Raw genomic sequence first — 72,089 nt, 5'->3', positions numbered from 1 at the left:
GTATTTTTTGGTCATTTTGTGTCTTTTTAAAAATAATTTTGTGTCTTTTTTGGTCATTTGGTGTCTTTTTTTTTTTAGTAATTTTGTCTCTTTTTTCTGTCATTTTGTGTCTTTTTGGGTCATTTTGTGTCTTTTTTTTAGATATTTTTGTAACTTTTTTTGGGTAATTCTGTGTATTTTCTGGTAATTTTGTGTCTTTTTTTTTAGTAATTTTGTCTCTTTTTGCTCATTCTGTTTCTTTTTTAAGTAATTTAGTTTTTTTCTGTCATTTTGTGTCTTTTTGGTAATTTTGTGTCTTTTTAAAAATAATTTTGTGTCTTTTTTTGGTAATTCTACGTATTTTTTGGTCAGTTTGTGTCTTTTTTGGGTCATTTGTGTCTTTTTTTAAATAATTTTGTGTCTTTTTTGGTAATTCTGTGTATTTTTTGGTCATTTTGTGTTTTTTTTTTTTAGTAATTTTGTCTCTTTTTTTGGTCATTTTGATGCTTTTATTCCTGCATATGTGACAATTGAGTTTCCATTAGAAGAAACGGAGTAGAGCTGCTGTCATCCGTCTTAAAGAAAAGTATCATTGAGACACTTGATTAGGCAGCTGAGCCGACACGACGCCAGAATCAAAGCGGGAGAATCATCTGGGAGGTTTGAATGGCAGCCGAGCAGAGGCACGCCGTGTATTTGCCAACATGTTGGAATGAATATGAGACACAAAGAGCAGAACGAGGTGCTGTCTCTCTTTGTAACACGACGACTCACACAATACGGCGTGTCTGCCTTTAATTGACTGTCGTCTGAGCTCGCTGGGGCAGAAAACAGAGAAAGAGCAACAGAATGATCGTCTTCATTCACGTCCTGGTAATTGATGCCCGTATACTTGGGACAGATTATGCTTTATAACAATGAGTATAATCCGCAAAGCATTATAAAGACACTTAATAGGTCCTTATTCAAGCATTAAGTGGCAGCTCTCCCTCCATAAATTCCATGTGGGAGATTTAATGAAGTCTTTGCATGCACACTCATAAACTAGGAGGTGACTAATAAGCAGCAATTTGTCTAATTGCTGCCAAATGACTCAGAAGACGTTGTTATTCTAAGCAATTTTATTCTACTGGGACCTGGTTCTACACTCACTCACCTGTAAAAAAAAAAAAAAAAAAAAAACCTGCAGCAGAGCCTCATTGTCCATTCACTATTGTATGAATCTCAGGAGGAATATTATGATGTTACTTCCTGTATTGTGCCAACAGGCAGAACTTAAACGCCTCATTCATCTCAACACTTCTCTATCAGCACCTCAGCAAGTAGTAAATGCCTGAGGAAATGACCTGAAAGGTAAACAGCATGTTTCAGATCAAGATGTTTAATGTGTTTTAACGGACAAAACTTCTTGCTTGATGTTAAACACTCTGTTTGATAGTCTTAACCCTTTGGAGTCTGGGGCTATTTTGTTGGTTTTTGACTCTTTTTCATTCTGCCTGTATTCATCACATAAAATATGTTTTCAGCACAACTTCACCTATACGACCTGATTATTATTTTTTTTTTTCATTTTGACCTACTGGATCAACATTTTGAACACCAAAAACACACATTTTTTTAACCAAAAACACAAAATTTAATTTTTTATTTATTTTTTTTTTACAAAAAACACAAAAACAATTACAAAAAATCCCACATAAAAAAACACACAAAAAAAAACCCTAAAAACGTAAAAAAAAAATAATAATAATACATAAATATCATAAAAAATAGTAAACACAAAATATTGCATTAAAATGCTGAATGCACACTGCAAAATTTGAAAAACCTCAGCAAAAACTTTTTTTTTTTAAATTAAATTGGACATGGAAACTTGTGTAAAAGCCAAAACTGTAGAGTTCAGCTGACAGCAGTATGAATCTCAGGAGGAATATTATGATGTTACTTCCTGTATTGTGCCAACAGGCAGAACTTAAACACCTCATTCATCTCAACACTTCTCTATTAGGACCTCAACAAGTAGTAAATGCCTGAGGAAATGATCTGAAAGGTAAACAGCATGTTTCAGATAGAAATGTTTCATGTGTTTTAACGCACAAAAAGTCTTGCTTGATGTTAAACATTCTGTTTGATAGTCTTAACCCTTTGGAGTCTGGGGCTATTTTGTTGGTTTTTGACTCTTTTTCATTCTGCCTGTATTCATCACATAAAAAATGTTTTCAGCACAACCTCACCTATACGACCTGATCATTATTTTTTTTTTCATTTTGACTTACTGGATCAACATTTTGAACACCATAAAACACACCAAAAACACACATTTTTTTCTAACCAAAAACACAAAATTAAAAAAAATATATATATATATATATTTTTTTTTTACAAAAAACACAAAAAGAATTACAAAAAATCCCACATAAAAAAACACACAAAACCACAAAAAATACAAAAAAAACCCCTAAAAACGTAAAAAAACAAAAAAAACAAAACAAAACATAAATATCATAAAAAATATTAAACACAAAATATTGCATTAAAATGCTGAATGCACACTGTAAAATTTTAAAAACCTCAGCAAAAACTTTTTTTTTTTTAAATTAAATTGGACATGGAAACTTGTGTAAAAGCCAAAACTGTAGAGTTCAGCTGACAGCAGGAAACATGCTGAACGTTGTTACGTTGTGATGTCATGAAGAAGTCTTGCTCCGGCGCTTTCATGGACTCCAGACGGTTAAATGAGTTTCATGAGCTGCTCTGGACGTCAATCATCCAATTAAAGCCGCCTTATATGAGATAAACAGGTTAATTTAGTGTTCCCATGCTGATTGGCTGATCATTAGTCCTCCACTCATCAGATCCATGTTTTATAACAGAGAACCAGTGAGGATGTGTTGGTCGGCTGCAGGGTTTTGCAGCCGTGTGTCTCTTAAATGGCTCTTAGTCTCTAGTGATGTCATGTAGTGAACTTTAATCCTCCCGTGTAGCAACACTAGTAATATCTCAGGATTATTGTTTTCTGTCACAGCGTTTTTATGACCTCAACATTTCCCACCACACTTGAGGGCAACTTCATTCCTCAGCCAACAAGAAAGGAGAAGAAAACTGTTCCGTCTGCAGGAGCAGCGGTGGAAAAAATAAATAAAAAGGGCAAATTCTGCAAAACATGAGGCCTTATCAACACACAAAAGCTATTTATGATGCATCATATATGATGGAATAGTCCTCATCCTTGATTATGATTAGCATTCAGTTAAAGGAGATCCAGATTTAAAGGAGGCCGCATATAAAATCAAGGGACATACGATTTTTATTTAAATTTTATTTAAGAAATGAATGCCATTGATGTGTTTGTTTGTTTTATTTGATATTCGATGCATGTACATTTTTAAGTAAAATGCATCAATCTTGTGCACTTTGACAGCTAAACGAGAGCAAAGAGCCCGAGTAACATTTTTCACACACTGTAAAAAGTTTTTACGGTAATAAAACAGCAGCTGTGGTTGCCAGAAGTTTACCGTAATAAATACGGTGCAACTTTTTCGAAATATTACGGTAAAATAATATTAACACTGTTGATTTCACATTCAACATTGCCATTTTTTCCATATTTTACTAAAAAATAAAAAAAAAATCCATCAAAAGAAACGATGTTCTGCCATATAATTGACAAGAAAATACTGTATAAATGCCGCATAAATTAAAGATTTTACCATTAAATATTACAGTATATTTTGTTAGAGATATGGTGTTTAGTACATTTAACAGTGAGAAAAAGTATTTTTACAAAAAATAAATGCAAAAATTACAGTGATGGCTTGTATATTTTTGTTACAAATATGGTGCCAGTGTATTTTACAGTGGAGTAATTTATTTTAAAAAAGAATGTAAAAAAATGTAAAAAAAAATACTGTTTTGGCTGATATATACATTTACAGTGTTTCATTTTTACTGAAACTGAATTAACTCGTTTAACATTTTACGTCTTTTACTGTCATGGTTTTGCAGTTTTTCACCGTAAAATCTATAGAAATGTTTTTCAGTGTAGTTGGGTGAAACTGTATTATAGAATCTTTATTGATTTCCTATTTGTTGCAGGAAATCTCCTGCATCTATCTCACTGAGTTATAAGTCCTTCACTCATTTTTAATATAATTTCAAGGTTTCAAAATGACCCTCTGAACACCGGCCCACCTCTAATATGTTCACTAGTTTTCCTCATAATTTATTAAACCTAATTTAAATCTTTTTTTCCTCTCCTGATCTGAGTTCAGTCTGCTGAACAGATGTGTCCTCCAGATGTCTAATAGATCCACCAGAGTTTAGAGTCGCTGACTGGAATGAAAAACAAAATGACCTTTTTTTGACCGCATCACACCATGAAACTCACACAGGAAGTGGACTAAAAAAACACAGAATTAAAGTGTTATGAAAGTTAAAAAACACTTTAAGCAGAACTCACCAAACAAAACCAAACCAGTATATAATTAACCCTTTGGAGTTTTGGGCTATTTTGTTGGTTTTTGACTCTTTTTCATTCTGCCTGTATTCATCACATAAAAAATGTTCACCCTGCCATATTGGTATCATTGTTTTCAGCACAAACTCACCTATATGTCCTGATCATTATTTTTTTCATTTTGACTTACTGGATCAATATTTTGAACACCAAAAAACACACCAAAAACACACACGTTTTAACCAAAAACACACAAAAAACTTTTTTTTTAAATTTGAATTTGTTTTTTTACAAAAAACATAAAAAGAATTTAAAAATATCCCACATAAAAACACACACAAAAACATGCATAAAAAAACACAAAAAAACACATAGAAAACGTAATATTTCTTTTTTTTTTTGCATAAAAATCATAAAAAAAAAACATTAAACACAAAATATTATATTAAAATGCTGAATGCACACTGCAAAATTTTGGTAGGTGTTTTGTGATATTTTGTGTCTATTTTTTTTTGGTAATTTTGTGTCTTTTTTGGTCATTTTATGTCTTTAAAAAATAATTTTGTGTCTTTATTTGTTAATTTTGTGTCTTTTTAAGTAATTTCATTTTTTTCCTGTCATTTTGTGCCTTTTTTTAAATAATTTTGTCTTTTTTTAAATAATGTTGTGTCTTTTTTGGTAATTCTTTGTATTTTTTGGTCATTTTGTGTCTTTTTTTTTGTAGTTTTGAGTCTTTTTTTGTCATTTTGTGTCTTTTTAAGTAATTTAGTTTTTTTCTGTCATTTTGAGCCCTGCCTTTTATTGTTACATTCAAATAAAAACCAAACATAATGACATAATGTCCCAAAGGACTTTTTTAGAATATTTTGAACACCTCTCATCTGATAAACAAGCAAACTAAACCAGTGTGATGGTGATAATGAGCCTTTAACAGTGATTCTCTGTCCCACAAAGGTAGTATAATAAATGTGTAAACATCCGACCAGCCTGTGTCCCTGCAGGCTGAGACCTGCTCCTCCTCTTAACGTCTCTCACTGAGATTAAGACGCTCATTAATCTTCAGGCAGCAGTGGCTGATGGGAGAGTTCAGACAGCTCCGGGCTCAGTGATACATGTAGCCTGTCAGCAGTCCTGATGGAGGGATGGATGGCTGGACACACACACACACACACACACACACACACACACACACACACACACCTCACCTGGCCTATACGGGAGGTGGAAGCTGCTGCGTGTCACTCTGACATTCACAGTTGAAGTAACTTCATAAAAACATCTTCAAAGTATTGGAGAAAACCGTTCTTACTTCCTGGAATATGAACACTGCCTTTTATTGTTGCAGTCAAATAATATCCAAACATAATGTATTTTCCACTTTACTTCACATACTTTTTGCTGATGACACCAACGTGATCGTAACTCTATGGAGACTTAGGGCGCTTTCACACCTATCTCGTTTGGTCCGGACTTTCGGACTTTTCAGTTTGATCCGAACCCAAATTCCTGGTGTGAAAGGTGCCGCGGACCACGGTCCGGACCAAAGGACCAAAGTTTGGTCCGACCAAAAGAGGTGGTCTCGGTCCGGACCAAACGAACCAAGGTCCGAACCTTTTGCAGTGTGAACACAACTTTTTTTATAGTTCGGACCTTCGTATCAATGGCAGGAAGTGTTTTTCTTCTTCTGCTCTCGAATTATGGTAAAAGGAGTTATTTCACACTAATCAGCCGTTACAGCAAAACTCAATCAGCCGTTACAGCAGATAAAACAAAAATATATATGACAAAATGAGCCGCAGCAGTACATGGGGAGATGAGGAGATTGGATGCCTCATTGAAATCTGGTCGGACGACAGTATAAAGAGCCAACTCGAGAAAACACACAAAAACAACGACACTTTCAATTTGTTTTCTGAGAGGATGAGAGAGCGACACACAGGTAAAAGGCGACTCGGATTCATTGTGTGTAAACACGGGTGTCAGATGCCGGCCGGCCCAACAACGCAGCGTAAAAGCGAGCCGCGGAAGTCCACAGGGAGATGACGTGTCCAGTAGAATTGTCTTGTAAAGTCCGTTATTCTTTTTGCAGTGTGAAACCAAAACCAACCGGACCAAATGTATACAATGTAACAGAACACGGACCTTGGTCCGGACTTTCAGGTGTGAAAGCGCCCTTATAGGGCTATTTTGTCCATTTTTGAATCCTTTAATGGTTTGTAAGTCATTTGGGTCTTTTTTATGTCCTTTTTGTGTCTTTTTGTGTCTTTTTTTGGTCATTTGTGTTTTTTTGTTTCCTTTTTGTGTCTTTTTTTGGTCATTTGTGTTTTTTTGTGTCCTTTTTGTGTCCTTTTTGTGTCTTTTTTGTGTCTTTTTTGGTCTTTTTTTGGTCTTTTTTTGATCATCTTGTGTCTTTTTTGTCATTTTGTGTCCTCTGTTTTTTTTTTTTTTTTGGTCATTCTGTCTTCTCATTTTGTGTCTTTTAGGGTCTTTTTGGTAATTTTGTGTCTTTTTTGGTAATTTTGTGTCTTTTTTGTCATTTTGTGTCTTTTTGGTAATTTTGTGTCTTTTTTGTAATTTTTGTGCCTTTTTTTTTAATTTTGTGTCTTATTTTTATCATTTTGTGTCTCTTTGGTAATTTTGTGTCTTTTTTGGTAATTTTGTGTCTTTTTTTGGTAATTTTGTGTCTTTTTTGGTAATTTTGTGTCTTTTTTGTCATTTTGTGTCTTTTTTAGCCCTTTAGTCCAACATAAAATGTGATTTTGAATCTTTTTTTTACTTCCAAAACACTATCATGCTCAATAAAGATTTTTTAAATGTGTCAAATGTGAACAAAGGTGTCAAATCTAACATATAAGAGGGTTCCATCCAGTTCTATCATTTTATACTAAATATATTTGAGCTTGTCTCCAGTTTTACTTGGTATATCATCATCAAACTGAAACTGGCCTCATGGAGTTTACAGCCAGAACTTTAGAGGTAAATTTACAGTAGGGCTCCACGCTGCTTTGTTTTCTAGTCTGGATGGAGGCAACAAGTCAAATTTTGCTTTATTTTTATGGTAATTATTTTTTTTCTGTTTCATAGTTAATTGTTTTTAATTTAACTTGTGAATATTTATACAGTTAGAAGCCTGAAGAAGTTCTTTTGGGTTTCCTGCCGCTACCTTGCAGCTTTCTTTTGTTGTTATTTCTTTATCCATTTCTTTTTGTCTTATTATTGTGCAAAATAAAAAACTTTAGTCTTCAAACTTCTAACCATCGTTCACCCTGAATCCACTACTTTGCTCTGCTCCAAAGCCAACACGCTGTTTTGCCCGTTGGGTTTTTTTACAAAAGCGTCTCTGAACCAGAAGTGTCTGTAGCAACGTGTAAAATATATTCATTCTCACATCATAACAACCAGAAACTAGCATTCACGCTTGTGTTTGTTTGGAAAAAGTATAAAATATTGAAGCAGGAAACATGTTTGGACAGTGAATCTCCTCTAACAACTTTCTCTGTGTCATGATAAACAACTTTAGTAACCTGCTGCTTCTTCCAGACTCACAGGTCAAACTGGACATTTGTGTCTTTTTTGTGTCCTTTTTTTGTCTTTTTGTGTCTTTTTTGGTCATTTGTGTCTTTTTTGTGTCTTTTTGTGTCCTTTTTGTGTCTTTTTGTGTCTTTTTTGGTCATTTGTGTCTTTTTGTGTCTTTTTTGGTCATATTGTGTCTGTTGTTGTTTCTTTTTTAGTTATTTTGTGTCTTTTTTTGATAATTTTGTGTCTTTTTTGTCATTTTCTGTCCTCTATGGTTTTATTTGGCCATTCTGTCTCCTCATTTTGTGTCTTTTAGGGTCTTTCCGTGTCTTTTTGGTCATTTTGTGTCTTTTTTGTGTCTTTTTTTTTATTATTTTGTGTCTTTTTTGGTCATTTGTGTCTTTTTTGTGTCTTTTTTGTGTCTTTTTGTGTCTTTTTGTGTCTTTTTTGGTCATTTGTGTCTTTTTTGTGTCTTTTTTTGGTCATATTGTGTCTGTTGTTGTTTCTTTTTTAGTTATTTTGTGTCTTTTTTTGATAATTTCATTCTGTCTCCTCATTTTGTGTCTTTTAGGGTCTTTCCGTGTCTTTTTGGTCATTTTGTGTCTTTTTTGGTCATTTTGTGTCTTTTTTTTAATTATTTTGTGTCTTTTTTTTGTCATTTTGTGTCTTTTTTTTTGTCATGACTCACAGGTCAAACTGGAGCAGCTTTCTGTTTCACATCCAGTAAAATGGACTCATCACAGAGCTCTCGTTGCACAGATTCACATTCTGTGAAGTCCTGGTTTGTTTGCTGTGCATTCCCTCTAATCTATTTCTAATTATGGCCGTCCTGCTCTCTCTAACTGTGAGGCCAGATTGATTGGGTTTGGAGCATTTGGAGTGAAGCCAGGAGAAACACAGATGGAGATCTTTACTCCGAGTTACACATAAAATAAAGAATCAGTGCTGTGTTCTCTGTTATACATCGCTGTTTTCTACATATTCTCTATACATATCTGTACATACCATTACATGCAACAGCCTATTTAACCCTTTATCAGGCGAAGAACTATATTTGGTAACTACCGTGGATATCAAAATGGGGTTGAGAAAAAAGTTGCAAATTTACTAGATTTAAAGTGGCAAATCTGCGTGAAAAAAGTCGCAGATTTACGAGATTTAAAGTGGTGAATCTACAAGAAAAAAGTTGCAGATCTACGAGATTTAAAGTGGCAAATCTGCTTGAAAAAAGTCGCAGATTTACGAGATTTAAAGTGGTGAATCTACAAGAAAAAAGTCGCAGATCTACGAGATTTAAAGTGGTGAATCTACAAGAAAAAAGTCGCAGATTTACGAGATTTAAAGTGGTGAATCTACAAGAAAAAAGTTGCAGATTTACGAGATTTAAAGTGGCAAATCTGCGTGAAAAAAGTTGCAGATTTACGAGATTTAAAGTGGTGAATCTACAAGAAAAAAGTCGCAGATCTACGAGATTTAAAGTGGTGAATCTACAAGAAAAAAGTCGCAGATTTACGAGATTTAAAGTAGTGAATCTGCGTGGAAAAAAGTTGCAGATCTACGAGATTTAAAGTGGCAAATCTGCGTGAAAAAAGTCGCAGATTTACGAGATTTAAAGTGGTGAATCTACAAGAAAAAAGTCACAGATCTACAAGATTTAAAGTGGCAAATCTGCGTGAAAAAAGTTGCAGATTTACGAGATTTAAAGTGGTGAATCTACAAGAAAAAAGTTGCAGCTCTACGAGATTTAAAGTGGTGAATCTACAAGAAAAAAGTCGCAGATTTGCGAGATTTAAAGTGGTGAATCTACAAGAAAAAAGTCGCAGATCTACGAGATTTAAAGTGGCAAATCTGCGTGAAAAAAGTCGCAGATTTACGAGATTTAAAGTGGTGAATCTGCGAGAAAAAAGTTGCTTTTTTCCCCCACGTCTTTCTCTTAAATCTGCAACTTTGTTTCTTGTAGATCTGCCACTTTAATCTAGTAAATTTGCAACTTTTTTTCTCTTAATGTTTTTCATTTTTTATTTTGGATATCCGCTGAAGCTAACAAATACGGTTGGTCGCCTGATAAAGGGTTAACCTATTTAACATGCTAGAATATTTTTCTCTCCACTGCAGTTGGTTCCAGCTGCCATAAGACTGTACAACACCAGCACAACCTGAACGTGTTGGAGTTTTCGTTCTTTCTTTTCTGCACATTTTGCATATCATTTTGCACTCTGCACATCCTTCACTTAATTTGCACTAAGTTGTATATATTATATTGTTAAATGTAATTTTCTATTAGATTGTTTATTTTTTATATTTATGTAAAAGGGAAATTATTTTGTGTGCAATTTTTGTGGTCGGCTGTAACGAAGAAATTTCCCCGGTGTGGGATTAATAAAATCTAATCTAATCTATCTAATCTAATGTGCAATATCTGTAAAATGCAAAGTTCTTTCAGGAAAACAAACAAACACAAAAAATGATATATTACTAATAAATGCCAAATAGCCAAAATGCATGTATATAATGTGTATAAAGTGTATGTATATGTCTTATTTTTTATAATCTTATTCTGTATCTATCATTTTGTGTCATTTTTTAGTCATTTTGTGGGTTTTTTGGGTCATTTTGTGTCTTTTTTAGTCATTTTGTGTCTTTTTTGGTCATTTTGTGTCTTTTTTTGGTCATTTTGTGTCATTTTTTAGTAATTTTGTGGGTTTTTTGGGTCATTTTGTGTCTTTTTTTAGTCATTTTGTGTCTTTTTTTGGTCATTTTGTGTCTTTTTTTGGTCATTTTGTGTCTTTTTTAGTCATTTTGTGTCTTTTTTGGTCATTTTGTGTCTTTTTTTTTTGGTCCTTTTGTGTCTTTTTTTAGTCATTTGTGTCTTTTTTTTGTCCTTTTGTGTCTTTTTTTGTCATTTTGTGTGTTTTTTAGTCCTTTAGTCCAACATAAAATGTGATATTGAATATTTTTTTAACTTTCAAAACACTATCATGCTCAATAAAGAATTTTAAATGTTTCAAATGTGAACAAAGGTGTCAAATCTACCATATAAGAGGGTTCCATCCAGTTCTATCATTTGATACTAAATCTATTTGAGCTTGTCTCCAGTTTTACTTGGTATATCATCATCAAACTGAAACTGGCCTCATGGAGTTTACAGCCAGAACTTTAGAGGTAAATTTACAGTAGGGCTCCACGCTGCTTTGTTTTCTAGTCTGATGGAGGCAACAAGTTTGGATTTTGTGAAAATTATAAAAAAAAACACACAAAAACACATCAAAAACATTAAACTATTTTACAAAAAACACACAAAAAACACATAAAAACACACAAAGAAATGACAAAGAACACACAAAAAACACACACAAAATTATAAAAAAAAAAAAAACACACCCAAAAACACATCAAAAACATTAAACTATTTGACAAAAAACACACAAAAAACACATAAAAACACACAAAGAAATGACAAAGAACACACAAAAAACACACACAAAATTATAAAAAAAAAAAAAACACACCCAAAAACACATCAAAAACATTAAACTATTTGACAAAAAACACACAAAAATCACATAAAAATACACAAAGAAATAAAACACAGGATTGACAAAAACACAAAAACACACACAAAAATCCCACAAAATTATAAAAATAATAAAAAACATTAAACTTTTTTTTACAAAAAACACATAGAAACACACAAAGAAATTACAAAGAACACATTAAATACCAGAAATGACTCCAGAGGCTTATTAACACGCATAAATATGTTATATTCTTATATATAAAAACACAAAACTACAAGACTTAATAGAGTCCAAATAACTCTAAACGAAGTCTTTCTCCCTCAGAATATGTTCCCCTAATAACTAATTCACTATTATTACTGATACACAGGTTCTCTGTTCTAAAGTGGCCTCCTCTTTGCACTTATAAACCCATTATAGGAGAGAGATAGTGCCATTAACAGACTTATTCTAGAGATGATTACACCTTTAGAACTGAGACTCTTTCCCCTCCAGAGGACAGGAGTCAGCTCAGCTCTGTAATTGCACCAGTTGTGAGCTGTAATGGATTAAAATGTGAAGAGAAGGCAATTAAAAAGAGGAAACCTGTGGTTTAATAGGTGGAAAATAGTTAGAAAGACTGGAATTAAACTTTTTTTGGACTCTATTAACCCTTTGGAGGTCTTTACCATGACATGTTGGTATCATGTTTTCAGCACAACCTCACCTATATGACCTGATTATTATTTTCATTTTTTAATTACTGGATCAACATTTTGAACACATAAAAACAAAACAAAAATACAAAAAAACACAGATAAAATACAAAAAACACACATAAATCACAAAAAACACACACAAAATTACAAAAAAAACATGCAAAAACACATCAAAAACATTAAACTTTTTATACAAAAATCACATAAAAACACACAAAGAAATTACAAAGAACACAGATAAAACACAGAAATGACAAAAAAACACACAAAAACACACACAAATGTATTTAAAAAAAAAACACAAAAACACACACACAGAAAATTATTTTAAAAAACCCACACAAAAACACATAAAAAATATAAAACATTTTTTTTAAAAAGACACAAAAAACATAAAAACACACAAAGAAATTGCAAAGAACACAGATAAAAACACAGAAATCACAAAACACACACACCAAAAAAAACAGTAAACACAAAAGATTGCATTAAAAATGCTGAATGCACACTGCAAAATTAGAAAAAAACGTGCAAAAACAGTAAAATCATGTAACTACACTTGGTCGAGGTGTTGCTGTTTTTTACCTTTGCTGAAAAAGAGTTGATGCATTAAATTGGACATCGAAAATTGTGGAAAAGCCAAAACTTTAGAGAAAACTCCAGAGGGTTAACACTTGTAGTGTTGTTACATAACAATTGACTATATTTATTAAGTGTTATATATCATATTTATGTACTATAACTTCCTTACCTTCTATAAATAAGCATTAATTAGAAGCTTATTGAGAGAAAACTCTTAAATCAATCAGAATAACACATTAATACGTGCTAAGGCTAGTGATATGCATGCTAAGCTAATATTAATATGTGTACCTTAATATAAAGTGTTACAGTATGGATGACGTGTTTTCTGATTAATGACACTGTATTTCTCTTGATGATTATAAATGTAGCATGCCTTGTGCTATTAGCAGCACATTAGGCTGAAATAATGCTTCCATGCAGTATTTTGGAGGGTAATTACTCATAAATGACACGACTCTCTCTTAGCTGCTGAGCTCCACTTAGTTCAGCTGCTGAACTCCTGTTGGAGCTTTATTTAAGGACGCTGGTGGAGAACAAGGAGCTGAAGTGATTTTTTTTTGTAAAGAGGAAGTAAAGTGGGCAATATATTCATTGTGTCTGTGCTGAAACATAAACATCTCTCAGAATAACATCTATAAACCTGTTGAATCAACAAGAACCTGCAGCTTTTACACCATCGACTGTATATAAATAATGTTCAAATAAACTGTTATTAAGTGAAAATACAGTGAAAGGGTCAAAGTTATGAGACCAAACCGCTAAACGTCCATTTTTATATCTATTTCACGTTATATATAACTTTATTGACACGTTGCCGTGGATACAAAAAGACACACAATGACACAAAAATGTCCAAAAAGAAAGATGTAAAAAGATTTTTTTTTTAAAAACATGTGAAATGACAAAAAATTACACCCAAAAAGAACACCCGGGAAGACATTTTTTTTAAAAGGAGGTGTAATATGACATAAAAAGACACAGAATTAGCAAAAAAAAAATACATAAGAGACCAACAAAAAATGTAAAATGACCAAAAAGGACATTATATGACCAAGAAAAAGACAAAATGACCAAGAAAAGATGTGAAATTACAAAAATAGACACTAAATTATAAAAAAAGGCACAAAGTTACCAAAAAACATGTTAAAAATACCAAAAAAGACATAAAATGACCAAAAATTACAAACCGCTAAACTTCCTTTTTTTATATATATATACATAAGTATATAACATTATATATAACTTTATTGACACGTTGCCGTGGATACGCATTGTTCTGCTTCTCTCCTGATGACGGCTCGCCTTGTTAGTGACCTGTCAATCAAAGGTAGCCCCGCCCCAAATCATACGATTCTTTATCTTCTATTTTCTTCTAAATGGGGCCATTATTTACACTGTTAACATCAGATTGTCTTGTAGAAGATTTTTTACTAGTGACTGAGACCATAGTGTTAATTTCTGAGGTAATAAATCAAGTGAGACGTTTTCAAATTTTGCAATGAAATGAATGGACCAAAATGCTTCTGCAGCCAAACTTAGCGCCCCCTGCTGGAATTTTTGGTAGAATGCAACTTAAGGCACTTCCTGGTTTGCCTCCCTGCTCAGACCAGGAGGTTGCCGCCTGGTTTAAAACATCTTGTTTAAGGTAATGATACTTCCAATCAAGGGATCCCAGGAAAACTAGAGATAAAGATGTTCCATCTCATTATTTTGATGCATTTTAATGGTTAATTCAGCTCCTTGGACAGCGAACATGAAGAATCTGTTTTTATGGTGATTAAATTGCAGTTTCAGCACCTCACTAGTTTATGCAACAGAAGGTGAGATAAGATAAATCGTGTGGTCTTTCCCTGCTTACCTGCCAGGGTACTGTTTAATACAGGTAGACTGACATACCATGTAACACATTTGTACAGTTTTCAATTGAATATATGTCACAAAGGATTAGCAAATTATCACAGGGGTTTTTTTAGGTTTTCGACAAACACTTTTTTGGAATCAAAATTGTAATAACCAACTCATTCTGCATTCTGTGAACCAGCACACTGCAATAAAAGAGAAGTTGGGTGAACTCAAAATTTCAAGACAACAAACTTCGATAAAATTTTAAGTTGGACAATTAAACTAAATATTTTAAGTTTTGTTTTTGAGTTTGCTCAACTCTGAATTTCTCTGGCACGATTGTAACGTCGCTATGAAATGTCAGCTAATGTTGTGACCACAATTTTGAGTTAGCATTGATACGCTAATGGCTACTCTTGTAGCTGTAACAAGCAGCGCTGCTAGCATCAGTTAGCTGCTAGCATCAGTTAGCTGCTAGCATCAGTTAGCCGCTAGCATCAATTAGCCGCTAGCTTTCGCTAATGACAGAATTTCCCAACAAAGAAATAAGAGTTATCAGAACTATTGTCCCTTGTTGTGAACCCCAACTTAAAGATATAAGTAACAACAACTCACCAACTTGTTTTTGAGCAGACAACTGGCTTCCTTTGTTGTGCTAACTTACATTATTGCCCTAAATGTCAATAATTTATATTTCAAGTTTTACCAACTTAAATCACTGTTTTAGGCCAAAAAATACAAGTTGGCTTTTTTGCAGTGCAGACAGCAGACACCACAACGCGGTAAACTGAGAAACACTAAGCAAAACTAACAGTCTGCATCTGGTAAATCAGACTAATAGTCATAGATTAGATTGGATTGTTGGGCTTAATTACATGCCGTTACCTCTGAAGCACCATCATAGAAGTAAGGTTTTAAATGCATTAACATATTTATTTTCCAAGATTTCACCTTTTAGTGACCCATGATGATCTAATGCTTAAGAAGATTCTTCATTCGGCTTCACAATAGAGAGAAAATGAAGCCAACAGACTCTAATTTGGGGCTTGAAAATGAACATGACACAGAAAAAGGAGAATAAAATGATTTGTAGTTTTCCTGTTAGCACTCAGTAACCTGCAGCAGTTCATCACAAACAGCAGCAGCTCACCTTGCAGAGAGGTGAAGAAAGGAAAAGGAAAAGAAAAGAACTCACTTTATGTCTGAAGCACAGTAAACAAACCCAATGAGCTGAATAACGGCACAACAAATGTGTTTGAAAGACGCACAAATGACTTCCACCAAACTGATGTTTGGTAATCTCCACCTTCATCTGTCCACTGATGCATCTGTTTCTATTTATTCCAGCCGAGCACGCTGTAAAACCAATTACCAGGTGGAGGATTGGTGTCGGTGCCTTCCTTCTCTCTTTTACATGAATGCAAATGGGATTAAATGTTGGAAAATAGCTGTCGGTGCATTACAGTGGTGCGTTGGTGGAAGAATCATCTCCAGGTTACAGTCGGAGGGTGGAGAGGGAAGAGGTGAGGCAGGTTGTGTCTCTGTGTGTGTGTGTGTGTAGCCGCATGCTTTCACTTAAAACAGGGGTCTCAAACAACGAGCCAATTGTGGCCCTCGTGACGATATTTTGTGGCCCCCACCTTGATATGAAAGTTTAATGTGAGTTTTATATGAATGGCACTTTACCGTGTTGTGTGTGGAAGGTCCCTTTAATTACTTTTTTTGGTAATTTTGTGTCTTTTTTGGGTAATTTTGTGTCTTTAAAAAAAAATCATTTTGTGTCTTTTTAAAAAATAATAATTTTGTGGCTTTTTTTGGCAATTTTGTGTCTTTTTAATAATTGTGTGTCTTTTAAAAATAATTTTGTGTCTTTTTTGGTAATTTTATTTCTTTTTTTAAATCATTTTGTGTCTTTTTAAAAATAATTTTGTGTCTTTTTAAATAATTGTCTTTTTGTAATTTTGTGTATTTTTTGGTCATTTTGTGTCTTTTTTAAGTAATTTAGTTTTTTACTGTCATTTTGTGTCTTTTGGTCTTTTTTGTATTTTTTGGGTAATTTTGTATCTTTTTTTGGTCTTTTTTGGTGTCTTTTTTAATAATCTTGTGTCTTTTTGGTAATTCTGTGTATTTTTTTGGTCATTTTCTGTCTTTATTAAAGTAATTTACTGTTATTTTCAGTCATTTTGTGTCTTTTTTTCTGTCATTTTGTGTCTTCCTTTAGTAATTTTGTGTCTTTTTTTGGTCATTTTGATCCTGCCTCCAGCAGCCCCCTGGTAATTTGAGTTTGAGACCTCTGACTTAAAACATACCCACACACTCCCATACACACTGGTATGACGTACTGTAGGAGAGGATGGGATTTACTGTCTAAAAATGGCCAAAGAGGAGGAGGAGGAGGGAAGGAGACGAAGGCAGGGAAAGAAGTGAAAAGATATGTGGAAATGTAGCGAAAGAGAAGAGAGGAGAGGAGAAGAGAGGAGAGGAGAGGAGAGGAGAGGAGAGGAGTATATTTGTCTCTGAGCTGACATGGAAAGGAATGAGAGAAGAAGAGGACGAGTCATGAGGGAGAGAGAGAGAGAGAGAGAGAGAGAGAGATGAGGACGGGAAAAGAAATAAAATCAGAAAAATGCAGGGGAGGCCAGAGAAACAGAAAATAAGCTGTCATTTTATAAGTAAGATTTATATATTTGTAGGACAACAACGATAAACCAATAACGCAGATCATTTATTTAAGCCTGAGTAAAAAGGGAATGTCCATTTCTCTTGTTGTGTTACACACACACACACACACACACATTCTTGTCCTTCTATCTTTGTGAGGACCCTCATTGTAACAGTGAATTCCCTTGCAAGGTTATAATAGTTTTGGATTTTTCATTAGTTTTAGTTTTAATTTTGTTGTGAATTTTTGTTTTCAAATTCAGTTAGTTTTAATGAGTTTTTAAATGCTTTAGTTTTAGTTCAATTTTTATTGGTTTTAGTGTTAGTTTTAGTTTTTTTGTAATGGGGTATTACCTTATTTGCCTCATTTATTTGCCTTATCCATCTTCATTATGTATGAAAAAAGTTGACAAAGATGAAAATGAAGGACATTTTCACTATAATTTTAGTTAGTTTTGTAACCACACAATACAGTTTCAGTTAATTATCATCATCATGTAACCTTTAACCCTTAAAACAAAGTCTGAAATCGCAAAAAAAAAAAAAAAAAAACCTTTAAAGAAGTGAGGACAGACTGAAATGTCCTCACTTTGCAAAAATGTCCTCACTCTGTTGGTTAAAAACGTGCAAATCCTGGTCCCCACTATGTAGGAAGTACAAGAACACACACACACACACACACGAGGTCTGGCCCGTCTGAAAAGCGGATGGCACAACAATCTCCAGGGCACAATGCTTCACTCCACCCACTCATCTCCGCTGAGAGGATTGAGAGAAGAAGAAGAGAGAAAAGAGAGAAGGGGGGGAAATAAAGAGCTATAAAAAAATAAATAAATAAAAAAAAGCAGGAAAGAGGAGAAAGTGGAGAGAGAGAGAGAGAGATAGAGTGAGCAGGGAGAAAAAGCAGCAGGCGAGACAGGGAGAGAAAGGGAAAAGATGAAGGGAAGTGTGGAGGAAGGGAGGAGGAGGAGGAGGAGGAGGAGGAGGATGACACAGCGAGAGAAGAAGAGAAGTGGATGTTTGCGTCACATCTGCAGTGGAGGAGAACTGCCTGACAGCCATCAGACGCCTGCTGAATGACAATCTGCTCTTCTTCTCTCAGGTGGCTGCTGCCTGATCCCTCCTTCCTATTCTTTCCTTTTCTTGGAAGAAAAGATTTATTTTTTTTGCTTCTCTCGTCCTCCGATGTGTCCTTGAGAAGTGTTGCTGCACCGCGGCGGCTGATTTCACACCTGGAGATCCATCTTTTATAAGACAACATGAGACAATATGAGACAATATGAGACAATATGAGACAATATGAGACAATATGAGACAACATGAGACAATATGAGACAATATGAGACAATATGAGACAATATGAGACAATATGAGACAATATGAGACAATATGAGACAATATGAGCTGCTGTATATAAACCACTTAAACATCTTTATCATGACGTGTTGGTATCATTGTTTTCAGCACAACCTCACCTATATGACCTGATTATTATTTCATTTTGACTTACTGGGTCAACATTTTGAACACAAAAACACATGTAAAACACATAAAACATGAAAAACAAACCAAAAACAGGCACAAAAACACACACAAAATTACAAAAAACACATGCAAACACACTCAAAACACACCAAAAACATAATAAAAATACAAAAAAACAAATAAATTACAAAAAGCACATGTAAAACACATAAAAGATTAAAAACAAAGCAAAAACACGCACAAAAACCCACACAAAATTACAAAAAACACATACAAACACACTCAAAAACATAGTAAATATAAAAAACCCCACAAAAATGACAAAAAACACACATAAAAAACACAAAAAAATTACAAAAAAGACTTTTCTTGGAAGAAAAGATTTCTTTTTTTTTGCTTCTCTCGTCCTCCGATGTGTCCTTGAGAAGTGTTGCTGCACCGCGGCGGCTGATTTCACACCTGGAGATCCATCTTTTATAAGACAATATGAGACAATATGAGACAATATGAGACAATATGAGACAATATGAGACAATGTGAGACAATGTGAGACAATATGAGCTCCTGTATATAAACCACCATCTTTATCATGACGTGTTGGTATCATTGTTTTCAGCACAACCTCACCTATATGACCTGATTATGATTTCATTTTGACTTACTGGGTCAACATTTTGAACACAAAAACACACGTAAAACACATAAAACATGAAAAACAAACCAAAAACACGCACAAAAACACACACAAAATTACAAAAAACACATGCAAACACACTCAAAACACACCAAAAACAAAATAAAAATACAAAAAAACACACATCAAAAACACAAAGAAATGACAAAAAACACATAAAACATGAAAAACAAATCCAAAAACTCAAAACACACCAAAAACATAATAAAAATACAAAAAAACACACAAAAATTACAGAAAACACACGTAAAACACATACAACATGAAAAACAAATCAAAAACACACACAAAATTACAAAAAACACATACAAACACACCAAAAACATAATAAAAATACAAAAAACACACAAAAATTACAAAAAAGACACAAAAATTACAAAAAACACATAAAACATGAAAAACACGCACAAAAACACACACAAAAATTACGAAAAACACATACAAACACACTCAAAACACCAAAAACATAATAAAAATCCAAAAAAACACAAAAATGACAAAAAACACACATAAAAACACAAAGAAATTACAAAAAACACATGTAAAACACATAAAACATGAAACACAAACCAAAAACACGCACAAAAACACACAAAATTACAAAAAACACAGACAAACACACTCAAAACACACCAAAAACATAGTAAAAATACAAAAAAAAACCCCACAAAAATGACAAAAAACACACATAAAAAACACAAAGAAATTACAAAAAAGAGAGATAAAAACACACTCCCTCCTTCGTATTGTTTCCTTTTCTTGCAAGAAAAAGATTTCTTTTTTTTGCTTTGCTCGTCCTCCGATGTGTCCTTGAGAAGTGTTGCTGCACCGCGGCGGCTGATTTCACACCTGGAGATCCATCTTTTATCAGACAACATGAGACAATATGAGACAACATGAGACAATATGAGACAATATGAGACAACATGAGACAATATGAGACAATATGAGACAATATGAGACAATATGAGACAATATGAGACAATATGAGACAATATGAGACAACATGAGACAATATGAGACAATATGAGACAATATGAGACAATATGAGACAATATGAGCTGCTGTATATAAACCACTTAAACATCTTTACCATGACGTGTTGGTATCATTGTTTTCAGCACAACCTCACCTATATGACCTGGTTATGATTTCATTTTGACTTACTGGGTCAACATTTTGAACACAAAAACATACACAAAAAAATTACCAAAAACACACGTAAAACACATAAAACATGAAAAACAAAGCAAAAACACGCACAAAAACAGACACAAAATTACAAAAAACACATACAAACACACTCAAAACACACCAAAAACATAATAAAAATACAAAAAAAACACAAAAATTACAAAAAACACACATAAAAAACATAGAAATTACAAAAAACACATACAAACACACTCAAAACACACCAAAAACATAATAAAAATATAAAAAAACACACAAAAATTACAAAAAACACACATTAAAAAACACAAAGAAATGACAAAAAAACATGTAAAACACATAAAACATGAAAAACAAACCAAAAACACGCACACAAAAATTACAAAAAACACATACAAACACACTCAAAACACACCACAAACATAATAAAAATACAAAAAACACACAAAAATTGCAAAAAACACATATAAAAAACACAAAGAAATTACAAAAAACACATGTAAAACACATAAAACATGAAAAACACACACAAAATTACAAAAAACACAAACACACTCAAAACACACCAAAAACATAATAAAAATACAAAAAAACCCACAAAAAACACACATAAAAACACAAATAAATTACAAAAAACACATAAAACATGAAACACAAACCAAAAACACGCACAAAAACCCACACAAAATTGCAAAAAACACATACAAACACACTCAAAACACACCAAAGACATAGTAAAAATACATAAAACACACATAAAAAACACAAAGAAATGACAAAAAGGAGAGATAAAGACACACTCCCTCCTTCCTATTCTTTCCTTTTCTTGGAAGAAAAAGATTTATTTTTTTTTGCTTCTCTCGTCCTCCGATGTGTCCTTGAGAAGTGTTGCTGCACCGCGGCGGCTGATTTCACACCTGGAGATCCATCTTTTATAAGACAACATGAGACAATATGAGACAATATGAGACAATATGAGACAACATGAGACAACATGAGACAATATGAGACAATATGAGACAATATGAGACAACATGAGCTCCTGTAGCTGCTATTCACAGTCGATAAACTATCACAGTGGAAGGAATGCTCAGTGTGAAACATGGAGCGGATATAGTAAAGATCCACCTGCTTTAATGTACAGTCACTGGTGTTTTACAGTGTTGAAGAGGGGAATAAAAGGAATAGGTTATAACAGGTTATGGCCTTGTTAATGACCTGTTTCTTAACATGCAAAAATAATTTTGTGTCTTTTTTAAAGATAATTCTGTGTCTTTTTTGGTAATTTTGTTTCTTTTTTAAGTAATTAATGGGTTTTTTTCAGTCATTTTGTGTCGTTTTTAAATAATTTTGTCTTTTCTTTAGTAATTTTGTGTATTTTCTTTGGTCATTTTTATATGCAGTCTTTGGTGTTTTACAGTGTTGAAAGAGGGGAAATAAAAGGAATAGGTTATAGCAGGTTATATCCTTGTTAATGACCTGGTTCTTAACATGCAAAAATAATTTTGTGTCTTTTTTGGTAATTTTGTGTCTTTTTTAAATAATTTGGTCTTTTCTTTAGTAATTTTGTGTATTTTTTTGGTCATTTTGTGTCTTTTTTTTAAATAATTTTGTGTCTTTTTTTTAAATAATTTTGTGTCTTTTTTGGTCTTTTTGTTTCTTTTTTAAGTAATTAAGGTTTTTTTCAGTCATGTTGTGTCTTTTTTTAAATAATTTTGTGTCTTTTTTGGTCATTTTGTGTCTTTCGTTAGTCCTTTTGTGTCTTCTTTGGTAATTTTAATATACAGTCTTTGGTGTTTTACAGTGTTGAAAAGGGGGAAATAAAAGGAATAGGTTATAACAGGTTAAAGTCTTGTTAATGACCTGGTTCTTAAGTGCAGTCTCTACGTTGGTATTGGTGATTAATTGTGACAATGATTACGTTTGTTTGACGTCAGTCCAGTAAAAATATCAATATCAATTAAAGCTCTATTAGGTCCAGGATGTTTAGTCTCTGTGACGTCAGCCAAACGTTTCTGAAGAGTCACTGTGAAGCTTCTTCATCTTTGAAATCAGGTTCTAGTACCTGGTGCCTGCATGGAAACCTGACCAATCATTGCACTTGAATGCTACAAAGAGCACATCATGCCAAGACGAGGCATTGAATGGGATTTGGTCAAGTGTGGTTGTAAAAGTGTCTGTGGTGCAAAAAGCTCATGAAGAAGGTTTACTGGAACTGCAAAGATCCTTGTAGTTGTAAATGTAACAGATAATACAAGTGAAGCTTATGAAGTTCAAATAAATGTATGCATGTTATTCATTTTTCAGAATACATGTACTGTATATGACCTTTATTAATATATGTCCGACTGCTTTGGAACCAAGTTGGAAATTATGTAAATACATGGCAAAAATGAACATATCTATTTGATCAAATAATCAATCTAGTCATATTCTCAATCACTTTAAATCATTCCCTGACCCCAAAAATGTAGATTTTGACACAAAGATTGACCTTCTAAGTGGCTTGGAAGATTTATTGGTTCTCATAGACTTTATATGGCTGCCATCTCCGATCCACAATCTTGATCAAATGGCTCCCATCACAAATTGAAATCTATGGTGCTTTTTTCCAACATGTCCCCATTCTTCTCAAATTTGGTCCTAAGCCTCCTGACTATTATAATGATGTGTAAATACCAGCTAATCCAAAAATGGTCAATGAAGTGGAGGGTGGGTGATCTGAGGCGGGGGCGGGGCTAATAAAGGTTGCTATTGCTGAAACATGCCACCTGTCACTCAAAGAAGCCATGCTGATTGGCCGACTACTGGTCACAGTCAAGTGTCTCCAACATATCTATAAAATATTTTATTCAATCAATTACTGGCATTTAAACATCATGTAATTTAACTTTAATTTAGCTTTTATTTCTTTATGCTTTCTCTGGATGCTGTTAGGTTAGTAGCCATGTTTCCATTTAAGTCTAATTGAATTTTGAGGCAAAATTTTGCAATGTCACATTAAAGAAAATGCAAATTAGGGACGTTTCCATCAACTGTTTTAAATCAAATAAACAAAGCTGCATCAACATACTTTCATCAGAAGATGGCAGTGTACTGTTTTGCTGTAGGCTAATCTGTCAGTAAACAGTAGAAGAAGAAGAAGAGATTGCACAAGCGAGGAAAAACAACAAAAATATGCGTTATTAATCGGTCAACTTTGGCCACCTATGAGAGAAAATCTTCAGGAATTTGATTCAATTGGGCAACTTATAATTGTTTTTTCATGTCAGAATGGAAACAGCTGATCATTCACGGGAGTTAGATGTCTTGAGAAAAATCATTTCCATCTCCCGTTGGGCGCATTAACCATTTTTCCTGAAAAGACAAAAATCCACCTCAAGTGAGCGTAAAAACTTTTATGCCCATTTTTGAAAGTTTTATAGAATTTTGGTGTTTCCATCAAGCTTCTCTCATGCAAATCTTCAAACTGCACAGAAATTTGTTGATGGAAACACAACTGTTGACGATGTTGCACCTTGTGTATTAACTAGAAAAAGGCTTTGGTAGCCAAGCAACCAGGGCCAGGTGGCGGCCACCAATCAGAGCAGAGCAATCAACTGAAATCAACTGTTCCTGTGACATTTGACACCACTGAGAGAGAGAGAAAAACAGCTGAAAGTTCTCCTCGAACAAAAAGCATTTTTGTCCAAACTGTAGCTCCTATCATTGATCCGACTTCACTTTGAGCATCCTCAGTTCTTCCTGAACGTCTACATATGTGTTTTGTGACAACCAATGAAGAAATAGTTTTTTTTAGAGCGATCAGAAGAAACTGGTAGCTCTGTTTCCTCCAGAACTTTTCCTTCCTTTTTTCCCATGGCGGTCTATGAGGCTGTGGGTGGTGTTGGTGGATCATCTGAGCGTCCTACGCCCAAACTAGAACTCTGACACCTTTACCACACCAATGTGAGGGAGAAGACACATTTTACTACGTTTATATGTATAAATTATTTCTGTAGAGTGGTATCTGCGGCCTCGAGCGCAGTTTCCAAATGTATTTTTTGACAAATTTTTCTCTCCCTCTGCACTCTAGCGATGATGTCATCCACTCTAGCCTCTCCATAGGGTATCATTGGGGGGATTTTTTGGCGTATTTTTGCAGAATAATTTAAAAAACGCTTGCTGAAACCCTTAGAAAAGTCATAGCACACTTATCATGGCCGAGCCGGTTGATTTGATACCTTTTTAGTGTATGTGAGACCAAAACTCTGGGAGTCTGAAATAATAGGAAGAAGCCCGGTGGAGAGTATATAGTGTGCTCTTACAAGCACACTCAATTATGTATTGTGAGACAAGTTGCCCCTTTTAACCCTCTGGAGTCACTGAAAGCACGAGCACATGACTTCTTCATGATGTCATGATGAAAAAATGAAGCAGCGTCGAGCCTCGATGTCACCTTCCCTCTAAAGGTCTGGCTTTAAACTCCATGCTGCTTTTTGTTTGGTGATGATGGGCCAGATAAAAGAAAAGATATTTAGTATAAAAATATGCTATAGAACTAGATGTTATCCTCATTCTACCTCTTATATGTTATATTTGCAACCTGGTTTCACATTTGTAACATTTAAGGTTAAAAAAAACATAATTTTCTAAATCTTATCATTCATTTTATGATTTTTTTTTGGTTTATTTTGTGTTCAAACTGTTGATTCAGTAAGTCAAAGTGAAGAAATCAGATCACATAGGTGAGATTGTGCATGGTGAACATTTTTAATAGACAGAATGACTCCAACAGGTTAAGGGACAACGTGTTGCTCAACTCTGCTGCTCTGTATCAGAGACTTAATATTAATATAAGTAGTTGTTGGTGTCAGTTGTTTTATTCTCATTTGACCCTTTATCAGGCAAAGAACTATATTTGGTAACTTCAGGTAATATTTCGAGGAAAAACTTGCAAAGTTATTAGATTAAAGTGGCAAATGTACAAGAAAAAAAATTGCAGATTTAAGAGATTTAAAGTGGTAAATCTGTGCGAAAAAAGTCCCAGATTTATGAGAAAAAAGTGGGAAAATAGCTACTTTTTTCTCACAGATTCACAACTTTTAATCTCATAAATCTGCTCATTTTTTTCTCGTAGATTTGCCACTTTAATCTCGTAAACTTTTTTCTCAAAATATTATTTTCGTATGTTTTTTTATCCTCCAATATTCTCTAGGGTTGAAATTTGGAATTTGCAAGTATTTCAATGAGTGCCCTATTAAGGGTTAAAGTGGTGAATCTCACTTTTGTCTCATAAATCTGCGACTTTTTTTCTTGTAGATTTGCCACTTTAATCTGGTAAATTTGCAACTCTTTTCTCGAAATATTACCTGAAGTTACCAAATATAGTTCTTTGCCTGATAAAGGGTTAAACTGTTGCTATCACAGTAACTCTCTGACTAAATCTCAAGCAGAGCTGCAGAATAAACAGATTCAGAGGAAAACGGGCTGAAACAAAGGTAATCCAAACCTTCTCTGACTGACAAACAGCAGCTAAGTTTAGCTCTCTGATTGGAACAAAATGTTTTTTCCTCCCGATGAGCTCAACACATCCACCTCTTTATTTTCATAACTCTCATCTGTCCAAGCTGTCAGTGTAGCTATGTTTATTTGAGTCTCGTCACCGTTAATTAACCAGAACAGATGATGACGTGCTCTGCGGTGGCTTTGACAATTCTTAGCAAACTGGTGGACAGAAATCAATGTTTCAGCCCTTTAAGTTGTTGTTGCAGCTTGATTTAAAGTCAGCTCAGGAAGGAGTCTGCTAAATGAAATCCATTAAAAACAATTCTGTTCCCGCTTGTCCGTGATGGATTTCTGACAAAACCATATTGTAAGTTTCTTGTAAGTTATTGCCTCAAAGTTATTTATCACAACAAAAACATACAGTTATTGCTTTCCACTGCGGTCCTGTAAATCAGTAGTTCTCAACCTTTTTGAGTCACGACCCACAATTTAACATGCATGTTGTCCGAATTTTGGACAAATAATGAAGCAGACAACAACTAAAACATCTCTCTGTCTGTGCATTTGTATATGTTTTTATATTTTATTGTTTTATTGTTAATCTAAGTCCTTAAGTTTAAAGGTCCATTCTGACCTCCTGAGTCAGCTTCAAGCCAGAGACTCCTTGGAAAGTAACAACTTGATACTTTGGGATTTGTCAGAAAAGACACAAAATTACCCAAAAAAGAATAAAATTGATCAGAAAATGACAAAAATGACCACAAAAAGACAAAAATTGACCAAAAAAGAAACAAAATGACAAAAAATGACCAAAAGAAGACACAAAATTACTAAAAAAAGACATAAAATGACCAAAAAAAGGAACCAAAATGACCAAAAAATGCACAAATTGACCACAAAATGATCAAAAAAAGACACAAAATGACCAAAAAAGACACAAATGACCAGAAAAGACACAAAATGACCAAAGAAGACAAAAAATGACAAAAAAAGACACAAAATAACCAAAAAAGACACAAAGTGACAAAAAAAAGGAACCAAAATGACCAAAAAAGACACAAATTGATCAAAAAAAGACAAAAAAAGACAAAAAAAAAAGACACAAAATGACAAAAAAAGACATTAAGTGACCAAAAAGACAAAAACACATTAACACATGAACAATTTAACACAGTGGCGACAGAGCTGACTTCAAAAATGATTTGGAGACCCCCAGAAATCATCTCGCGACCCCAATTGGGGTCGGGACCCCAAGGTTGAGAATAGCTGCTGTAAATCACGGCCCAGATTTCAACATGTCACAAACACAAAAAAAACCTGATTGAAATTTCATAGTTCATTGATCTTACTGAGAAGTTAGAGGGGAAAGAAGCAGAACTGCTGCGTCAAGATCTTTCAGACTAAAAAATCTGAAGAAATGTCTGACACCTCGAGAGAAACAAAACACCTCTGAGACAAAAAGGTGTCACTTTAAAAAGTTTTTATTGTGAGACTGAAATTGCAAAGGAATAAAGAACTTCCCCAGGAGAGTGAAGTGATTAGACCCCATCCGGAAATTAATTAACAACCTGTGAAGACGGCAGATGACTATTTCTCCCTGGTGGAGCTGAGAGGACTTCAGAGGATTCCTGCAACTGACCAATGAAATCCAGATCTTTTTACTAAACCCAGTCACACAGCTGCAACACATCTATCTATAAAAACATATACAGTATAGCCTCATACACATGAGAAATACTAATTTATAGTAGTAATTCACAGTCTTTTTAAACCATCTGGGGCAGGGCTGCACTGCAAAAAAGCCAACTTGTATTTTTTGGCCTAAAACAGTGATTTAAGTTGGTGAAACTTGGAAATATAAATTATTGACATTTAGGGCAATAATGTAAGTTAGCACAACAAAGGAAGCCAGTTGTCTGCTCAAAAACAAGTTGGTGAGTTGTTGTTACTTATATCTTTAAGTTGGGGTTCACAACAAGGGACAATAGTTCTGATAACTCTTATTTCTTTGTTGGGAAATGCGGGAAATCGGTGAAATTCAGTCATTAGCGAAAGCTAGCGGCTAACTGATGCTAGCGGCTAACTGATGCTAGGGGCTAACTGATGCTAGCGGCTAACTGATGCTAGTGGCTAAAAGATGCTAGCGGCTAACTGATGCTAGCGGCGCTGCTTGTTACAGCTACAAGAGTAGCCATTAGCGTATCAATGCTAACTCAAAATTGTGGTCGCAACATAAGCTGACATTTCATAGCGGCGTTACAATATTGCCAATTCAGCACATTGCAGAAGTTAGCAGAAGTAAGGATTAAAAGTTATTACAATGTAAAATTATAAATTAGTACAACTTACAGTTGAGTTGACATAAATCTGAACTCAGAGTTGAGCAAACTCAAAAACAAAACTTAAAATATTTAGTTTAATTGTCCAACTTAAAATTTTATCGAAGTTTGTTGCCTTGAAATTTTGACTTCACCCAACTTTTCTTTTTTTGCAGTGTGGGCAATTCTTTTTCCCAAAGGGCCACATGAGACACTGTGAAGGTTGAGGGCCGGACCAAAACTATCAACTAAATTCTGCTCAATATTTATTTAAATAACTTTATAAAATCTAGTTAATTATCTAGTTTTGAGCTGCTTCTGGGATGTTAATGTCAAATATAGCAGTAAAAACTCCCATCACTATCTCAATTTTCCATTTATTTTAAACACAACAAACATTAAACCACAAAAACAATAAAGAGCATGTATGTTATGCAGTAAACCTGCAATTTATTAACTTTAGCAACAAGCAATAAGTGTTTTTCACAAGGTAACTTTATGGAATGCATTTCTGTGCAGGTGCCTATTCATGCATGTTGTATTGATCTCTATTTTCTGGGTTTTCTGCTCTGTTCTGAGCCTATTTGCTCTTTATATACCACATAATATTCACTATACTCATGTTCGGTATTTAGTATTTTCTCAGCACAACGTCAACATGATCTGACTGTTATTTTTTTTTCACTTTAACCCACTTTATTAACATATTGAGCCCAAAAATACACAAAAATCATGAAATCTGAAATAAAATGATACTATTTATGACAATAAAAACCATAAATATGCTCATTTAACTGTTTCAGACCTGAAAAATGTAAAACAACGGTTGCAAATATGAACATATAAAGGTAAAATTCAAATATAATAAAACTATACCAAAAATTACCATAAAAACATGTTTGTTTATCGGAAATAAATGTATAGCGTAAGATGATTAGACTCTTTTTTCCATTTTTACAGAATGCCACACCTGCCTCGTCCCATCCTACTTTTAAACTTGAATAAATATTGTTGTACTTTCAAATTAAAACGATCATATCTTTGGTTTTACATGACCTCGGAACATCAAACAAAAAACTGGAGAAAGTTTCAATTCTGTACTTTGGAGTGAAGTCGACAGCAACGCTCCACGAGACCTCGTTTTTTTGTTACGCCGCTTTGAAAAAAGCCACGTTATCATAGAGCCTAGAGGATTGAAGTGTGATATCTTTAGTTTTTTGTTTTAGGTCAAATACCTGCAAAACCCAATTACTTTCCCTCAGGCCTCATTTATGTTTTGTGTTAAATGCTAATTAGCGACAAGCAGCACATCTTCAACACTGCATTTATTTTCACACTTTTATTTTCTTTGTCTTAATAATTCAAACAATAACTAAGCTGTAGAGAGCATTTTACTAACTTACAAACATTAGAATTTTAACAGTTAACACTGGAAGAATTTGTTATCGATTAATCACAATATACCCCGATTCAACAAAACTTGGTCTACATTTATTAAAAAATTCACCTCTACAAATGCCTGATCCCAACTCCACAGAACTTTGCAACACATCTTTATTTCCCCCTGAAATATCCAAACCTCTACTAACTCTGGTTCTGGAGGGATTTCTGTTTGGAAAATATCACTTGTTTTTTCATTACTCCAAACCAAAAATCCAAATTTAGTGGATCTCATCGTTCCTGTTGGAGGGAATGTGGATCGGTTTCATCTCCTACACTGTAAAAAATATTCTGTTTCATTTACGGTAAAATACCGGCAGCTGTGGTTGCCAGAACTTTAGCGTAAAAAATACAGTGAGTGGGTTTTCTACTGTAAATTTAAATGTAAATATCAGCTAAATCTGTCATTTAGACTGAAAAATCACTTGCCATTTTATCCCTATTGTGTCTCTTTTTGGTAATTTTGTGTCTCATTTGATAATTTTACATATTTTTTTGGTCATTTTGTGTCTTTTTTTGATAATTTCATGTCTCTTTTGGTCTTTTTCTGTCTTTTTTTTGGTCATTTTGTGTCTTTTTAGATAGTTTTGTGTCTCTTTTGGTCATTTTGTGTCTTTTTTGATGGTTTTGTGTCTCTTTTGGTCGTTTTCTGTCTCTTTTTTTGGTCGTTTTGTGACTCTTTTGGTCATTTTAGGTCCTTTGTTAGGTCCTTTGGTCTGCTATTATTTTTAGGGTAGTTATATCCTTGTGACATTATGGTATTTCTCCATTCATTTTAAATGAAAAATCTAATATTTTTTACAGCAAAACTGTGTTTTCTAAAGTTTATGACAGAAAAAAGTAAAAGTTTTGTGCTATTCTTTGATTTACGGTAATTAAAAGTGTCTACTACGGTGATATTACATTTTTAATTTCACGCCCTATTTCTGATATAATTTGACAGTGTTTTACTGTAATTTCTACAGACATTTTTTACAGTGTATAATGTTATTCCTCTCTGGAATGAAGTGGGCCGACTGGTCTCAGAGATCCTGGTCCTTGGTCTGAGACTTGACTTTTCTTTTACATCAATATATCCTGGACATAATCCCAATGATCTCAATTAGAGCGACTCATACCTTTTTTAAAGATCTTCCTGGCCGCCAGTAAGAAGACAATTACAAAATGTTGGCTCCAGATGAACCCTACTTATTAGTTTAATCAACTCTATACGAATTATGGAGAAAATGACTTTCACTATTCCATTACAAAAGGAGAGGGGGGATAAATATTGGGGGAAATGGGACTGTTACAACCATCCATTCATTATCTTTAACCGATTATCTGGTCACCTGGACAGGTCTCCAGACTATCACACTCTCATTCACTCCTACGGACAACTTAGAGCATGGGTCTCAAACTCATGGCCCGCGGGCCAATTGTGGCCCTCGTGATGATATTTTGTGGCCCCCACCTTGATATGAAAGTTTAATGTGAGTTTTATATGAATGGCTCTTTACCGTGTTGTGTGTGGAAGGTCCCTTTAATTACTTTTTTGGGTAATTTTGTGTCTTTTTAAAAATAATTTTGTGTCTTTTTTTAATAATTGTGTGTCTTTTTTGGTAATTTTGTGTCTTTTTTGGGGTAATTTTGTGTCTTTTTTAGTAATTTTGTATCATTATTTTAGTGAATTTGTGTCTTTTTTTGTAATTTTGTGTCTTTTTTAAAAATTATTTTGTGTCTTTTTTAATAATTGTGTGTCTTTTTTGGTAATTTTGTGTCTTTTTTTGGTAATTTTGTGTCTTTTTTAGTAATTTTGCATCATTATTTTAGTGAATGTGTGTCTTTTTTTTGTAATTTTGTGTCTTTTTTGGGTTATTTTGTGTCTTTTTTGGGTAATTTTGTGTCTTTTTTAAAAATAATTTTGTGTCTTTTTTAATAATTGTGTGTCTTTTTTGGTAATTTTGTGTCTTTTTTGGTAATTTTATGTCTTTTTTAATAATTGTGTGTCTTTTAAAAAAATAATTTTGTGTCTTTTGGTAATTTTGTGTCTTTTTAAAATAATTTTGTGTCTTTTTAAAAATAATTTTGTGTCTTTTTAAATAATTGTCTTTTTGTAATTTTGTGTATTTTTTGGTCATTTTGTGTCTTTTGGGGTTATTTTGTGTCTTTTTTAAGTAAATTAGTTTTTTACTGTCATTTTGTGTCTTTTGGTCATTTTTTGTATTTTTTGGGTAATTTTGTGTCTTTTTTAAAAATAATTTTGTGTCTTTCTTAATAATTGTGTGTCTTTTTTGGTAATTTTGTGTCTTTTTTAGTAATTTTGCATCATTATTTTAGTGAATTTGTGTCTTTTTTTTTAGTAATTTTGCGTATTTTTTGGGTTATTTTGTGTCTTTTTTGTGTCATGTTGTGTCTTTTTTAAATAATTTAGTTTTTTTCTGTCATTTTGTGTTTGTTTTTTAATAATTTTGTGTCTTTTTTTGCTGCTTTAAACCTTTTGTATTCCTATTTAAACCTTTTGTATTCCTATTTATACTGTTAAACATGCATTTGAGCATGAAATATGTTAAGTTACTGCACTGTAAACATATTTAAAATTGCAGTTTCATCATATCTGGTTAAGTGCACGCTCCTATAAGTGGCCCTGTGGTAGTGAACATGAAACATTGTGGCGCCCTGCAGCATTTAAGTTGCCCATCCCTGATATAGGTGATGGTGATGAACCTTAGCGCCATAAACTGAAGAAGAGAAGAAGAAACCATTTCTCCATCAGACAGACAGGACAGATGGAGGCCAAGGTGGTTATAAAAAAAGGTCAGAAACTTTTTAACTTTGCACTGTCAGAAGTATTTACAATGACCTTGATTAGTGTTTTACTCTTCGCCTCACCTCCTGATATATTATTTAGAGTTTGTCAAATTTTATCATATCAGGTATCTTGTCTATGCACACACACACACATGCACCTATAGCAGCCCTGAAACCACAGAGCCCTTCATATAACTCCAATTTAAACCCTCATTAGATAGTAACACAATGGTAACAGATGGTTTAGATCAGGGGTCTCAAACTCGTGGCCCGCGGGCCAATTGTGGCCCTCGTGACGATATTTTGTGGCCCCCACCTTGATATGAAAGTTTAATGTGAGTTTTATATGAATGGCACTTTACTGTGTTGTGTGTGGAAGGTCCCTTTAATTACTTTTTTTGGTGATTTTGTGTCTTTTTTAAAATAATTTTGTGTCTTTTTTTTGGTCATTTTGTGTCTTTTTTGGGTCTTTTTTAAGTAATTTAGTTTTTTTTCTGTCATTTTGTGGGGGGGTTTTATGTCTTTTTTGTGATATTACGTCTTTTGTTTCTTTTTTTGGTCATTTTACGTCTTGTGTCTTTTTTGTCTTTGTTTTTTTTTTGTTGGTCTTTTTGTGTCTTTATTGTCTTTTTTGACTTTTTGTGTCTTTTTACATCTTCTTTTGGTACAAAAGAGATACAATTAAAGCTGCCAGCAGTGATGAACTGGCCCGAGCAGAGTGACCTGATGATTATTTGGTTCTTACCAAGATAAAAAAAAACTTTAGAGATTTAGATTTAGAAGTGTTAGATAATTTATCTTGTTTTAAGAGTTAATTTCTTATTTTAAGCGTTCAACATGCTTATTTCTAGATTTAATAATCTTAATTTAATAAATCTTGTCAAGGTAAATTATCTGTCCATGCAGCAAGATCATTTCCCTCAGATTTACTGTTTTATCTGGTTTTTAAACACCTTTTTTCACAGTGAAACAGGTTTTCCCTCCTAGTGGTGCAGTTCTCTCTGCACATCTGCAGAAATATGTTCATGAATTTGCACATAACAGCTCTCATACAGCACAGTTATCACACACTTATCCAAGCTTCGCCTTATTTTATCTGACAGATAAATGAAGGGCGGCTTTCACCAGACACTCCATTTCACTTTAAATGAAGTGTGTGAAGAGTGTGTCTGTGTGTGTGTGTGTGTGTGTGTGTGTGTGTGTATGTGTGTGTGTGTGTGTGTGTGTGTGTGTGTGCTTTGGGGAGTTAAAAACGTCTTACAGTTCCTCGACTTTCATTCCTCTCCTCTTCCCCGTTCACTTGTGTAGGGAGCGGGAGATTATAGAGAGATTGAGGAGATTAAGGAGAGGAGGAGGATCAGGAGGAGAAGGAGTCTGTGAGCAGGGAGGAGATCAGAGGAGGAGAGGAGAGGAGGAGAGGAGGAGAGGAGGAGAGGAGGAGAGGAGGACTGAGGAGGAGGAAGAAGAGAGCCGTCCATTACGCTGTCGTGTCCTTCAGCCTCAGGTCAATAAAGCCATTACATTAGAGTGACACACACACACACACACACACACACACACCGTCAAGGCTGTCCAGAGACCAGACATGCTGTGTGTGTGTGTGTGTGTGTGTGTGTGTGTGTGTGTGTGAAGTGCACAGGAGACAAATGAGTGACACTGCATGAACACGTATAGTCTGTTACAGAGACAATTCATCATCATGTGAACACGAGCCCTACCTCTGACAGACACACACACACACACACACACACACACACACACACACACACACATACACATTCTTGTACTTCTACCTTTGTGAGGACCCTCATTGGAACAGTCAATTCCCTTGCAAGGTTATAATAGTTTTGAATTTTTCATCAGTTTTAGTTTTAATTTTGTTGTCAATTTTTGTTTTCAAATCCAGTTAGTTTTAATGAGTTTTTAGAGTTAGTTTGCTAGTTTTAGTTTGGTATTTATTATTTTTAAATGCTTTAGTTTTAGTTTAGTTTTTATTAGTTGTAGTTGTTTGTAATGGGGTATTTGTTGGGTGGGAGATTAAAAGAGGTCACAGTAAATTTTGCCTTTATTTCCTTTGTCTGATGCATCTTCATTATGTATGAAAATAGTTGACAAAGACGAATACGAAGGACATTTTCACTATAATTTTAGTTAGTTTTGTAACCACACAATACAGTTTCAGTTAATTATCATCATCATGTAACCTTTAACCCTTAAAACAAATCAAAAAAGCCTTTAAAGAAGTGAGGACCGGCCGAAATGTCCTCACTTTGTTGGTTAAAAACGTGTTCTGGTCCTCACTATGTAGGAAGTACAAGAACACACACACACACACACACACACACACACACACACACACACACACACACACACACACACACAAACACACACACACACACACAGTAAAACCCCTCAGGGCTTCTATTCCCAATACATTCACGTCAAAGCATCAATGAATTCATTCTGCATTCTGCCATTTTCCATCTTCAGCTCTGTGTGTCTCTGATAAGGAAACATTCGATTAGCTGTCCCTGAGCTTCATATCTGACGGTGTCACCAACACACACACAAGCTGTGTCTATAAAGTGTCCGGAGCACGACATGACGGACAGAAGCCTTCTGACGCTGGTCGGATTAGATGAAAACTAAATATTTTAGAGCATACTGGAAAAAAGGTGTTTAGTCTAAAAACCAGATAAAAACAGTAAATCTGAGGGAAATGATCTTGCTGCATGGACAGATAATTTACCTTGACACGATTTATTAAATTAAGATTATTAAATCTACTTTGTAGAAAAAAATGTGGTTGCTTTTACAGAAAAAAACTGTCAGCTGTGGTTACCAGAACAATTCTGCAAAAAATACAATACAAATGTCAACAACTTTACAGAATAACTTGTAGATGTGTACAATAAATGATAACTGAATGTTAATTTTTTTTTTCAAACTTCTCTTTATTGTTTTTTTTCTTTCGTTCACACACAAAAATAAAGAATGTACATGTTCATTTATGCTTAAAATCAACACGAAAGAACAGAATGATAGTAGAAAAATAAAACCAATACAATTTTTTTTTTTCAAACCTAGGTGGAGTCAAATCAAATGTCAAAACAAAAATTAGGTTTACAAATAAAATAGATTTAAATATTAATAATACAACTGGAAGGATGTCAAGTTTTCAAAAAATTATAACTGAATGTGAATTTACTGATATTCAATGCACAATAAGCAAAATCTGCATGTACATTTTGCATTAATAATTAGTATAAACGGTATAATCTAAAACTTTAAAATGTTTTTTTTTTTTTTTGATTACTACAGTTTTAGGATGTAAAATGTACAAGTTGTTCTGTAAAGATGTTGACATATGTTCTGTATTTTTTACGGAAATATTCTGGAAACCACAGCTGACAGTTTTTTGTTTTTTTTAAACAACGGGACATTTTTTACAGTGTAGAAATAAGCATGTTGAACACTTGAAATAATAAATTAACTCTTAAAACCAGATAAATTAAAGCTGCCAGCAGTGATGAACTGGCCCGAGCAGAGTGACCTGATGATTATTTGGTTCTTACCAAGATAAAAAAAAACGTTTTGTGTCTTTTTTTGTGTTTTTTTTGTCTTTTTGTGTGTTTTTTGGTCATTTTACGTCTTTTTGTGTCTTTTTTGGTCATTTTGTGTCTTTATTGTGTCTTTTTGGGGTCTTTTTTTGTCTTTTTATGTTTTTTTTTTGTCTTTTTTGGTCTTTGTGTGTCTTTTTGTGTCTTTTTGGGGTCTTTTTTTGGTCCTTTTTTGTCTTTTTGGTGTTTTTGTGTCTTTTTTGGTCTTTTTTGGTCTTTTTTGGTCTTTTTGTGTCTTTTTGGTCTGGTTTTGTGTCTTTTTTGGTCTTTTTAAGGTCTTTTTGTGTCTTTTTTGGTCTTTTTTGTTTCTTTTTTGGTCTTTTTGTGTCTTTTTTGGTCCTTTTTTATCTTTTTTGGTCTTTTGTGTCTTTTTGGTCTTTTTTGGTCCTTTTTGGTCTTTTTTTGGTCTTTTTGTGTCTTTTTTGGTCTTTTTTGTGTCTTTTTGGTCTATTTTTTCTTTTCATTTCAAGATCATTTCCCTCAGATTTAGTGTTTTATCTTGTTTTTAGACACACCTTTTTTGCAGTGCATCATTTTTAAGTCCAATATGGGAGCATATCTGAGTCCAGCAGCTGGCTGGAGGACTCTGACTGCTCTCTGGTTGTCTCTCTGTGATGAGCAGACTAACGGCTGAGATAGTCATGTCAAGTCACACAAAGGGAAACCAGTATCAGATCTCATGATGCTAACATGCCGGGAGTGTTTGCACACAGTCAGACTGCATGAAGCACTTTTCTCCCTTGATGAAGTCTTCGCCTGTCGCCTGCAGCTCTTAAACCCCAAAAACTTTACAGGCATTGATGCTGGAGAAGCTTTATATCAAACCATCAGTGATGGAAGAAGTATTAGATCCTTTACTACAGTAAAAGTACTAATACAACACTGTGAAATGACTCCACTACAGTAAAAGTCCTGCATTCAAAACTTACTAAAGTAAAAGTATCAGCATCAAAATGTACTTAAAGTATCAAAAATAAAAGTACTCTTTAAGCAGAATGAACCCACTCAGATTGTTTTATACTCCAAATATATTGTTGGATTGTTATTATTGATGCATTTATGTAAGCATCATTTTCCTGTTGTCCAGATAGGACTAATTTTAACTACTTAACATACTGTTATGAGGTTTTATTTCCCCCCCAAAAAATAGTCTAATCACTTTAAATGTATCATGTTTTTTATGTTAAATATTGACATGAAAAGTAACTAAAGCTGTCAGCTAAATGTAGTGGAGTAAAAGTACAATATTTACCTCTAGATGTAGTGAAGTAGACGTATAAAGTTACATAAAATGGAAATACTCCAGTAAAGTACAAGTACCTTTAAATGATACTTAAGTACAGTACTTGAGTAAATGTACTTCGTTACTTTCCACCACTGCAAACCAGCTCACTGAACTGCAGCTATTTCTTCTTACCAGACATCTCTTGCAATTTAAAAAATGCTCTAGCCACTAAAAAACACCTAAAATGTCCATATTCAGGTAGGTAGGACAAAAACACAAAACAAACAAGCAAACAAACAAACATTTGGCTCACATATATTCAAATCCATACATACAGGCAGAAGATTCAGGGGTCAAGTCAAAATAAATTCACAACAAATAAGTCAAATAAAGGTATACAGAAGTAAAAGTAAATCAAATAAATGCTTAAGGCAGAGTGTCCCATTGAGGCAGAGCACTCTGAGCTATGATACAAACCCTCTGATGAGAACGGTGGAAACATTCAAACCGATACATGACAAAAAAGGTTCCCATGTTTTATGAAAGGCCTAACCCTTAATGCAGGGGTCTCAAACTCAAATTACCTGGAGGCCGCTGGAGGCAGTATCAAGATGACCAAAAAAGACACAAAATTAAAAAAAAAAAGACACAAAATTACTAAAAAAAAAAAAGACACAAAATGACCAAAAAAGACACAAAATGATTTAAAAAAGACACAAAATTACAAAACAGACAAAAAAATATTTTAAAAAAAGACACAAAATGACACAAAAAACTAAATTACTTAAAAAAGACACAAAATGACCAAAAAAGACACAAAATTACTAAAAAAAAAAGACCCAAAATGACAAAAAAAGACCCAAAATGACAAAAAAAGACACAAAATGACACAAAAAACCCTACATTACTTAAGAAATATACAAAATGACCACAAAAAGAGAGACAAAATTACTAAAAAAAAGACACAAAATGACCAAAAAAGACACAAAATTACAAAAAAGACACAAAATTATTAAAAAAAAGACACAGAATTACTAACTAACTTTGGTAAAATCATGTTGCACTTGGTCACAATGGTTTTCACTTTTGCTGAAAAAGAGTTGACGCATTAAATGGGGCATGGAAACTTGTGAAAAAGCCAAAACTTTAGTTTAGTTCAGCTGACAGCAGGGAAACATGCTGCTGAATGTTGTTACGTTGTGACATCATGAGGAAGTCGAGCTCCGGAGCTTTGGTGGACTCCAGAGAGTTTTAAATGATTGAAAAAGACACATTGCTCTATTGTTACAGTTTATTCTAACTGACATCTTGGAGAAATGACCCAGCTGATCGCCTCATTCACACCTTTACCACAACAAATAATCTCCACTTGGTAAACAGATTTCTATTCCCTAAACAGGGTCGTAGTACATGCTCTCCAACATTTATCGCCTGAAGGCAGGGGTCTCTAACTCAAAATACCTGGGGCCGCTGGAGACGGTATCAAAATGTCCGTAAAAAGACACAAAATGACAGAAAAAAACTAAATTACTTAAAAAAGACACAAAATAACCAAAAAAAAGACACAAAATTAGTTTAAAAAAAGACACAAAATGACCAAAAAAAGACACAAAACAACCAAAAAAGACACAAAATGATAAAAAAAGACACAAAATGACACTAAACACTAAACACACTAATTTACTTTAAAAAGACACAAAATGACCAAAAAAGACACAAAACAACCAAAAAAGACACAAAATGATAAAAAAAAAGGACACAAAATGACACTAAACACTAAACACACTAAATTACCAAAAAAAACAAGAAATTATTTTAAAAACAACAACAAAATGACCCAAGAAAGACACAAAATGATCGAAAAAAATTAAATTACTTAAAAAAGACACACAATTACCAAAAAGACACAGAATTATTAAAAAAAAAGACACAATGTGACCAAAATCAGACACAAAATTACTAAAAAAGACACAAAATTACCAAGAAAAGACACAAAATAACCAAAAAAAGTAATTAAAGGGACCTTCCACACACAACACGGTAAAGTGCCATTCATATAAAACTCACATTAAACTTTCATATCAAGGTGGGGGCCACAAAATATCATCACGAGGGCCACAATTGGCCCGTAGGCCGCCAGTTTGAGACCCCTGCCTTAAGGGCTTCCACTTATCCTAAGACATCCAAAAAAATTTTAATTTACATGCCACCTCTTCTTTTCCCCTTCTAATGAACGCTCCAGTGCTCTCTTATGGAGCTCCATATAACACTTCTCTTTACAACCATTTCATGCAACATTGAGCGAGCCCGGGGGAGGATTCATCCCCCCATAAAGACCTCCTCTAGACCTCCTCTAGACCTCCTCCTGTCCTCACACGGCTCCAATCTCAATTTAAAAAAACATTTCACTATCTTCAAGGACATTTGGAGGAAATGTGTACTTTTTACTTTACAAACTTTGCAGGGATTCACGTCTACACTGCAAAAAAGCCAACTTTTATTTTTTGGCCTAAAACAGTGATTTAAGTTGGTACAACTTGGAAATATAAATTACTGACATTTAGGGCAATAATGTAAGTTAGCACAACAAAGGAAGCCAGTTGTCTGCTCAAAAACAAGTTGGTGAGTTGTTGTTACTTATATCTTTAAGTTGGGGTTCACAACAAGGGACAATAGTTCTGATAACTCTTATTTCTTTGTTGTGAAATTTGGTCATTAGCGAAAGCTAGCGGCTAACTGATGCTAGCGGCTAATTGATGCTAGCTGTTAATTGATGCAAGCGGCTAACTGATGCTAGCGGCTAACTGATGCTAGCGGCTAACTGATGCTAGCTGTTAATTGATGCAAGCGGCTAACTGATGCTAGCGGCTAACTGATGCTAGCGGCTAACTGATGCTAGCGGCTAATTGATGCTAGCGGCTAACTGATGCTAGCGGCTAACTGATGCTAGCGGCTAACTGATGCTAGCAGCACTGTTTGTTACAGCTACAAGAGTAGCCATTAGCGTATCAATGCTAACTCAAAATTGTGGTCACAACATTAGCTGACATTTCAAAGCGGCGTTTCAATCGTGCCAGAGAAATTCAGAGTTGAGCAAACTCAAAAACAAAACTTAAAATATTTAGTTTAATTGTCCAACTTAAAATTTTATTGCGTTGAAATTTTGAGTTCACCCAACTTTTCTTTTTTTGCAGTTTATAAGCTCACTAATTTGTTTCTTAAAACCCTCTAGGGTCCATGAAACAACCGGCACATTAACTTCTTCATGACGTGAAAACATAAAAATAAAGCAACATCAAGTCTTACCATCAGCTTCTCTCTAAAGTTCTGTCTTGAAACTTCATACCAGATTTTTTTTAATGATATTTGGCCAAGTAAAACCAGAGATATTGTCAAATATATTTAGTATAAAATAAAGAACTAGATATTATCCTCATTTTACCTGTGATATGTCATATTTGCAACCTGTGTTCATATTTGCAACATTTAAAATTCTGTGTTTTGAAACATAATTTTCAAGATCAGATTTTATGTTTTTATTTGTTTCTTTTGGGTTCAACATTTTGATCAAGTAAGTCAAAGTTAAAAATTAATTATCAGGACATATAGGTGAAGTTATGCTGAAAAAAATGATACCAACATGGCATGGTGAGGATTTTTTAACAGATTTGGACTTAAGTCCACTTTAAATATGTAGAATAGAATAGAATGCCTTTATTGTCACTATTTACAATGAGATTAAAAGCTGACTCCAAAAAGCAGTGCAACAATAAATAAAATATGTATAAAATATAACAAACAATATAAACATAGGCAAGTAAATGTAAAGAAAATGTATACAATACAATATATGATATGATGTGTTATCCATAAATATATTGCACATTGAAGGACAAACATTGCACATTGCCAGGTATTGTATTAAAAAAAATATTGCACAGTGTGTTTTGCAATAAAAGCAATAATAAATCTACATGTTTTTGCATAAAACAAGCACGTTTGTCCTCTCCAGGCTGATAAGAGCGTTCACTGTGTGATGCAAGTGATTGGCAATTAACTATGAACAGTCAAGCAATTAATTAATCAGAATTAAATATTTTTATTTTCAAGAGAAAAACACATCTTTAGGGAAACAATGCAACCTGGGTACACTGTAAAAAATGAGGCTTACCAAGTATTTTCTTCTTATATCTAGAAATAGTATCTTAATTATGTTGTTGTGAGTATAATTTAGCTACTGACCATAGCTTCATGTGCTTATTTAATTATATAAGTATTAGTATTATGTGCTCTTTTTAAAAAAATATTTTTTTAGGATTGACATTGTGAGCTTTTTCATGCTTTTTAATCTATTCAACTGTTGAATATGGTGAGTTTTTACCTAAAATATTGGTTCCAATTGAGAGTTTTTAGTTGCATGTAATTTGAATGATATTTGAAAAGCATTTTCTACTAAAACATGCTCGTTTCAAGTATTTCTGGCTTATTTTAATGTTACTACAGTCTGGCTATTCAAGCCACAATTGCTCAAAATAAGTTTAATTGGATTTATTTCAACATATCCAGTGCCGAGATATTTGTCGTTTTTTTATTAATTTAAAGAATTCTTACAAAGAAAAATTAACTTACTGCACTGTCAGATAATTTTACTTGTTTTGAGCATGTATTTGCTTAATTCTAGTTACTTATTTCTTGTTTTTGGTGCAGTGTAACAGCACTTTCCTCTTTGATGTAGCACACAGTATTCAATTCGATTGGACTTTATTAATCCCACAGCGGGGAAATTTCTGTTACAGTAGACCACAAAAATTGCACACAAAATTATTACCCTTTTAGATAAAGATTTAGAAAAATTAACAATCTAACAGAAAAAGATATTCAACAATATACAATATACTACATACAACCAGGGGCAAATTAAGTGAAGAATGTGCAGAAAAGAAAGAAAGAAACTACAACTCAGCATTCATGTAGTTATTGTATAGTTATTATTTTCATTCGGTTTTTCTTCTTCATCTACACATGCAAAACTATGGTCATAAGTTAAAGCAGCGAAAACAATTTGTCAAAGGTTAAAAAAAAACTGGAATTTGAGTGCTCTTGTTTGTATGAAATTGCTTTTTCTGCCTGAATGAATAAACTGATTTTGAGACTGTGAAGCTGTGAACCGGAGCAGAAAAAGAGCCGCGAGTGATGTCACCTCATGACCGCCGCCAAGGAACGGACAGCGGACATGTTCAGGAGATTTATGGCCTCACACACACACACACACACACACACACACACACACACACACACACACACACACACACACACAAACACACACACACACACACACACACACCCTCCTTTCCTCAAATGATAAAACATTTTCAGCTAACACTCTGTTTATTATCTTCGTCTGTTTATTTTACTTTTGTTTTGCAGGTTTCCATGTGTGCAGAAAGCTGTCAGAGCTCTCTGTCTCACTTCTGAGACCTATTTATTTCTTCCTCTAGAGTTTTACTGTCAGTCTGATGCTCTGCAGTGTGTGTGTGTGTGTGTGTGTGTGTGTGTTCTTGTACTTCCTTCATAGTGAGGACCGGAACACGTTTTTAACCAACAGAGTGAGGACATTTTTGCAAAGTGAGGACGTTTCGGCCGGTCCTCACTTCTTTAAAGGCTTTTTTTAGATCTCAGACTTTGTTTTAAAGGTTAAAGGTTACATGATAATGATAATTAACTGAAACTGTATTGTGTGGTTACAAAACTAACTACAATTATAGTGAAAATGTCCTTCGTTTTCATCTTTGTCAACTTTTTTCATACATAATGAAGATGGATCAGACAAAGGAAATAAAGGCAAAATTTACTGTGACCTCTTTTAATCTCCCACCCAACAAATACCCCATTACAAAAAACTACAACTCATAAAAACTAAACTAAAACTAAAGCATTTAAAAAAAATAAAAAAAATGAACTAAAACTAGCAAACTCACTCTAAAAACTCATTAAAACTAACTGGATTTGAAAACAGAAAATCACAACAAAATTAAAACTAAAACTAATGAACAATCCAAAACTATTATAACCTTGCAAGGGAATTCACTGTTACAATGAGGGTCCTCACAAAGGTAGAAGTACAAGAATGTGTGTGTGTGTGTGTGTGTGTGTGTGTGTGTGTGTGTGTGTGTGTAGGTGTGTAGGTGTGTGTGTGTGTGTGTGTGTGTGTGTGTGTGTGTGTGTGTGTGTGTGTCTCAGCCCCCCCACGGTGCAGTAATGAGACATATTGGCTAGACAGAGCTTTGGGAAGGTCACGCTAAATTGAGGCGTTGAGGAAGAGGAAGGTGTGACTGTGAGCCTCTAACGACCAATCAGAATCAAGCTGCAGCACATTAGCAGGCGACCATCGTTCTCTAACGAGCTGAAGAGGAGAACAGAGACGGAGATGGAGAGAGAGAAGAGATGTGAGGAGGAGAAGCTCCATTAGAAGACACACAGACACAATATTATGTTGTTGTGTGAACCTGCACTCTAATTAATAAAACGTTGGGTCAACAACAAAAAAAAGTACGTTAACGTTTTCCACTAGAATGTTTACGTTAAGCTAACTGTTGCTGCTACATTAATTCAAAGCAATGTTTTGAGTCTGGTGAATTATCTTTTCTAAGTCACATGAAGTTAATAATTGCATGAATGCAAGTATTTAAGTTGATCCAACAACAAAAAGACCAAAAAAGACACAAAAAGACCATAAAATACACAGAATGACCAAAAAAGACACAAAATTATTTAAAAAAAGACACGAAATGTAGCAAAAAAGACACAAAATGACAGAAAAAAACCTAAATTACTTAAAAAGAAACACAATGACCAAAAAAAGACACAAAATTACTAAAAAAAGACACAAAGTGATTTTAAAAAGGCACAAATTTACCAAAAAAGACACAAAATTATTTTAAAAAGACACAAAATGATTTAAAAAGACACAAAATTACTAAAAAAGACACAAATTTAACAAAGGAGAAGACACAAAATTATTTAAAAAGACACAAAATTATCAAAAGAAGACACAAAATTATTTAAAAAAGACACAAAATTACTAAAAAAGACACAAAATTACCAAAAGAAGACACAAAATCACCAAAAAAGACACAAAATTATTTAAAAAAGACACAAAATTACAAAAAAGAAACAAAATTTAAACTGACTGAAGTCATTATAGTATATTGAATCAATAAGTATAATTTATGCGTCATCCAAACTCAATAAAATAAAAATTACAAGTAAAAAGTCTAACAGTATCTCAGAACTTGATTTTTTATTTCACAACAATATATATATATATATATATATATATATATTTAAGTAATGACTAAAGGTCCTCTGAATTAGTTTTTTAGAACACAAAACATGACACAGCTGTCAGATTCGTTCAAATGTGAAAATGAAAGTTGTCCTGGATGTTTTCCAGCGTTTCTGGTCTAAATCCAACAACCAACTGGACCGACAGCCTTGTCTCCTGAAATAAAACTCACATACAGATATTTATCAGGAGCTAATATGAATTTTGTAAGAAATGTGTTGCAGCCTGGAGGCTCTGACAGAACAAACCTTGTTTACTTAAGTGGTTGTATGACGGACTTATCCATCGTCAGTATATTACCTACAGCAGGGGTCTCAAACTGGCGGCCCGCGGGCCAATTGTGGCCCTCGTGATGATATTTTGTGGCCCCCACCTTGATATGAAAGTTTAATGTGAGTTTTATATGAATGGCACTTTACCGTGTTGTGTGTGGAAGGTCCCTTTAATTACTTTTTTTGGTAATTGTGTGTCTTTTTTTATTGATTTTGATTTGATATTGATTTTGTCTTTTTTTTTAATAATTGTGTGTCTTTTTAATAATTGTGTGTCTTTTTTGGTAATTCTTTGTCTTTTTTGGTAATTTTGAGCCTTTTTAAAATAATTTTGTCTTTTTTGGTAATTTTGTTTATTTTTTTGGTCATTTTGTGTCTTTTTTTAAAATAATTTTGTCTTTTTTGTTAATTCTGTGTATTTTTTTTGTCATTTTTTGTCATTTTGTGTCTTTTTTGGTCGCTTTGTGTCTTTTTCTGTAATTTTGTGTCTTTTTCTGTAATTTTGTCTTTTTTTTGTCATTTTGTGTCTTTTGTATTTCATTAACTCTAAGCCAGAATCATCAAAATGACAAGAAAACAGGCTTGAAATATTTAACTCTATATGTAATGAATCTATATAATATATAAGTTTCACTTTCATGAACAAGTCCAATATTTTTTGTCAATTATTTCCGACATTGTAATTTTTTTTAGATGTCCCTGTACTGTAGTTAATAAACTGACTATATGACTATATAAATACCTCCATATAACTCCATTTCAATAAATCCAAACTATGGATTTGGGGAGAGATTTCGGTCTTGGTTAAACATTGTGATCAGATAAACTGACGTTTCAATATTGAACCAACAAAAGATTAGCAGGAGGTCAATCTAATTTCCTATCCCGCTAACAACTTCATCAACTAACTTTTTTTTTTTTTTTTTTAATAAGCCAGCAATTATATTTCCTCACACTTTTGTTTGTCAAAGCAAATGAGTCGTGTCCTAATGTATTTGTAGAGATAATTCTGCTGCAGTCACCAACCTGTTTCCAGGTTTTTTATCTCTTCACCATTGAATGATTTATGAACTAATTCTATGAGTCATACAGCAGCTCATCTCTGACCTTGGAGGAAATTGGCCGGTACAAGCCAACAGCCATTTTTTCCATCTTTTTCCTCTTTAATTTGTCACCGTGTGGAAGCAGCAGCAGCAGCTGCAGCAGCAGCCAGCAGCATCACAGTGGTGTTGAACCTCCAGCTGCTCCACTGACCACCAAGAAAAGATCAACTGGAACTGTAGGAATCAGGGAGAGGCTCTAAATAAACTCTATAAAGTCTCTCACTCTGTCTAACACGCTTTACTTTAACACAGGGCTCTCAGTCTCTAATTACCTGCTGGAGGCAGGATCAAAAGACAAAAGACACAAAATTACTTTAAAAAAAGGCTCAAAATGGCAGAAAAAAAAACTAAATTACTTAAAAAAGACACAAAATTACTTAAAAAAAAGGCTCAAAATGGCAGAAAAAAAACCTAAATTACTTAAAAGAGACACAAAATGACCAAAAAAGACACAAAATTATTTTTAAAAAAGACACGAAATGACAGAAAAAAAGGCTCAAAATGGCAGAAAAAAACCCTAAATTACTTAAAAGACACAAAATGACCAAAAAAGACACAAAATTATTTTTAAAAAAGACACGAAATGACAGAAAAAACTAAATTACTTAAAAAAGACACAAAATGACTGAAAAAACACTAAATTACTTAAAAAAGACACAAAATTACTAAAAAAAAAAGAGACAAAATGTCTGAAAAAACACTAAATTACTTAAAAAAGACACAGAATGACCAAAAAAAGACAAAATGACCAAAAAAGACACAAAATTATTTTTTAAAAAGACACGAAATGACAGAAAAAAACTAAATTACTTAAAAAAGACACAAAATGACCAAAAAAAGACAAAATTACTAAAAAAAGACACAAAATGACTGAAAAAACACTAAATCACTTAAAAAAGACACAAAATGACCAAAAAAGACACAAAATTACTAAAAAAAAAAAAAGAGACAAAATGTCTGAAAAAAAACAAAATTACTTAAAAAGACACAAAATGACCAAACAATACAATGTCAACTCTTCCTACTAAATAATAGATTTTTCAGCCTCTGTAGCAGATAGAAATGAAATTCAAAAAGTATTTGAGAGCTTATACCTGTTCATGCTTTCATGAGAAGTTGAGTTTATTTGTCCAAACCTTCAATAAAGTTTTTTTTTTTAAATACATTTTTTATCAAATTTTTCTGTTCTGGCTGTCATGGAGTTAATAGGTAAAATATGGAAATGGCTGAATTATACATTCAAGATATGTATGCCTTTAAATAATAAAATAAAATAAAAAAATAAAATAAAATAAAATAAAATAAAATAAAATAAAATAAAACAAAACAAAACAAAACAAAAAATAAATAAATAAATAAATAAATAAATAAATAAATAAATAAATAAATAAATAAATAAATGAATGAATGAATGAATGAATGAATGAATGAATGAATAGATAAATAAATAAATAAATAAATAAATAAATAAATAAAAATAAAATAAAATAAAATAAAATAAAATAAAATAAAATAAAAAATAAATAAAATAGAATAAAATAAACGTGTTGCATTGCAACACGTTGCAACACTCCCACATGTATTCTGATGCATTTCATTGGCCAACAGACCGAAAATAGGTGGAAAAAACTTCAAATACTACAAAACGACGTATCCTCTTTCTGCTTTAATGGTAGAATAACTCAACAGCGCCTCAACAGGTTGTAATGGTAGAAATGTGGTGATGCTTTCCCGCCTTACAAGTTAAATCCTGGGATTTCTTCAGACATGATGAAACGAAGTGTAACTGGAGGGAGCATCATCTCCAGTCTCCTTACAGCTGTGGATCAATGGCCGACTGTCACTCAGCTGCCTGCTGCTTCATGATAAACCCTCACGCTCCGTTCTCTCTCAGCAGCTGTAGGTTGGATCTCTGCAGCGCTCTGATTAATGCAAACCAAAGTCTCTGTGGCCCGGTCCACTGTTCACCTTTGTTCCTGCAACAACCAGGTCAGGAATTGATTCAGCGAGAGCAGGTAGAACATTTATACAGCTGATCAGACTGGGATGACTTCAAATTATATGAACATGACGCAAGGGGCTTTCTAGCTGGAAGTTATTAAAATAAACATTATGATTGGTTCTACATCAGGGGTCTCAAACTCAAATTACCTGGGGGCCGCTGGAGGCAGTATCAAAATGACCAAAAAAGACACAAAAGTACTAAAAAAAAAAGACACAAAATGACAGAAAAAAAAACGAAATTACTTAAAAAAAAGACACAAAATGACCAAAAAAGACACAAAATTACTAAAAAAAAAAAGAAGACACAAAATGACCAAAAAAGACACAAAATTACTTTAAAAAAAGACACAAGATGACAGGAAAAAAACTAAATTGCCTAAGAAAAAGACACAAAATTACAAAAAAAGACACAAAATGACCAAAAAAAGACACAAAATGACTAAAAAAAGACACAAAATGTCCCAAAAAAAAGACACAAAATGACCAAAAAAGACACAAAATTACTTAAGAAAAAGACATAAAATGACAACAAAAGACACAAAATGACAAAAAAAAAGACACAAAATGACTAAAAAAAGACACAAAATGTCCCAAAAAAAAGACACAAAATTACTAAAAAAAAGACACAAAATGACCAAAAAAGACACAAAATTGCTAAAAAAAAAAAAGACACAAAATGACAGAAAAAAAACTAAATTACTTAAGAAAAAGACACAAAATTACAAAAAAAAGACACAAAATGACAAAAAAAAGACACAAAATGACTAAAAAAAGACACAAAATGTCCCAAAAAAAAGACACAAAATGACCAAAAAAGACACAAAATTACTTAAGAAAAAGGCATAAAATGACAAAAAAAAAGACACAAAATGACCAAAAAAAGACACAAAATGACTAAAAAAAGACACAAAATGTCCCAAAAAAAAGACACAAAATTACTAAAAAAAAAGACACAAAATTACCAACTCTCAAGCTAACAAGATAATTTAACTTTTTGGGTGTAAAAACTATACGACCCTCTGGAGTCCATGAAAGCTCCGGAGCTCGACTTCTTCATGACATCACAACGTAACAACGTTCAGCAGCATGTTTCCTGCTGTCAGCTCAACTCTAAAGTTTTTGCTTTTACACAAGTTTCCATGTCCAATTTAATGCATCAACCCTTTTTTTAGCAAAGGTTAAAGTGTATTAACATGATTTTACTTTTTTTTGCAGAGATTTTTCTAATTTATCTTTGTACATTTAACATTTGTAATGCAATCTCTTGTGTTTACTGGGTTTTTTGGTGTGTTTTTTTTGTACTTTCTGTGTTCTTATCTGTGTTTTTTATGTTTTTTGTGTGTGTTTTTTTTGTCATTTTTGTGTATTTTTTGTCATTTTATCGTGTTTTTGGTGTGTTTTGATTGTGTTTGTATGTGTTTTTTGTAATTTTGTGTGTGTTTTTCATGTTCTATGTGTTTTATGTGTGTTTTTTGTAATGTTTTTGTGTGTTTTTTTGTGTTCAAAATGTTGATCCAGTAATTGAAAATGAAAATAATAATCAGGTCATATAGGTGAGGTTGTGCTGTAAACAATGACATGGTAAAGATTTTTAAGGGGTTTATACAGACAGAATGAAAAGGAGTCAAAAACCGACAAAATAACCCCAAACTCCAAAGGGTTAAATAATGTGAATGCTTAGACTTCTGAGGATTAAAAGCTGCATATTTTCATCACGTTTGTGTGCATTATTACATTCACAGGCGTTACACATTGTATCAGCTGAAGCTTGCGATCTCTGCATTGACCTGCAGATTGGTACATCAGCAGAAATCTCAAATAGAATCAGTTTAATCTGTCATCAACATGAATCCATTCATCACCAGTGGGAGCACTGCGCTTTGAGCAAAATCAATCATGCAACAAAAAATAAAGACACAGAGCAAAGTGCTTTTTTATTTCGTGCATTGAGAAGAAAACATAAAGAAGCTTCACACGGTCGGCGTCCTGCAGGGAAACGTTTCATCAGACATGGCGGCTGACAGATCTGAGGAGGTGAGATTCATGTGGCTGTCAGCAGCCGAGCAGAAACATTCAGCATGAAACTGAGCAGCTCAACAGATGCTCGTTGGTATTAGCTGCTCATCTCACGTCACACTGTAAAACATATAGAGAGATAAGACAGATAAGAAACCAATTTCAGCCTGTGAGTGCTTATTTTTATTTAAAAAGGAGAAAGAAATCTTCTCATTTAGGAGTTTTACTTGATTATATCAACCTGGTCTCACAGGAATCCGTGGAATAGCCACGGAATCACTCAAATTTCCATGAAACTGACACGGATTTCGCTACAATGTAAGTTAATTACAGTCATATCCCGTGGCTATTCCATGGATATTTTTTCCTATTGGTTTGTTCCAAGTCACGTGACTTTCAAGGTCCCGGCGGTCAGAACAAAAAACATGGCGGTCAGTTCTCTCATTTTTAGTGAAAAAATCAATATTTTGACTTAGTTTCTGCATAAAAATGGATTTTTTATCACATTTCTAGCCAGAAATATATGTTTTATTTTCTAAATATTCACTCAGTGAATGTACATAATCACTTTGTATGTTGGAATAGCCACGGGATATGACTGTCATTAACTTGCATTGTAGCGAAATCCGTGTCAGTTTCACGGAAATTTGAGTGATTCCGTGGCTATTCCACGGATTTTGAGTAAAGCAAATCCGTGGCTATTTCACGGATTCCTGTGAGACCAGGTTCGATTATATATATATATATATATATATATATATATATATATATATATATATATATATATATATATATTTTAATTATACATGAATCTGCATTTATTATGCCTCATTTTAAAAATAACAACTTTAAAAAAAAGAAATCCTGAGACGAATCCAAGCGTATTGTAATCAAGAGGACTTAGTGCAGCCCACTGGGCATCAATATTCTCTAGTTTTAGGGAAAAATAAGCCAATCAGACTGAATAAAAGAGTTGTTGGGGTTGATATTTTTTGCAGTGTGCCACCTCCTTCCTCCTCTCTAGTTATTATTCAATCCCAGTCCGCCAGGCTCTCACTCTGTGCAGTGGAGTGCCAATTATTATGGTAATGACTGAAACAGATATCAGATGGGTTTCCCTGAAATAAGCTTTTCATATTTCACACACATCACTCCCTGTGTGTGTGTGTGTGTGTGTGTGTGTGTGTTCAGAAAGCAGAGGGAGAGTTTCTCCACCAGCAGGATTGAGTTTTCTCACCTTCTGTGGCTGAATTAAACCTTTATGAGGGGAGAATTCATAGCAAACTATTGGGGGTTTTTGCTCATCAAAAACACATTTCTCTGAACACTGTGGACATAAATGTGGATTATAAAAGGATCCGTGTCAGTGGCGAGGGATGGCGAGATGTGATGACAGTCCTGTTCCCAAGGTCAGCGCTCCGTCTTCGTCCTGTTTCATCTCCTCATCCTCTTCGCAGGATGGATTCACGTGTCAGCCGAGAGCCTCCAGCGTCATATAATGTGTTTCATCAAATGTGTTAGAAATGCTGAGGGATGACATTGAGGTTCAGGTCCATTTTGTGAGCTGACAGAGAGGCTGTGGTGTGTACTTCCTGTCCTATATTTAGGTTCTAGGATGACAGATTCAATGAAGGAACAGAAAGAGCATCACGCTGGTTTAAAGCCTCAAAAACATAATTGGACCGAAAAAGAGCAATGTCGGTTCCAACCTGGTCTTCATTAGAAACATGTCCAACATGACAAACGACAAGGTGTTCTGTAGATAAAAACACAAACCACCAGTCAGAGTCTATTCAGGCCAGGCTACAGCCATGTTTCCATTGATTTTAGAACAGAATTTTGAAGCAATTTTTTTCAATCAACTGGTTTACAGCAAATAAACAAATCTGCAGTGACCTATATTGCACCAGATCACAACATAGGTAATTTAAGGTTACCTTTCCCATAAATCTTGTTCTTTTATTTAACCCTTTGATGCCCAACATATAAACACCTTCTAATGCACAACATGGGTCAAAAATCACCTTGTGCATTAGAAGCGTAGTGATACAAAAAAAAAAAGGGGTTTTATTCAAAAAGTAAGAAATTAAAACAAAAAATTAGGATGTAAAAACAAGTTATTTGAGGAAAACCTACCTAATGATGAAATTAATTTATTGCAATTGGGTCACTTTAGACCATGTTGTGCATCAAAGGGTTAACAAACTAAATAAGCTTATGTTATTCATCCTATTTACACGACGGCATGTCAGTTCTGTCTCTACATGCTTGTGTTCACCGAGCTGCCCACCACTCTGCAAAATGATTCCAGATAGAGAAACACCTGAATGCCTCCCTGTCTGTATCAGTCCCAACCCCACATCATCTCTAAAGTAAAAACCATCTACCTGTCCAGGCCGGTCACAGGTGATCCAAACTGATCCAAACACACTGCTGCATACGCCGTTCGGTTAGCATTAGCTGACAAAGTTGTTTTAATCACCAAAAGCTAAACTGTGCCTAACGGACTGAATTACTTCATGTTGCTAAAAAAAAAAAGACACAAAATTATTTTAAAAAGACACAAAATTATTAAATAGGACGCAGAATTATTAAAAAAGACACAAAATTATTTTAAAAAGACACAAAATTATAAAAAAAAACAGTAATTAAAAGGACCTTCCACACACAACACGGTAAAGTGCCATTCATATAAAACTCACATTAAACTTTCATATCAAGGTGGGGGCCACAAAATATCATCAAGAGGGCCGCAATTGGCCCGCGGGCCGCCAGTTTGAGACCCATGATGTAGGTAATGGAATAGTGGCATTAGTATCAGCAAAATGCCACTAAATTTAGGCTTTTTATGGAAAAGGAAAAGCCCCCCAGCCAGGGCCGCAATTGGAGTTTGGGACCCCTGCCTTAGATCTTCTAGTTTCATATGATATCTTTATCTTTAGTATACTCCTTTAAAATTGAGCCCGCTACGCCCTCTGGGGGAAAAAATGCTGCGTTTCACATCAGAACAGTAACTAACCGGATATACAAGTCTGACCTGAAAATAACAGCAGATAAAGAAACTGTTGAAGTCATGATCCGTACGTCTCCATGCTCCGACTGAACTGGACTGAAAATATCGTTTCAATTTATCCCCCTTATGCTCTTTGTTGTGTCCGCTCTCCAGCAAAGCAGCTAATGTGGAAATAAAAAGTTCACAGCAGCCTGCGATCCAAAATCAATCTGTGTGTCTCCTGCTGTTTTCATACAGCGGCTGCAATGGTGCTGAACACAACGGGAGCTGGAACATGGAAAACAGGGAAAATATGAAATCTACTCATTTAGTTTTTCTGTGAGACTTCCTTGTGCTTTAGTTCATATTAAAGATGTTTGGTTGCACAGCTGTAATGGACAGTGAGGACATGTCAATGAATGACACATAACTGCAGCTGGAAACATGTTGTAAGGTCATAAACGTTTGACATAGAGTGCCAGAACAGCCATCACCCCTTTTGTATTAATTATATTTGAGGATGTAAACCACTAAGTGAATCACTGTCTTATTACTGGAAGGCTCGTCAGCAGAATTACTAATTACATGAAATAATTAGCAGTGTCTCAGGAATATATTGGATTTGAATAGTGAATATGGATGTTTGTGTTCTATGTGTGTGTGTGTGTGTGTGTGTGTGTGTGTGTGTGTGTGTGTGTGTGTGTGTGTGTGTGTGTTTAGGGGAATTCTTCAAAGACCCCCTGCCAGAGGCTGACCTCTACATCCTGGCCAGAATCCTCCACGACTGGACAGACGAGCTACTCAGTAAAGTCCACAAAGCCTGTAAACCAGGTCTGTGTGTGTGTGTGTGTGTGTGTGTGTGTGTGTGAGGGATGAGTACTTTTCCTTTTTTTCCCCTGCTTGAAATGAGATGGCAGATTGTATCCCACAATGCAGCTGATCCCAGAAAAATCTGTCCTTGTGACTTTGATCAAAGACAGACGCACACACACAGAAAAGCAGCAGGCAGAAAACCCTCTCATGTGTTTTTAGAATAATGTGCATCTGTGTGTGTGTGTGTGTGTGTGTGTGTGTGTGTGTGTGTGTGTGTTTACATAAAAGGAAGGAAGAAAAACAAACTAAGTAGGGAAGCCTAGTTACACTGGACAAAAAATCCAACCTGTTAGTGTGAAGTGGTTTCTCAGTGGAGCCTCAGGACTATTTATTTAAGACAGTAATGGAAGAGTGAGCATGTACATGGACCTTCTCTGTTCAGAAATCACAGGCTGCTAAGCAGTTAGCTGTAACCACCTCCCAGAAAAGGATGCCTAACTTACTTTTACACAGAGTTTTATAATATGAATGTGCGGCTATCTGATTGGCCAAAACTGTTGGGGCAGCACCATGGTTTAGACTCGGTCCGCCCATTACGTTGGCACTCAGGCTATAGTCCTAGCCTCTTGGTGCTTCAGCTTCCCGTCACCGCCATGTGGAAGGAAAAAAAAGCTAACAGCACAACTCTGTATCTTGTCTAGTGTTCGACAGTGCCTGTCTCCACCTGGTCAGTGCCTGTCTCCACCTGGGCCCGTTACCTTGTCTAGTGTTAGTCAGTGCCTGTCTCCACCTGGGCCCGTTACCTTGAATTGTAGCACAAAGAGTGATTCAGTTTTTTATCTGCTTGCCCTCAAATAATGTGGCGATGTGCACACCGTTTCATTTCATTTCATTTCATTTCATTTCATTTCTTCAGCTGTCGATGACATAGTATCCTTCAAATTCAGCCATTTGAGGATCCTTCCTTGACTTTGGGATACAGCCATTGTCTCACCTTCAGAGGCAGTGAGAGCATCTCTTCTTCATTTCCTGTATCTAGTCATTATTCCTAGTGATTTCTAGTGTTTTAGTTCCTTGCCCTGGGTCATTATTGAACCCTTAAAGCTCTTTGTGTCGTTTAAAGGCTTCCTTGATAGCCGTTTTTGTTTATTAGGGCAATTTATTTTATCTTTTTACTCCCTGAGTTAGTTTTTTAAGTCAGCTGCTCAGCATCGGTGGTTTATTTTCTCCTTCCTCCTTATCCAAGCCTTTTTACTGAAAGGAGCTTGTTATTTCTTTTCATATTGCCTTATTTAGATATTTCCCCCTCTCCCTTCCACTCATTTGCAATTTTTGTAACTTTAAGATACCGAGAGTCTGCAACTGCTGATTCAATATAATCACCTAAATGGGACTGTGTGATAAGTTTGTTTGGAAAAAAATTAAATGTGTGATAGCAAAACTATAACTTTGCTCCACCTAATTTAATAATGGGGATGCATTTGTTGCGTTTGCTCACGTGCCTATAAACAATAAACTACGGAGGCACAGAGAGCTCACAGCGCTGCAACTTAAGAAAACACATGCAAATACACAAAACACAAGCTAATTAAGAAAATATCAATTTGACAACACAAGTGCAGCATTTCGAAAACACGCTGCAAATAGCCCACAACAGCGTGTCCACATGTGTGCATCGCTTTTAAGTGTCCTCTGGAAACACTTCTGTTGTGTTGTGGTCTTTGCAGCGTTTTCTAAATGCTGCTCTTGTGTTGTCAGATTGATGAAGATGTTTTCTGAATTTGCTTGTGTTTTGTGTATTTGCATGTGTTTCCAGGGTCACCGTAATAAACAAATAAAACATGCATATTTTAATCAGATATGTACCCGAGCCCGGTCCAAACCTAGAGTTTAAATAAGAGACTAATCCCAGTGCAGTGTGATTCTGCTGTATGTAATGATTAGCCACAGACTGCAAAGGTCAGCCTCTATTAGATGATGTGCAGTGAGCTTCCAGTCTCATCACTAAGAAGATGAACTTCTTTACATATCTGTTCTCATCACTCAATCCTAAGCCCCGTGTTTGAACCCCTCGCCTCTTACCGTTCTTAACAGCCCTGTAAAGCTGGCTTTGTGCCGTGTTCCCCATAATGATGGACGTGACTCCATAAATCTTCTTCACGACGACCCAGCCCATCTTTTATTTAACCCCTACAGTGTCCTGCTGTGTGGACAGGATGTATTTAACCCTGTGGAGTCTCATAAAGCTCCAAATAATCCAGACTTGTTGACTCCATCCAGACTAGAAAACAAAGCAGCGTGGAGCCCTGCTGTAAATTTACCTCTAAAGTTCTGGCTGTAAACTCCATGAGGCCAGTTTCAGTTTGATGATGATATACCAAGTAAAACTGGAGACAAGCTCAAATATATTTAGTATAAAATGATAGAACTGGATGGAACCCTCTTATATGTTAGATTTGACACCTTTGTTCACATTTGACACATTTAAAATTCTTTATTGAGCATGATGGTGTTTTGAAAGTAAAACAAGATTCAAAATTACATTTAATGTTGGACTAAAGGACTAAAAATGACACAAAATGACTAAAAAAAGACACAAAATGACAAAAAAGACACAAAATGACAAAAAAAGACACAAAATGACAAAAAAGACACAAAATGACAAAAAAAGAGACAAAATGACCAAAAAAAGACACAAAATTAAAAAAAAAGAAACAAAAAGACACAATATTACTAAAAAAAGACACAAATGACCAAAAAAGACACAAAAAAGACACAAAAAGACTCAAAATGACCAAAAAGACACAAAATGACTAAAAAAGACACAAAGACACATTATTACTAAAAAAAGACACAAAATGACCAAAAAAGACACAAAAAGACTAAAAAAAAGAGGAAAAAATGACCAAAAAAGACACAAAATTACTAAAAAAGACACAAAGACACAATATTACTAAAAAAAAGACACAAAATCCAGGTGTTTACAGGCAGGATGAAAAGGATTCAGAAATGGACAAAATAGCCCCAGACTCCATAGAGTTAAAATGCAGAAATCAGCCTTTATTAAAGCTCAGCCTGTCCTCGCTTCAGTTACATTAATACGAACTGTCATTTATTAGGCATAAAAGTAGCGTGCCAAATAATAATTGCACAAATATCAGTAGTCTGACTCATCAAGTGAAAAAGATGATAATCAGCCGGCCTTCAGACACCATTATTGTCTGCTCTGCATGCAGAAGACTGTACCGCTACTGTTCACTTCCCCATCTCTTTTCTATACACCCACTCATTCTCGCTGCCCTCTCCATCCTCGTCTCTCCTTCTTTTTCTCTCAGTAATTGTGAATTAATCAGACTTCAAAGTGCAACAAATTAGAATTGATGTCAAATCCTTGTGGACAGCTTTACAGAGAGTCGGCCTAATGAAGGGAAATGAAGTGCTGAGGCTGAAGACAGCTTGACCTGTGCCGAGACAGTGATAGCGCCCAGAGACGTGGTGCAGTATTACCAATGTCACGGTGCTGAACTCCTGCTGCATACCACATGGTGCAGGCTTTGCAGAAATAGATCTTTTCCTGGGCATAAAAAACTGTTTCAGTTAAAATAGCAAGCACAAAGGTAAAAATAAGTCCCTTTCCAAAAGGTTTAATTTGAATTAATCCAAATCTGTAATCATCCTATCACCTGGTTTGACTTTCCTGTAATTACTAATCCTTCCTTTAAATTAAAAGCAGATTAGATAACAATAAGGTTTTGAAGTTTTTCTTTGAGGTAAAAAAGTTAACTTTGTCTGGATGAAAGTATTGTAAGGCTTTGTATTTTTCAAGGAACTTTAAGTAGATTTTTCTTTTTTGCGACTTAGAGCCTCAGCAGTTTCAGAGTGCAGATCTACACAGCTGTAATGAATATGAAAAGCTGTTACTATTACATCACTTCTGATCAAAAACTAGCGAGTCAACAACTTTGCTAACACACCCCAACATCAAGCAACTGCAGCAACACAAGACATAGCAAGCCTGCTAAACTACGGCAGTCCGACAGCAAGAAGGCCAGCTCACGGTCTTGGTCTTTCTTCCTGTTTTTTTTTTGCTTTCCCATAATGTTTGTATCAATATCCCAAATTGGACATATCTGTAATGCTGCACTTTCCGGTATTTTCACGGTCATTTCTAATAAAATCTCCACCACCAGTGTTGGTAAAATTGATTTATACATATTTAACAATCTACGTCCGAAATTTAATTTATGTACATGTAGATTTACATGTTTGATTACAAAACGAAAGTAACTCTGATGAGAGAAAGCAGTATTGGGGAACGACCTTAAAAGTCCATCTGTATTTTTACTGTTCTGTATTTTATTGTGAAGGACAGAAGTACGGTCTGGGTGTGTTGATAACGATGAAATTTATTTGGCTTACCCAGAAACATATTATTTCCCCCGAAAAACTCAGTAGCCCCCATTGTTTTATAGTTTTATTGTTTTATAGTGAGGGGATCCAAGAGTCTGATGTGGGATACAGTTAGCTCACGGCTAATTCACCAGCGCTAGCATCCTTTAGCCGAGTGCTGAAGTTACCCTGCTAACTTCAGCACATTGCAGAAGTTAGCAGAAGTAAGGATTACAAATTATTACAATGTAAAATTATAAGTTCAAATATCTGAATTCAGAGTTGAGCAAACTCAAAAACAAAACTTAAAATATTTTGTTTAATTGTCCAACTTAAAATTTTATTGAAGTTTGTTGCCTTGAAATTTTGAGTTCACCCAACTTTTCTTTTTTTGCAGTGCATTTAAACAAACGTCACTGATTTTTTTTTCTTCATTTTTTATCCCCTCTCACTGCTGTAGAGAATCAGCTGTAATTCTGTGAGAGTATCTCTTCAAGTGCTTTCCCCCTCGCTTTTCGTCAATGATTTAGACTCGGGTCAATGTTTTCCACTTCAGCAGGGAAAGGTGCATACATTTCTCCTCTCTACTTTTCAGTTCCATTTGCTGCTCCATCTCATGAGGCTATTATTGTGCCGGCCTCAGGTTCAACCTGAGTGGGTTTTATAGATGGTTCTAGAAAGTTAGAGCTATAAAAATAGGGTGTTTGAGGTGGAGAAGAGGGTGAGCCGAGGACGTCGACTCTCCCTCCACTAGACATGCGACTCACAGACACACAATCCCAAAATAATGTGAAGACAGAGGGCTTCCCTGCTGCTAGTGGTTCATGATATGTCATGTATCCACAATATCCCCAGTTTAATTCCAGTCATATACCATGCTTCATATCAAAAACGATAAAATAAACAATTATAATACAGCATTATCAATGGATTACATACAGTATGTTTGTGCTCTGGATCCAACATGGTCTCACAGGAATCCGTGAAATAGCCACGGATTTGCTTAACTCAAAATCTGTGGAATAGCCACGGAATCACTCAAATATCCGTGAAACTGACACGGATTTCGCTACAATTAAATTACAATTACAGTTAATGACAGTCATATCCCGTGGCTATTCCAACATACAAAGTGATTATGTTCATTCACTGAGTGAATATTTAGAAAATAAAACATATATTTCTCGCTAGAAATGTGATCAAAATCCATTTTTATGCAGAAACTAAGTCAAAATATTGATTTTTTTCACTAAAAATGAGAGAACTGTCCGCCATGTTTTTTGTTCTGATCGCCGGGACCTTGAAAGTCACGTGACTTGGACACAAACCAATAGGAAAAAATATCCATGGAATAGCCACGGGATATGACTGTCATTAACTTGCATTGTAGTGAAATCCGTGTCAGTTTCATGGAAATTTTAGTGATTCCGTGGCTATTCCACGGATTTTGAGTGAAGCGAATCCGTGGCTATTTCACGGATTCCTGTGAGACCAGGTTCTCTGATTCTCATACATTTATTATCTGGTATGGAAGCACATTCTCCTCTGGGAAATAGATGAAAAGATAGCAATAATAAAAACAAGAACACTCCTGAGTATCTTAATTATGGCACACTGAGTAAAAATTGTGACTGCCGGCCATGCCTGTGCGTGTGTGTCAGTGTGTGTTTTTTGATGTGTGAGTGTCGATGCACATGTCTGTACCAACTTGTGTGTGAACTAAATGAAATGGTGTGTGTTCACCTCAGTATCTATTGTGTGTGTGTGCTCAGTATTTCACTCTTTAGGGACACTCTAAATCTGCTCCACAAGTCACGCACCCTTCCACCCTCAAGCTGCAGGATGCCACTTTAAGATAACAACTTCAGGGCATTTCAGGGAACACACTCAGTTTGGGCCCAGAGACTGTGTGTGTGTGTGTGTGTTTGTGTGTGTGTGTGTGTGTGTGTGTGTGTGTGTGTGTGTTTGTGAGGATGTGTGTGTATGTGTGTGGTGCTTATTAGGGCTCCTAGCTCTTTTTTTTGTGATCTAGTTATGTTTTTATTCCAAAGTTTTCACAGGAAACTGAAAGTTAAGACCCTGTTTTCCTTTTTAGAGCAGCAGTCGAAGTAAATCTTCACATCTCAGCATTTTCAAACGGAGATCTCCTGGAAATCTCAACCTGATAAGAAAAGTCGCTGAAATACACAACAGGGGGAAGAACTGTCTTCCACTTTGGGATTTTTATTTTTGTGCCTGAACTGTTTTTCCTCAATAGCGAGTATCAAAACATGTCTAACATGCTCCTTTTTATTTTCTTTAAACTATTCTTGTCTTTGCTCTAAAAATGGATCTCCGAATAAAACACAGACAAAGTTAATTTCCCAAATAATGACAATACATATCAGTTTTACTAGGCTAATGTTATGGCCAACTTGTGGCCATTGAGAGGTTGTGTTCATTCTTGTACTCATTTCTTCTATGTTTGTGTTGATGCCTGTTGTCTTTGTTGTTGTATGTCTGTAAATTGTTGAGTGTTTTGTTTTGTAATGTACTTTCGGACCCCCTCGAAAACGAGAGGATTCCTCTCAAGGGGTTTATCCTACTCAATAAAATTTCTAGAAATACATCTCTGCCTTGCTGCTAGAGAGGAATTGAGTAATGTGGATTTAACATCTATATATTTCCATCCATCCATCCATCCATTTTCCTCCGCTTATCCGGGGCCGGGTCGCGGGGGCAGCAGGATAAACAGGGCATTCCAGACGTCCCTCTCCCCAGCCACAACATCCAGCTCCTCCTGGACCCCGAGGCGTTGCCAGGCCAGGTGAGAGATATAATCCCTCCACCGTGTTCTGGCTCTTCCCCGGGGCCTCCTACCAGTTGGACCTGGAACTCCTCTAATGGGAGGTGCCTGGGGGGATCCTTACCAGATCCCCAAACCACCTCAGCTGACTCCTTTAGAGGAGAAGGAGCAGCGGCTCTACTCCGAGCTCCTTCCGGATGTCTGAGCTCCTCACCCTATCTCTAAGGCTGAGCCCAGCCACCCTACGGTGGAAGCTCATTTCAGCCGCTCGTATCAGCGATCTCGTTCTTTCGGTCACTACCCAGAGCTCATGACCATAGGTGAGGGTTGGAACATAGATGGAGCGGTAAACCGAGAGCTTTGCCTGTCCATCTCATGCTCCGTTCTACCCTCACTCGTGAACAAGACCCCGAGATACTTGAACTCCTTCTCTTGAGACAGTGGCTGTCTCCACCCAGAGGGGGCAGTCCACCGTTTTCTCCGGCAGAGAACCATGGCCTCAGAGGTGCTGACTCTCAGCTGCAAACCGCCCCAATGAGTGCTGGAGGTCCTGATCTGATGAAGCCAAAAGAACCACATCATCTGCAAAAAGCAGAGATGCAATTCTAAGGTCACCAAACTGGATCCCTTCCTCCCCCCGGCTGCACCTTGAGATCCTGTCCATGAAGTCCACGAATCAGAGAGAAGGGGCAACCCTGGCGGAGGCCAACACCCACTGGGAACGTGTTTGACGTTGTGCCGAATATGCGAAAACACAGCTCTCACTTTGGTTAAGTAGGGACGAAATTCTATTTCTATGATTCAAACCTTTAAATGACCATTTTCATATGTACACTGTAAAAATGTCCCGTTGTTTTTACAGAAGAAAACTGGCAGCTGTGGTTACCAGAATATTTCCGTAAAAAATACAGTACACATGTCAACATCTTTACAGAACAACTTGTAAATTTTACATCCTAAAACTGTAGTAATTTAAAAAAAAAAGTTAAAGTTGTAGATTATAGCGTCCTTTACTGCTAATTTAACAGGACGATGCTGCTTTTATACCAATTATTTATGCAAAATTTACATGCAGTAAATTAACATTCAGTTATTATTTATTGTACACTGAATACCAGTAAAATTTACAAGTTCTGTAAAGTTGTTTACATTTGTACTGTATTTTTTGCAGAATTATTCTGGTAACCACAGCTTACAGTTTTTTTTTGTAAAAGCAACAGTTTTTTTTTTTACAGTGTATGACAAACTACTGGAAGATTTAATTTCTCCACCCTGAAAGAATTGCATGAAAAAAGTATTGAAGAGACTTGACTGAGAGGTTTGTTTCCACATCAGGTTATCAATGTTTTATCGTTTCTTCTCTGAATTTCATCCACCTGTGTTGCTATAGTAACCTGATGTGGCAGAGTTTTGCTGTAGGAAAGGAAAAAAAATGCCTAAAAAACTCAGTTTACCTTATGTGACATGACCTATTTATTTAGTATTTCAGTCACACAGGACCCAGATACAGACACAGACATGTTCATAACAGGAGGGAAATACATTAAGGACAAAACCAGTTCGGTGAATAAATTGGGCTGGACAGAGACGATGTCACGGGGTCGACTACGCCTCGCTGCTCGCCGTCAGCGAGGAAGAGGAGGAGGAGGAAGAGGAGGAGGAGGAAGAGGAGGACTCGTTCAAAACGTCTTTTGTTTGGTTTGTTCGAGTAGAAACAGGAGAGCTGTGTTGTCTCATCAGAGAGACGGAGAGGAAGAGAGGGGATGAGCAGAGAGAAGGGTGATTTGTCTTTTCATCACAACCATGGGAGCACACACACACACACACACACACATACACACACATGCAGACACACATGTACACATGCGTGCACACACACCATCACAACTCAATAAAAGTGTCTCTTGGCTGTAAGCCGTGCTTTGTCACTTCCAAACACTTCCATAATTCATGGGCCGCTGACAGCAGTATTGAACTGAGGACAAAGATGTCTGCCCTGTCGGCTGCACACACACACACACACACACACACACACAGAAACACACACACAAACACACACACAAACACGTACAAAAGGTGGTCGTATATTTCCATGAGCTACAAATTCAGAGAAACACAGAATGTATGTTTAGTGGAGACCTTTGGAGAGGTGATGAAGCTCTAGTGTGTGTGTGTGTGTGTGTGTGTGTGTGTGTGTTCTTGTACTTCCTACATAGTGAGGACCAGAACACGTTTTTAACCAACAGAGTGAGGACATTTCAGCCGGTCCTCACTTCTTTAAAGGCTTTTTTGAGATTCCAGACTTTATTTTAAGGGTTAAAGGTTACACGATAATGATAATTAACTGAAACTGTATTGTGTGGTTACAAAACTAACTACAATTATAGTGAAAATGTCCTTCGTTCATCTTCATCAACATTTTTCATACATAATGAAGATGGATAAGACAAAGGAAATAAAGGCAAAATTTACTGTGACCTCTTTTAATCTCCCACCCAACAAATAACCCATTACTAAAAACTACAACTAATAAAAACTAAACTAAAACTAAAGCATTTTTTTATTACTAAACTAAAACTAGCAAACTAAAAATCCTAAACTATTATAACCTTAGCAGGGAATTCACTGTTCCAATGAGGGTCCTCACAAAGATAGAAGTACAAGGATGTGTGTGTGTGTGTGTTTATCTTACACTTGATAATGACTAATCCCTCAGTGTTTGCCCTTCCTCCTCTCTGTCACTTACTGTTGCTTCTGTTTTTTGTATCTTTGTCCTGCCCCTTAGCATGACTAAATACAGTCCGTCTCACACATACACACACACACACACGCACACACACACACACACACATTGGCAGACATATTTCAGCCAGAAGTTTGTCACTTCTGCTCCTGGCGACATGTCACCCACCCACATGCCCCCTCCCTACAAAAAAATAAAAATAAGGACCAGGAACAGAAACACATCCACGTCCCAGTTTGACGTCAAACTGAAGAACACACACACACACACACACACACATGGCCAACAGTTTGTCTTTCTCAAAGTGAATTTTCTCAGCACTGATCCTGTCAGAGTGGAGGCCATGACACGTGTCACTGCCGCATTTGTACCAGTGACACTGAAGGTGGCATCTAAATTTGTTTACTAAGTGCCCTGAAATGACACACACACACACACACACACACACACACACACACACACACATTCTTGTACTTCTACCTTTGTGAGGACCCTCATTGGAACAGTGAATTCCCTTGCAAGGTTATAATAGTTTTGGATTTTTCATTAGTTTTAGTTTTAATTTTGTTGTGAATTTTTGTTTTCAAATTCAGTTAGTATTAATGAGTTTTTAGAGTGAGTTTGCTAGTTTTAGTTTAGTATTTATTTATTTTAAATGCTTTAGTTTTAGTTTAGTTTTTATTAGTTGTAGTTTTTTGTAATGGGGTATTTTTTGGGTGGGAGATTAAAAGAGGTCACAGTAAATTTTGCTTTTATTTCCTTTGTCTGATCCATCTTCATTATGTATGAAAAAAGTTGACAAAGACGAAAACGAAGGACATTTTCGCTATAATTTTAGTTAGTTTTGTAACCACACAATACAGTTTCAGTTAATTATCATTATCATGTAACCTTTAACCCTTAAAACAAAGTCTGAAATCTCAAAAAAGCCTTTAAAGAAGTGAGGACTGGCCGAAATGTCCTTACTTTGCAAAAATGTCCTCACTCTGTTGGTTAAAAACGTGTTCTGGTCCTCACTATGTAGGAAGTACAAGAACACACACACACACACACACACACACACACACACACTGAAATAAACAGCACTCTCATCACATGAATAAAAAGAGAAAATTGATATTTTGTTGTTGTGACTTCAGAACCTGAGAGGTGAAAGTTAAAATGTCATTCGCTGTGATTTACATATTTATATTTAAATGGACTATTAATTATCTGTAGAGGGTGCAAATGTCAAAAAGAGAGATTGGAGGGAGTGTTTGAAGTGGACCCAGATGGTTTTCATGAAAGTGAGGAAAACAATGACAAACAACAACAAAGAGTAGGAGGTCGTCACACGATTCACTTCCTGCATTATTATCTTCCCACACAGAGCACAGATAATTATTCCATAATAAATTAACAATAATTAACTATTATATTCCCAAGCTTATCATTAATCAGAATTCTTCATATTTCATAACAAAGACCTGGTTAACCTCAGAGGCCTCTCACTCACAGCTCTCTCTATAATTCTTCTAATTAAAATCTATCGACGGTAGTTTTAAGTGATATTTTTGGAGATATGGCTGGAAGATAGATCAAGAAAAACAGTAGCAGGGTTTCCATTAATTTATCTTGCGTTACATGTAAAAAAATGTCTGTAGATTTTACGTTGAAAAACTGCTAAACTATGACAGTAAAAGACGTAAAATGATAAATGGGTTAATTCAGTTTCAGTAACAATGAAACACCCTAAATGTATATATCAGCCAGAACACTATTTTTTACAGGTTTTACTCTTTAAAAAACTCTACTGTAATTCAGTCCTGGTGCCCATTTTTCCATTTTGTATTTTTGATCTGAGCCTAATATTGAAATAAAAAAAATTCCTGTTTTTTTCATGTGTTATAATAAAACAAATAACAAAATAACCAGTCAATTTTTCATTATTTGATTTTTTATTGCCAATTTGAAATGGAAGGAAACGAATGATACACAGATTTTTTATTTTTTTTTGCACCAAGAGCTGCTTTTGAAAAACGCACACAAAAAAATGTGTGTTTTCTGTCGTTTAGGTTGGAGATCTTGTTGCCAATGTAACTGACACAAAACAACAATTACAATTTAATGATATGAACCAAAGTTCTCGAGATCTCTTCCAATTTTTCCACTGAACATGGTTTAGTTGGCCAAGGTGACTTGTTTTGTTTCCAGTTTGTGACCTCTCATTATTATCTTTTTGGGCGGAATTTTATGTAAATGCTACATATGCGTATGTGTTTGTGAGTGTGTAAGTGTGCATGTACTTTTTTTGAAAGTGCTTGTATATATGTGTGGATATTTCAGTGAGAAAAGGAGGTGTGTTGCAAAGTTCTGTGGATTTGGGATCAGGCATTTGTAGAGGTGAATTTTTTAATAAATGTAGACCAAGTTTTGTTGAATCGGGGTATGCTGTGATTAATTGATGCTGACATTTTTCCACTGAGATCTATTAACAAATTCTTCCAGTGTGTGATGTTCAGGTTTTTTTGTCTTGTTTTCCAGATTAGGAGGATTGTTTCCTGACGTCTTATTCTTCTAGTGTTGACTGGAAGATTACAGCCACATGGAGCCTACAGCGCCTCCTACTGACCAAACTGTACTGTAGCTCAGTTTACTTCCTCCATATAAGCATTTCCTTTTTTTGCAACAATTCAAGAATTCATTGTATCTTCAACAATAATTGCCAGTTAAGATTTGACTGCATCTTTAACCCTCTGGGATCTATGATCGTGCCGTCCTGATCAGATCATGTGAAGTTTAACAAAAAAACATTCAACATTGACATTCCAATAAGAGAAGTAGGGCCGGGACTTTAACGCGTTAATTAAGATTAATTAATTACACAAAAATGAACGCGTAAAAAAAATTGACGCATTTTAATCACACTTATTTTTGCAGTACGGAACTTTTCTCACTGGATGAGTTTCAGGCGGACTGATTATACTGGGGCACCAACTAGCGTTGATGAGTTCAGACAACAACAAACCACAGTGAACATGAAGGAAGAAGCTGATGAGACGCTTTGGTTGGCCCCGTGGATAACAAGAAAAAAAAAAGCCGTATATTAAACAATTTTTATGTGGTACAGGAAGGGAAAAATCAAAAGTATTCAAAAACGGCCAAAATAGTCTCAGAGCCCAGAGGGTTAAGGACACATTTCATTAACTAAAATGTCAAAATGAACATGTATTTCTGTAAGTCATATTTCAGCCTGAAGATCTGTTGACCTTCAGCCAAAACATCCGTCGTGTTATCTCCTCAGACAACAGACCACGTTAGATTTTCCATTTACTTTTGTCTACCTCTCACAAAATTGGGCTAAGCCTTTATTGTCTTGGACTGAGCAAATACAGTCTCACAAGCTTGTGATCACACAGACAGATTGAACAAGCAAAGGACCTTCACATCACCCTCAGATATAGCAGACAGTTGTTTACACACACCGCTGTGTTCCCAGAGGGATGTCAATGCAGTCTGAAGATCATCACCATCCCATTGATAACCTTATAGTACAGGTGCATCTCAATAAATTAGAATATCATAGAAAAGTTTATTTATGCCAGTAATTAACGATCCATTACACACAGAATGAAACATTTCACATCTTAATTTATTTAATTTCTTTTAATGAAGACCAAAAATTCAGTGTCTCAAAAAATGTGAATATTACAAAAGACCAATTTTAAAAAGTATGTTTAATATGTAAATGTTGCCCTCTGAAAAGTCTGTCCATCTATATGACACAATACTTGGTTGAAGCTGTTTGACTTGAACTACTGGAAATGGACTTTTCTATCATATTCTAATGTATGGAGATGAACCTGTATATTTAAATTGTCTTGTATTTTAATTATTCAAAACTTTTGAACTTATCTTAACATGATAATATTATTATTTTTTAAGCAATGTATTGTTCACTTGGCATTTATTTCCTTTTTTATTTTTCTGGATGTGTGTGCACATCCAGAAAAATGTATTTTCAGGTTAAAGACAAAAGAGATAAAACACAAAATTGGATCCAGACAGTTTATTCTCAGAGGAAGAGGCAATTTTTCGACCTCTGAGATCTTCTGTTTCCTGAATAAACTGTCTGGAGCCTATTTCAGTGTGCTGACATTGTTTTGTCTTGTGTTTTTTTTAAATTGCTGTCCTCATTATATGTTTTAATACTTAACCCATAAGAACCAAGACCCAGTTATCCTAAAAGGAAAAGTATTTTTTTCTGCTTACAGAGACACACATTTGCCTTTTTGCATCTACAAAACATATATCCAAAATTGTGACTATAATTTGTTCAGGAAATATGGTCAGAAAAAGCTAAATGTAATACAAGACATTAACAGATTAGAATTGTTAAATGGGTTTAAATTTCGCCTTGTAACAAAAAATAACCTTTTCGAAATTACTACTTTTTCACATTTCTGTTTCCAGTCACACCCACATTTTTGAGAAGTCACTTCTTGTCTTGCCTTTTCTTTTCTGCACATTTTGCATATAATTTGTACTCTGCACATTCTTCACTTAATTGGCACTAAGTTGTATGTAGTATGTTGTATATTGTATATTGTTAAATGTCTTTTTCTATTAGATTGATTATTGTTCTTCTTGATTCTTTATCTAAAAGGGAAATCATTTTGTGTGCAATTTTTGTGGTCGGCTGTAACAAAGAAATTTCCCCACTGTGGGATTAATAAAGTCCAATCTTATTTTATCTTATCTTATGTCACAGTCACATGACTGTCACAGACAGTCGGATTTAATGAGTTAATGTGAAGCATAAAGCTGAATATGGGAGATTATAGAAGATTTACAGTGTTTGTTACACTGATGTCACCATGGGTCAAATGTGCTTGAGTAAATGTACTTAGTTACATTCCACCACTGATTAAAACAGACAACAATAAATAAACAGAGCTGACAGCCTCCATAGATTTGACAGCAGCATCTATCTCGTCTATAATGGTTGACAACATTGGTGGTGGCCCCATGGAGCTGATTAGCTCGTTGTTAGTCCCGCCTGTGGTGCTGATTGGATCAATTGCATTATAACGGGGAAACTGCTGTTTCCTGTCATGAAGCCAGACGAAGCAGTCAGCTCGGAGGAGTGGACGGATTCAAAGGTCTGGACTCAGGCAACAATCACATTATTATTATTGTTATTATTATAATTATTATTATTATTATTATCAATCAATATCAATATCCTTTATTTAACCGGGTGTAAAACTCATTGAGATTAAAACCTCTTTTCTAAGAGTGACCTGGCCAAGACGGCAGCACAAAAGCAAAATGGTTACGCTGAACACACAAGATACAAATAAAATACAGTCACACTACAATAAAAACAAGAGTTGGATGACAGAATGGGGGAATTCAAGTCAATTTTAAAAGACAAAGAAATAAGCTCTTGTGGATCTTGTGATTGCTCTGCGTCAGAGTTATAAGACGTGTCATTTTCAAGTCCTTCTGCACATCCTTCCTAGCCTGGCTAGGAACACCAGACTATATCACTAATGAGATCTAGTCTGGAGACCACTTATTCATTTTTCCATAGAGAAGGCGTGGTTTACAATCGCCCAGAGCTGTTTATTGGGCGCTACGAATGTCTATCATAAGCGTCTGTACATAGCTCTTAGCCAATCGTATCAATTATACCAGATGACGTAAGTAGAGACGACAACCGGGGTGTCGCTAAACCCCATTAGTTTAGCCGCTAATGGGGCTTGCTGGTTGATTAGGCTTTTGCTAAATCCTGGTTCTCAGCAAGGCTAAAACCTCCTTTTTGGTAGTGATAAAGGAGTGTAAAGCCAAATGTTGTTCTTCTTTTATCATAAACTTTGTCTTAAACTATCTAGAACACTTTCTACAGTTTAATCCAAAGAGAGCTTGGCGCTGCTGCAGCCATGTTGGATCCGTAAGAAAACTACAAGCTTCTGTCTGTCCAATAGTACGCGTCATCGTCTCGCCGTCCCTCCCCGTTCTATGATTGGATACCAAAAGCAGAGTCTACGGACATCCAGAGATGGACAACGTGTGACAGCATATAAGAACAGTGATGTAACGATAGCTGCAACCAGTAAAAAAACGCAAAGCACAGTGATAGTCCAATAAGAAAGGGTAAGGGTACAGGGTACCTGTAAAGTTGTGGTAATCAGATGTTTTCTTACTTGCAATGAAAAACATGATTTAATTACAAAAAAAGAAGCCCAATTTCAGTTTAGAAACAAGTTGATCCACGTGCAGTTTAAAGGACAGGTTCTCATTTATTAGAATGCCGAGGTATTTGTCAACTGTTCAAGGGGTTAAAATTGATATGGTCACATTTTACAATCTATGAAGACAATTGTTAGAGATTAATGAAATTAGCAATTATCTGCATTATGACTTTAGTAGACTTTAGTAAAATGCTGCTTAGAAATGTATTTAGCAAAGCATAAAACACATTTTATATGCCAGGCAAAGCACACAGAAATAAGGAGTATCAACAGAAAGGACATACTCATAACGCTTTGCACATAACCACATATTTGAGGGCAGATGAAACAATGAAGCACTATTTGTGCTCAATTCAATTCAAGGCCACGGGCCCAGGTGGCCACAGGCACTGACGAACACTAGACAAGGTAACGGGCCCAGGTGGAGACAGGCACTGACGAACACTAGACAAGGTAATGGGCCCAGGTGGAGACAGGAACTGACGAACACTAGACAAGGTAACGGGCCCAGGTGGAGATAGGCACTGACTAACACTAGACAAGGTAACGGGCCCAGGTGGAGACAGGCACTGACTAATTCTAGACAAGGTAACGGGCCCAGGTGGAGACAGGCACTGACTAACACTAGACAAGGTAACGGGCCCAGGTGGAGACAGGCACTGACGAACACTAGACAAGGTAACGGGCCCAGGTGGAGACAGGCACTGACTAACACTAGACAAGGTAACGGGCCCAGGTGGAGACAGGCACTGACGAACACTAGACAAGGTAACGGGCCCAGGTGGAGACAGGCACTGACGAACACTAGACAAGGTAACGGGCCCAGGTGGAGACAGGCACTGACGAACACTAGACAAGGTAACGGGCCAGGTGGAGACAGGGGCTGACCAGGTGGAGACAGGCACTTACTAACACTAGACAAGATACAGAAGTGTGCTGTTACCTTTTTTCCTTCCACAGGGCGGTGACCGGAAGCTGAAGCACCAAGAGGCTAGGACTAGCCTATGTGCCAACGAAATGGGCGGGCCGAGTCTAAACCATAGTGCTGCCCCAACAGTTTTGACCAATTAGATAGTCGCACATTCACATTATAAAACTGTGTAAAAGTAAGTTAGCTATCCTTTTCTGGGAGGTGGTTACAGCTAACTGCTTATTTCTGATTTCTGAACAGAGAAGGTCGATGTAAATCACTCACTCTTTCATTATTGTCTTAAATAAATAGTCAAAAGGATATAACTCTCCTCCAAGTTTATAATAGTTTTGGATTTTTTATTAGTTTTAGTTTTAATTTCTTTGTGATTTTTTCTTTTCAAAATGAGTTAGTTTTAATGAGTTTTTAGAGTGAGTTTGCTAGTTTTAATTAGTTTTTATTTTTTGGAAAATGCATAGTTTTAGTTTAGTTTTCATTAGTTTTAGTTTTTTTGTAATGGGGTATTTGTTGGGTGCCAGATTCAATAAGGTCACAATAAATGTTTCCTTTATTTCCTTTGTCTGATCCATCTCAGCCCCAATAAGTTTATTAAGTCATAAAACCAGATAGATGAAATAGATTTCATATCAACCAAAAAGGTTTACGTATGAAAAAAGTTGACAAAGACGAAAACGAAGGACATTTTAACCATCATTACAGTTTCAGTTAGTTATAGTTTTTATTGTTATTTTCAGTTAGTTATGTTTTTATTTTTATTTCAGTTAACGAAAATGTTCGTTATTTCCATTCTAGTTTTCGTTATTTTGTTAGTTTTCTTTAACTATATTATCCTTGCTCTCCTCATCTGTTCTGCAAAAAAAACCTGACACAATTCTCATGTAGATTAGCATGAAATTCATGTTGCGTGCATTCCTGCCATACAGTGCTGCTTGTTTACCTTCCAGTGTATTCTTCTGTGATTAGTCATATGGTC

This window comes from Centropristis striata, chromosome 10 (assembly GCF_030273125.1).
Source record: "Centropristis striata isolate RG_2023a ecotype Rhode Island chromosome 10, C.striata_1.0, whole genome shotgun sequence".
Lineage (NCBI taxonomy): Eukaryota > Metazoa > Chordata > Actinopteri > Perciformes > Serranidae > Centropristis > Centropristis striata.
This window is presented reverse-complemented; position numbering follows the sequence as displayed.